This window comes from Dendrobates tinctorius, unplaced genomic scaffold, assembly GCF_039654945.1.
Source record: "Dendrobates tinctorius isolate UK_male_01 unplaced genomic scaffold, ASM3965494v1 ptg000116l, whole genome shotgun sequence".
Classification (NCBI taxonomy): domain Eukaryota; kingdom Metazoa; phylum Chordata; class Amphibia; order Anura; family Dendrobatidae; genus Dendrobates; species Dendrobates tinctorius.
Genome location: NW_027361784.1, coordinates 19,103,807 through 19,175,895, shown reverse-complemented (window position 1 = coordinate 19,175,895; position 72,089 = coordinate 19,103,807). Strand labels below are relative to the sequence as shown.

Sequence of the window (72,089 nt, the reverse complement as noted above, 5' to 3'; positions counted from 1 at the left end):
ATTGTATGAGAGACTTTGTCAAATGCTTTGCTGAAGTCAAGATATACTATATCTACAGCATTTCCTTGATCCACCCAATCAGTGATACCGTCATAGAAGGAAATTAAGTTAGTCTGACATGACTTATTAGTTACAAACCCATGCTGACTCTGTTTAATCACTTCATTCTTATCCAGGTATTGACATACATGTTGTTTAATAATTTGTTCAAAGATCTTTCCTGGTATAGAAGTCAGACTCACCGGCCTATAGTTACCTGGGTCCACCTTCTTCCCCTTTTTGAAGATAGGAACAACATTTGCTCTTCTCCAGTCTTCTGGCACTTCTCCTGTTCTCCAAGAATTTTCAAAGATTATAGAGAGGGGTTCAAAAATTTCTTCTGCTATCTCCTTCAGTACTCTGGGGTGTAATTCATCTGGACCTGGAGACTTGAATTCATTTAGGCTAGCTAAGTGTTTCCTCACTATCTTTCTGTTTATAGATATCCTGGATTCTTCTATTCCCTTAATAGGACAGTGAATAACAGTTGATGTTACATTTCCTTTCTGAGAGAAAACAGATGCAAAATAGGAATTTAAAAGTTCAGCCTTCTCAACATCCTGTCTTACCATTTCATCATTTTCATCCTGTAAAAATCCTATAGCATCTTTGGCTTTTCTTTTACTTTTGACATATCCCCAAAATCCTTTATTATTGCTTTTGACATCTCTTGCAAGCCTCAATTCATTTTCAGCTTTAGCTAATCTGATTTGTGCCCTGCAGGTTCTGCAGACAGCATTATATTCTTCTTTAGATATGCCTCCCTCTTTCCATTTTATAAACATTTTTTTCTTCCTTTTTAGCATGTGCTTAAGTTCTGTGTTCATCCATCCTGGTTTCCTTAACTGCTTCCTATTCTTCCCTCTTTTCCGAATTGTTAACAACTGTGCTTTGAGAATTTCATTTTTCAAGATTTCCCATCCTTCCTGGACATTTTTGTCTGTAAGGATATCCAGCCATTGGATCCCTCCAATTCTCTTTCTGAATCCCTTAAAATCTGCCTTTCTGAAATCTAACCTTGACGTCTGAGTCTTCACAGGTCTTCCGCCTCTAGTTATCCAAAATTCTAAAATAGCATGGTCGCTACCTCCTAGGGTCCCAGCCACTTTTACCTCCTCAACCATTTCCTCCCTGTTTATAAGGATTAGATCCAAGGTAGCAGTTCCCCTTGTTTTCTCCCTTACCTTTTGGAAGATAAAGTTGTCAGCAAGAGAGGATAAGAATTTCCTTGACCTGTTAGTTTTGCCTGAGAGAGATTCCCAACAAATGTCTGGATAGTTGAAATCTCCCATGACAACTATGTCATATTTTTTGGAGAACTTGGCCATTTGATGCATAAAGAGTTCATCCATAGCTTCAGCTTGCACAGGCGGCCTGTAGTAAATGCCTACAATGGTGTCCTTTCCATTGTTCTGTCCTTGTATTCTTACCCAAACAGTTTCCACAGAACTCCCAGTCTCTGAAGCTTCAATCTCTGTGCAGATATACGCGTTTCTAACATACAATGCGACACCCCCTCCTCGTTTATCAAGTCTGTTTCTTGCAAATAAGTTGTATCCTTCTAGTCTTGTATTCCAATCATGTGTATTGTCCCACCAAGTTTCAGTGATTCCAATGACATCATATTTCTTTTCCTGTGTTAGTAGTTCCAATTCTCCTTGTTTGTTGCCCATGCTTTGTGCATTAGTATAGAAACATTTTAGTTTGTGATTGGTTTCTCTTTCTCCAAGAAATCCCCTGTACAAATCCCCTGTACAAATCCCTGTACAAATCCCCTCTGAAATGTAAAGTGCTGCGGAATATGTCGGCGCTATAAAAATAAAATTTATTATTATTATTATTATTGACAATGAATGGAGTGAAGGCAAACGTCCATCTCAGCTTCATTCAAGAGCAGGGTTCTGTAGAGTCCTGTTTTCGGGTTCCAGAGCCCCGTTCTTGGGATGATTGGGGCAGAGCAATGATAACAGACAACCACTGGAAAGCTCTGATGCTGTTTTTTGGTAGAAAATAGCCAAGCTTTTTTAATTCAATGCAACTCCTGCTCTTTACTAACCTTTCAAACTGAAAAAAAACAACTTTTTTTAATATCGAACTTATAATTCACGTACGGCCACTTAAAGAGGACATGCCATGTGTCCTGAAATATCTATTTTAGTAAATACTAAATGATTGGCTTCAGAGATGATGCTCCATCAGAGCCAGAAGAGAGCGCAAGGAAAATATTTCTTCTGGCTCATATAGAATATCATTGTTCCAGCAGTCATTTTACGTCCTGCATCAGAAGACAAGCAAGCCAACAAGACCGGCAGGGAACATGGGCAGCAGATACAGTTGAAACCAGTGATGGCGCAGGGTGCCGTCCTCTCCCTCTTCCATCATTCTCCCTGTGTGTCTGACGTCTCAAAGCAGCTGGTGCGATGACGTCATTATATCACTTCCGATGGGCTAAGCGTTGCAGGGCTTCGGACCAGAACGGAGCAGTAAGAGAATGGGGAGTGGTGAGTATTTTTTGTTTTCATCAATGAGTTTCTTTGTGGGGGCCATTATACTATTTGGAGGGCTATGTCAGGGACTACTATGCTATAGGGAAGGCTATGTTGGGGACTATTATAGTATTTGGTGGGCTACCTGGGAATTTTAGTATTAAGAAGGCTGTGTGGTGAGCCATTATACTGTTTGGAGGGCTATGTGGGCGCCACTATACTATATGGAGGACTGTTTGGGGAGACCATTATATTATTTGGTGGGCTATGTGGGAGCAAATATACTATTTGGAGGGCTAGTGGGGGCCATTATATATGTTGGCCATTGTTTGGAAGGTTGGGTGAGATCCATTATATTATGTGGAGATTCTACTGTTGGGAGGTCATTGTGAAAGGGTAATTATACTGTTTCGAGGGCAACTGGGGCCATAATAATGTATGCAGGCCATTATACTGTGTGGAGGCTTGTGTGGATTTCATCATATATCAGATTGTGGGAATTGCTGTGTTGGGGTCATCATTTTGTGTTTGGGAGACTGTGGGGACAATCATACTGTGTTTGGGTCACTGTGGGGGTATCATACTTTGTATAGGGGGTACTGTAGGGTCATCATGCTGTGCTTGTGGAGGGCACGGTGGAGGAATTCACTATGGGGTATCTCACTGTGTTTGGGAGGCATTTTTGTTGGCATCATTCTTTATGGGGCCATGAAAAGGAAATCTTTGTGCACGGGAAAACTAAGGGCAAAAATTAACCTTTAAGGGCTGCAAAGTTGTGGGCTATGCTCTTTTGTGACCATGCTGAATATTTTTTTTGTGGGGGCCCTATAATGTCCTACGTTATAACTACCGCTATGGGGCCCTATAATGTCCTACGTACACTCCTGCTTGCCCTGCTTCAATTCCAGCTGTGTAAATCAACGTGCTTACCTCTCCGTAATGGTGGCTGCAGGAGCACAGACTTTTTGCTATTGTCAAAATTTTGTTCATGGGTCGCTATGATTTCTATGTATGCCTAATGGGGTGCAGGGCAAACCCAAAGTATTCTATTAGATATTTCAAACATTTGCGCTCCTTATGTTATAACCCCAGAGCTCATTGAGTGCTCTGCAGTGCAGTGAACTGAAAAGCAAATTTCAGCCTCTTTTAGGGAAAAAAATGTATTTTTGAAAGAAAACCATCATAAAACATCAGAGAATAAAAAGCAAACAGCAGCAATATGATTTATAGGCAGAGTTTCCTGCAGTGCAGGAGCCACACATCTATCATGCATTGTCTGCAGGGCAGAACATCGGTGGTCAGTGGTTCTGCCTCTCCCAGGACTTGTCTGTGGGGCTTATGGGGTTATTCAAGAAAGGCAACAGAAAAGTCCCATTAATCATGAAGACATATTAGCAGGCTCAGACTTACAGGAGAAATGTAAAAATATCTCTGCTACTTTAAAGACTGTAAAGCAAATTTTCTGAAGCTATAAATGGCCATTCACAATACTCAGAATGGATGGGGTCATTATCACGTCTTGCATAGATTTGTCTTGTGAGTAGTAACATTCTTTTTTTAAACTTTTAAAATGTATTGTGATGCTTTAGGCACGTGTTTTTGGGGTGATCGAACCTTGTTAAAGGGGTTGTCAAGGCTTAGGGTTCAAGTCTGCAATTTTGATTTGTGACTGCAGACTTGTGAATCTTCACGTCGGGCACAATGCGTGCTGTCAGGATTCTCCGAGAGCGACCGCGTGACCACAATACAAGCGAATTGAGCCAGGCCGGACATGTGTAGTCATAATGTGGCTGAAAGTATGTAAATCACATACTTATCATAGAACCATAGACTATTACAGTTGGAAGGGATATCATGTCCAACCCCCTGCTCAATGCAGGATTCACTTAACCATCTCAGACAGATGTCTGTCCAGCCTCTGTTTGAAGACTTCCATTGAAGGAGAACTCTCCACCTCTCGTGGCAGCCTGTTCCACCCATTGATCTCCCTCACTGTCAAAAAGTTTTTTCTAATATCTAATCTGTATCTTCTCCCTTTCAGTTTCATCCCATGGCTTCTCGTGTTTTCATATGCAAATGAGAATAAGGATGATCCCTCTACAATGTGACAGCGCTTGAGATATTTGTAGACCGCTATTAAGTCTCCTTTTAGCCTTTTTTTTGCAAGCTAAACATTCCCAGATCCTTTAACCGTTCCTCATAGGACATACTTTGCAGTCCGCTCACCATCCTGGTAGCTCCAGTTTTTTTTTATTTGCAGTCACATGACCGCCTGCTCCCGGCATCGGCACTGGAAAATCCTGACATTACGCACACTGTGTGACTGCAGACTGGAGTCCCAAATCTGAACAACCCCTTTAAGACCAGTTGGGTATCGAGTCCTATTAGCAATGTTGTATGGGGAACAAACATGAGAACATAAAAGAACAACACCATCTTGCTAGTGCCATCCCTTGGAGATAGCTATCCTTTACATCAATGAGCATAGCCATTTGAAACCTCAGTATAACAACAGATTCCCTCATTGAAGTAAGGCTAAGGGTTTCTTTCCAGAACCAGAAAGAATCACAAAAAGGTTCAAAAACAACAAAATAATTATTACTTGTAATCACTGCTGAGCCCTGGGATTGACTCCCGTGGTCAGCACGACATTAGCTAAGCAAAGACCACCAGGAGAACAGAGGTTATAATAGGTAAGTAATGCTTCTCTTGACCTCTCCCCCTCTTTGTCACTTTCACGGCATTGTATAGGTCGGAAATTTACGCACATAAGAAAGGATTCTTTACAGTATTCCAACTGTGGAATGCCTGACCCCAAGATTTAGGGCTATGTTCACATGCAGCGTTATTTTGCTGCATTTTTTTTTAATGCATATTAAAAGCTGCTTTTTACAGTTTCAGCATGAGATTCCTGAAATCTTGGTTTTTTTTCCCTGACTAAAGTTGAGGACCGCAACATTTTTGAAATCTGCAGCATGTCAATTATTTCAGTGTTTTTGCAATGGAAAGCAATAACAAAATTAGAAAAAACTCTTCAAAACAAGCACAGCAAACATTTTTGCGGCATTTTTCCTGAGCTTTTGAAGTGTTTTTGGTGAATAAGGTTAACTTTTTAAACACTAGCTGAAGAGTCCGGCGTTGCCCGTACATAGTAACTAACTGCCGTCCTGCTCTCCCTCCGTAGCCCCGCTCTCCACTCGCCGTCCCGCTCTCTCCCTCAGCAGCCTTGCTTTCGCTCCGCAGCCCCACTGTCTCCCTCCGCAGCCCAGCTCTCCATCCACAGTAACACTCTCTCCTTCCGCAGCCCCACTCTCAAATTGCCATTCCGCATTCTCCCTCCACAGACCCGCTCTTTCCCTCAGCAGTACCTGTCTCCACTGGTCGTTCCGCTCTCTCCCTCCGCAGCCCTGTTCTCCAGTGGCCGTCCCGCTCTCTCCCTCCGCAGTCCCGCTGTCCACTCACCGTCCCGCTCTCTCCCTCCACAGCCCGTCTCCACTCGCCATCCCGCTCTCTCCCTCAGCAGCCCTGTTCTCCAGTGGCCGTCCCGCTCTCTCCCTCCGCAGTCCCGCTGTCCACTCACCGACCCGCTCTCTCCCTCCACAGCCCGTCTCCACTCGCCGTCCCGCTCTCTCCCTCAGCAGCCTAGCTTTCCACCCGCATCCCGCTCTCTCCCTTAACAGCCCCGCTCTCCCTCCACAGTCCCGCTCTCCACGTGCTGTCCTGCTTTATTATCCCTCCGCAGCCTCTCTCTCCATCTGTGTCCCGCTCTCTCCCTCACAGCTCCGCTTTCAACCCATTTCCCGCACTTTCCCTCTGCAACCCCGCTCTCCATCCGCCAGTGGGTGGGGCTATGTGGAGTGGGTGTGGCTTGATGCATACACACACATACATACACTCAGCTTTATATATAAAGATGTACTATAGACAAAGCACATGTAATTTGCACCAAAAAATGCTACAAAAAGATTCTGGCTGCAGGGAAAAATTCAGTGAAAACTCTATATGTCGATACAGCCTAATAATGGCAGCAATGACTTATGTATAAACACATGATATATAGCAAACAATGATGTTAAATTGGTCAAGAAAAGTTTATTTTTTACCTATATAACTGAAATGAGTAAGGGCAGGCGTGTAACTAGAGGCCCCAGTGAAACTTTTGAACCCGGGACTTCTCTACCACCAGCTCATTTCTCTTATGAGGCTGGTAGGGTTTAAATACACTACTCAACACCAACGCTCAGGAATACACACCATTTCTCCAAAGTGTCCCAGCAGCCGTTTTTGCACATGATGTCAGGCTGCATGTTGCTGCTACTACTTTGGGCAGCCTTCATGGCTAATACATGCTGCCATAATCTGCAGTATCTCCGGAGTTGTCTCCCATTGAGCAAATCTGGGACCTTATTGGTCTGCAATTGCTAAGGAAGCTGCCAGCAGCGGATTTTGATGATTTACCTTCCTCAGGCGACCTGTTATGAATGAGTCACCGAGGAGGAAAAACAAAAACAAGCTACGCCCCAGAAAACCAGAGAGGTTGGTAACTAAGCGGATTGCAGACCCCTGATCCTATCCACACAACTAGCAGTAGCCGTGGAGCGTACCTACGATGATCCTAGATGCCTTGTCACAGCCGGAGAACTAAATAAGCCTAAAGCAAGAAAAGGGGAAATCTAAACTGCCCCAGAGCAGACCCCAAAGCAATAGACAGTCCCCAAACATGTATTGTCAGTGAGACAAGATGAAAACACAAACACAGATAGAAAAATAGGCTGAGCAAATGATGGGGCCCACACTAACTAGAAAGGACAGGAAAGGAAAGATGCTGTCTGCAATCACGCACAAAACCCTGCTAAAAAATGTCCAACACTTTCTGATAACAAAAACCCTGAAGTCGCTAGACTTCAATTCCCTATATCAGCACTCTGGTCTCTTTTTGCTCTGTCTTCAGAATATACCAATCTGATCAGGGACAAAAAGCAAACTGGCATAAACAGAGACATAAGAATGGAAATTCAGCACAGCCCCAGCAGGGGCTGGCTGACCACAAAAACTGAGTAAACCAGACCAAATCTCATGTGAAAAAATAGCAGAGCACACTTAGCTTGAGAAGGCAGGAACAGAACTGGAAACCAGAACCTCAGGGCAGGAAGAAAATCACCAGCACAAAATTAGGGAGTCGGCTGTCTTAAATCCAGTCAGAGACTCCTGATGTCCAATCACAGTCCTACTCCTCAGGTAGCAGGTCTCTGCCATTTAGATCAGCTTCATTACCTGCTGTCACCACCAGAGGGAGCCTGGATGGAGAACTCACGACTCCTCTGTCAACACAGCCAGCTCCACCACCCTCACCAGAAGCCAGAGGTAAACCAGAAAATGAGATCACAACAGCGACCATTAACAACCTCACTGATAGTAGCCAAGGCTGTGAGTGTGGGGATTTCTGCACATAGCACTCATATTCCATAATGAATAAATCAAGATGTTTTTGAAATTTTTTTTCATCATTTGCAGATCATTAACATGTCCATCCATCCTGTGATTTCCAGAATCCCATCACTTTTTCTTCTTGGTGTTGCAATTTTAGTAGTGTGTATTTCCACTGTCATTGAGCTAAGGCCAGTATCACCACCATATAGTGACCATATAGTGGTTTACATCAGCACTGCAGACCATATTAGTGATTACCCATCCAATGACTCACGTGATGTCATCCTGATTGTAGTAATTCATTTTCCCTATTATTCCCCATCCGGCTTAGAACGCCATGCTGGGCCAGTTTAGAAAAAGTGTGGCTATGTATAAAGTTTAAAAATGGGTCCACAAATGCTAAAATATTGCACCATCGCACAGTAACAAGCTGACTTCATTTTCAAATATTTTTATTAAATTTTTCAATATAACAGTAATATTACAGTATCATATTACATGTGGAGTTAAAACATACAGAATAAATAAGGAAGGAAAAAGGGAAACTAGGAAAGAATAGGTAGAATTAAAAGTAATACTTTACTTTGTGTTACTATAAGCATGCACGAGAATGCTACACACAAACACACACACAGTCATGCTACATACAAATACACTCCATTCTATACACACTATTGGTTACACACTCATTGCATATTACACGCACACAACATAATTCACACATTGTTAGGCACACGAGTTCACACGTGGCGTTTTTTTCGTGTTTCCGCGGTGGTTTTAACCGCGTGATTTTGCTGCGAAAACGTGAAAAATAAGCATCCCATGCATTCCTATGGGATTCCACAATGCTGTGCTAATGCTGCGGTTTTTACCGCGTCGGAATTGCTTCGTGGTAAAAAATGCAGCATGCTCATTAATTTTGCGGAATCGCGGTGATCCCGCACCCATAGGAATGCATTGTTCTGCTTACTTTCCGCATGTGGCTGTGCACACCATTCGAAAAGTAAACAGAACATTTCCGGATGTACCCACGGTCCGGAGGAGAGGAAACTGTCCTCCGGGCTTTGGGAACCATATCCCTGTAAAAAATAGAATTTAAAATAAAAAATATTGTTATTCTCACCTTCCGACGTCCCGCGCAGCCTTCTCTCCACGCTCCCGATCCCAGTAAGCCTTTGCGAGCGATGACGTCCGTTCTCGCGGGATCGCGAAGTCTCGCGGTCATTTGCGCGACATCATTGTGAATGACCGCGAGACATCGCGATCCTGCGAGAACGGACGTCATCGCGGTAATTGTCGCAAAGGATTACTGGGACCGGGAGCGTGGAGAGAGGCGGGAAGGCTGCGCGGGACGTCGGAAGGTGAGAATAACAATATATTTTTTTTTTATTATTATTATTTACATTCTATCTTTTACTATTGATGCCGCATAGGCAGCCTCAATAGTAAAAAGTTGGTCACACTCGTCAAACACTATGTTTGACGAGTGTGACCAACCTGTCAATCAGTTCTCCAAGCGATGCTACAGATCGCTTGGAAAACGCTAGCAATTCTGCAAGCTAATTACGCTTGCAAAATGCTAGCTTTTCTGCGGGAGAATCGCCGGAATTTAAAATGCGATTTTCCCGCGGAATGGAATTCCGGATTCTCGTGGTAATTTCCGCTAGAGTTCCGCTACGTGTGAACCCAGCCTTTCACACACTCCTTGCTACACACACACATACTCATGCTACATACTGTGATAAAACACTCGGGATCGCCTTTGTTGGGGTCAAAGGTCACGTGCGTTCAGCATGAAACTCAGGCGCAGAGCTGGGATTCGTGTATAACTGACCCTGGGTCAGGTTTATTAACGGTGAAAGCAATGCATAAAGAAATAAAACATAAAACAAATCCTTGCCTGTCCGGCACTAACTAAACAATGGACAACCTAACTACCAACTGGCGGGCTTCTCCCGTCCAGCCAAACCACAGTTGCAGTGGGCACTGCTTCCACTCACGTGTGTCTCTCACACAGACAGGCTCTCTGTGTTCCCAGGCTGAGACACTCACACAACCACCTGGCATCCTTTTATATCCATTAGTAAGCAGGTGCGATACTGACCAGACTAGGCCACATAGGAAAGGAATCTGGGCGAGATATACCTGCCCTCATCCACTATTCCCACATGATTCTCACATATCCCCCCCCTCTGCTCAGACCACTCCGGTCGAGCAATGACACCCGCCAAACAGTGCACTCGGGACAGGGCATCTGCGTTTCCCATCTGTACTCCTGGGCGGTGCTCCACCGTAAAAGTGTAGGCCTGCAGGGCAAGGAACCACCTGGTCACCCGGCTATTCCGTTCCTTGTTCAAGTGCATCCACTTGAGAGGGGATGGTCAGTGATCAGCCTGAACTTTCGGCCCACCAGGTAATATTTGAGGGCCTCTAGAGCCCACTTAATGGCGAGGTACTCTTTTTCTATGACTGCATACCTTTGCTCGTGTTTATTCAGCTTCCTGCTGAGATAGACGACTGGGTGTTCCACTCCGTCCCTCACTTGTGAGAGTACGGCCCCGATACCGGTATCAGAGGCATCCGTTTGTACCACAAACTCGCTGCGGAAGTCCGGAGTCACCAGTACGGGCTGAGAGCAAAGTGCCCGTTTTAGGCTATGGAAGGCTTCTTCAGCCGCTAAACTCCATTTAATCATGACGTAGTCTTTCCCTTTTGTAAGATCCGTCAGGGGGGTAGCGATGGCTGCAAAATTGGGTATGAACCGGCGATAATAGCCGGCGATCCCCAGGAAGGCTTGCACCTGCTCCTTGTTGACAGGTTGTGGCCAGTCCTGAACCGCCTGAATCTTATCAACCTGGGGTTTAACAACACCCCTCCCAATTACATACCCCAAATACCGGGCTTCTTCTAGCCCAATGTGACATTTCTTGGGGTTCGCGGTTAGACCTGCCTCCCACAGGTCGTCAATCACAGCTTGTACTTTTTGGAGATGAGTCTCCCAGTCCAAGCTGTAAATGACAATTTTCGTCCAAATAGGCCGAAGCGTACTGCCTATGTGGCCTCAGGACTTGAGCCATCAGTCTCTGGAAGGTCGCCGGTGCTCCGTGCAGTCCAAACGGCATATACACATACTGAAATAAACCTTCCGGCGTAGCAAATGCCGTCTTTTCTCTGGCAGCCTCCGCCAGAGGGATCTGCCAATACCCCTTTGTTAGGTCTAGGGTCGTAATATACCGGGCTTTTCCTAACCGATCTATCAACTCGTCGACCCAGGGCATGGGGTAGGCATCAAATTTTGAGACCGCATTCAGTTTCCTGAAGTCATTGCAGAACCGGATGGTGCCGTCCGGTTTAGGAATTAGCACAATCGGGCTGGACCAAGCACTGTGCGATTCCTCAATGACACCTAACTCTAACATTGCCTTCACTTCTCGGGAAACGGCTTCACGGCGCGCTTCCGGGATTCGGTAGGGCTTTACGTGAACTGTGACACCAGGTTCCGTTACGATGTCATGTTTTATTAGCGTAGTCTGCCCGGGTTTTTCTGAGAAAAACTTTTGGTTGTGAAGTAGAAACTGCCTGACCTCAGTCTTTTGCCGCTCCGAGAGAGTCTCTGCAACCCGTACCTCCGGTACGGTATGCGAGCAGACAGGACGGGCCAGCTCCGCTGACAAGGCAGACCGATCATTCCAGGGCTTTATCAGATTTACATGATAAATCTGTTCAGGTTTCTGTTTACCTGCCTGGTATACTTTGTAGTTTAATTCACCAACTCTTTCCTTGATCTCAAAGGGGCCCTGCCACTTTGCTAGGAACTTACCGTGGGGACCAGGATCAACTCCCTATCTCCGGGTGCAAACGTACGGATCTTGGCGCCCCTATCATAGATTCTTTTTTGGGCTCCTTGAGCCTGTATCATGTGTTCTTTGACGATAGGCATAACAGCCGCAATACGGTCCTGCATTTGTGTGACGTGATCTATCACTGTTTTAAACGGAGTGACCTGACCCTCCCAGGTTTCCTTTGCAACGTCTAACAGTCCGCGAGGACGTCGGGCGTACAATAACTCAAAAGGCGAGAATCCCGTGGAAGACGGGTACTTCCCTGATGGCAAAAAGCAAATACGGAAGTAAATAGTCCCAGTTCTTCCCATCCTTGTCTATCACCTTTCTCAGCATCTGCTTCAGAGTTTTATTGAACCGTTCGACCAACCCGTCTGTTTGAGGGTGATACACGGATGTGCGTAACGGTTCGATTTGTAACAATCGGCAGAGCTCCTTCATTACCCTGGACATAAAGGGGTCCCCTGGTCGGTGAGGATCTGTTTTGGTATACCGACCCGACTAAACACATGCACCAGTTCCTTGGCAATCGTCTTGGTGGCCGTGTTACGCAAAGGGATGGCCTCCGGGTAACGAGTGGCATAATCCAAGATGACCAGGATATGTTGGTGTCCACGGGCAGACCGTGGAAGGGGCCCAACTAAATCCATCCCAATCCTCTCAAACGAGACTTCAATAATAGGTAGGGGTACCAAAGGGCTACAGAACCGGGGCTTAGGTGCAGAGGCTTGGCAGTCAGGACAAGACTCACAATATACACGGATATCGTGATGCATGCCTGGCCAAACAAAACAGTGTAATATCCTTTCGGTGGTTTTCTGGACTCCCAGGTGACCCCCCATCACATGTCCGTGGGCCAGGTCCAGCACCTGGCGCCGGTAGGGTTTTGGCACGACTAATAGTTGCACCGTATCTTCCCCCTTTTTCTCTATCTGATAGAGTAAATCATTCTCCAGAACCATGTAAGGATATGCCAGCCTAGAGCCAGGTTCTACGGGTACCCCATTTATCACTTTTACATTTGTCCTAGCCTGAGAAAGGGTAGGATCCTTTATTTGCTCGCTTTGGAAGTCATCTTTCTGAACTTCTAAATCCGGCAAACGGGAAGGTGGACGGCTGTCCGCCTCCTCCTCTTCCCTGGTCTCCTCCATATCACCCGCCATGACTGAAAACGGGAACTGCAGGTCATTTCCCGCAGACTCTTCCCCCGAGTCTTCCGGGGAGACCTCTTCCCGGGGTTCGGGACCCACACGCGCCCTGGGAGAAGAATCAAGTACACTATTACCCAAAGGCATCAACTGATTCTCCCACAATTGCCAGAAGTGGGGAAAATCCCGGCCCAGGATAACATCATGCAATAACGCCGGGACGAGTCCCACTTTATGTTGTACAGCCCCATAGGAAGTTGTAATGCATATGACCGTGGTGAGGTACGAACAGGTGTCTCCATGCACACACGTTACAGAAAATTTGTCTGATGGTCCAGTCGGGGCTGACACCAGACTGGCCTTCACCAGAGTCACCACACTTCCCGAGTCTAACAATGCCACCACATTTTTGCCATCAACAGTTAAATCACACAAGTGTTTTTCCACATCCTTTTGACCGGCATTCACACTCACAACCATAGACATGCGGTTTTTAGAGTCTGTGACGTCGCACTGCATGGGTTCAGTAGTGAGCCGACAGTTCGCAGCAATATGTCCCATCTCTTGGCAGCGGAAACACCTAACGGGCCCCTTGCTTAGACCATAGTTCGTTACTCTCGGTCTCGCAGTGCGGGCAGTCCCGTTTTCCTCCCCCACTGTCTTAGGGATTTTTCCATCTCCCCTACTCCCTGGAACAGTCTTACCGGTTCCACGTGGAGATGATGAAGAACGAGGTGGGGTAGTGTCGTCTCGGAGTCCTTCCGCCACGGAGTAACGTTCAACCAGATCCACCAGTTGATCTGCCGTCGTAGGATTTCCATGGCTTACCCACTTCCTCAGGGCTGGCGGTAGAGCTCTCAGGTACTTGTCCATGACGACTCTCTGGATTATCTCTGGCGCTGTCAGCACCTCGGGTTGTAGCCACTTCTTCGTCACGTGGATCAGGTCGAACATCTGTGACCGCGGTGGTTTATCCGGCTGATAAGTCCATTGATGCACTCTCTGTGCACGGACAGCGGTCGTCACTCCCAGCCGGGCCAAGATCTCGGCTTTCAGTTTGTCAAAGTCCTGCGCGGCTTCAGGCTCTAAGTCATAATAAGCCTTTTGGGCCTCACCGGAAAGAAACGGGGCAATCAGGCCGGCCCATCGTGCCTTCGGCCATTTTTCTCGCACCGCCGTCCGTTCAAACGTGGTCAGGTATGCCTCGACGTCATCTTCGGTCGTCATTTTCTGCCAGTACCGACTCACGTGAATCACTCTCGACTCGGCTTCCAGGTTAAGCTCAGGTAAGCTTGCCAAGCGCTGCGCCACCTGCTGGAGAAGCGAACGATCGGTAACTGTCATGTCCACCAACTCCTTCAGCTGGGCCATCATCACCCGATTAGCTTCTTGCTGGACGGCGGTGGACTGTACCAGCGCTTTCACCACGTCCTCCATGCTCATGCTTGCACAATGTGATAAAACACTCCGGGATCGCCTATGCTGGGGTCAAAGGTCACTTGCGTTCAGCATGAAACTCAGGCGCAGAGCTGGGATTCGTGTATAACTGACCCTGGGTCAGGTTTATTAACGGTGAAAGCAATGCATAAAGGAAATAAAACATAAAACAAATCCTTGCCTGTCCGGCACTAACTAAACAATGGACAACCTAACTACCAACTGGCGGGCTTCTCCCGTCCAGCCAAACCACAGCTGCAGTGGGCACTGCTTCCACTCACGTGTGTCTCTCACACAGACAGGTTCTCTGTGTTCCCAGGCTGAGACACTCACACAACCACCTGGCATCCTTTTATATCCATTAGTAAGCAGGTGCGATACTGACCAGACTAGGCCACATAGGAAAGGAATCTGGGCGAGATATACCTGCCCTCATCAACTATTCCCACATGATTCTCACAATACAAATACACTCCATTCCACATACACTGTTGGTTACACATACACTAGATATTACATACAATGCATGTTACACATGCTACATGTTACACACTGTGTAGAGGACAGATCAGCCTCCAAACTCTTCTTTTCCCTCACACTCATGCAGGGTAAAGACCGTGACATCATGAAAGGTCCTCGTAAACTTTTCTAATCTTGGAAACTGCACTGATAATGCAGGACTCGTGTTATAAGTGCATTTTGTGGCCGTGAAGGATGGGAAGTACTCAGCATGGCGCCTCTAATGTCAGCCCCGCTGTCATAACTTCTTCATGTTGTCTCCTTAGAATGTAACACCCTGCTGACTGGTTTTCCAGAATCCTTCACCTTCTTCCAGACCTTTATGCAAACTCCAAAGTACCATAGTCAATCATAGTAGGTCAGATAATAATAATTCCTGGGTGCACTACAAAAAACTAGTATGTGCTACCACCCAAATACAGTTGAAAACAGCATTTGGACCCCTTTCTCTTCAGGTCCGTCTTGGTTGTGTTTCTCAGCTGTTCTGGAACAGGTGCCAGTTCTTGGTTCCTTCCTTTAGGGCCAGTTTCCTTTGTGGAAGTCCATGCCATGTTATTGCTGTGACCCAGCAACCACTTTTTCCATTATCACCCAAGGCCTTTTAAAGAAGACTCAAACTGCCATGTGCCGTCTGAGTATTCGGTAGCTTTACATTCATGCACTTTTGGAGATTACCTCACCATCCATTTCTCTAAACTAGCTAATCATAATTTAAGCAAACGCCTGCTTGTTTATCATCTATCAGCATTTACTTCCTGACTCTTACCTGTTCCTAACCATTTGCCTGCTGTAAGCATAACAAACTCTTGTCTGCTAGAGTGCTGCTATACTGGTGCTGTTCACATTACAACACTGTTGCAACACTATGTGATCAACTCTGCAAACAAGTATTCAGTTGCCTTTTCATTTTTGATAACTTGCAGTTATCCATTTGTCTGCTGTAAGCAAAACAAACTTTTTTGTGCTATACTGGTACAGTTTATATTATAACACTGCTGCAACAGTGTGTAATATTTTCTTTAAGCAAGTATACAGTTTACCTGTTCATCACTTCTGCCTGTGGTTAACCATTTGTTTGTTAATTGACTACATATCTGTCATTTACCATTTGTCTGCTGATAGCAGACAACTCCCATTAACCATCTGTTTGCTGCAAGTTCTAGACTGATTATACAGTTACTGTTTATGTGTATATCCACACTCATGACAATGTCTCTTTTGGCATTTTTCTGTTCTACATGTCTGCCTGCCATCTTGCATGTGCTATTCCTCACTGATCCAGGTGCCGTCTGGCAACTCTTGCCCACTGTGGCATCATCTTCAGACAGTTGCTAACTCTAACCTACAGCTGAGAAAACCCACCTTACCAGGTGAGCCTGTAACATGTTCCAGTTCAATGAATAAGGGGATACCTGAATTAACTTTGTGATTTTGTGAATTGTTTTGTTATAGATTATTTATCACCTTATTTACTTTTTTCTGGTGTACAAGGGGACATGTTTTGACTTCAAGTAGCCAAGAAACCTTTAATAGGGTCTGGGCTGTCTCTTAAAATTGTCCGACCCAGTTGATGGTGGAAAAGGAAGCCACCTTCCTGCATACCACATGACCCCATAAATATCCTCCTCCATTAGTGGTTGTCTTGGTACATCTGCCATTCCTATATGACTATGTGGCGCCCCTGAGGCTCAGTCACCACAGGGGTACTGCACCTCCTCCTGAGGTGTGCTATCCCACCATTCAGGTAAGGTAGAGACTCCTGACCACGCTCCAACACCTGCACCCCACACCACAAAGTAGTGTAGCAAAGCACCTTCGGCGGATCCCTGCTTGGAGTATAGCAAAGCACTCATTGGTGGCTCCCTGCTTGGAACACGAAACGTGCTGGGAGGTGGGTGGAGTTAGATTACATTTCAAGGAGCGGGAAGGGTTTAAGTGAGTCAGTCAGTAGTTGGTTGGAGAGAGAAGAAGATCCCTAGAGAGAGGAATAGATGGATGGAAGTGCTGCAGCAGATCCCAGTGACCTGGGTCTGCTGGCACAGGAAAGGGAGAAAGAGAGCAACATAGACTGAAAGCCTGACTCTCCATAGAAACAAAGGTTTAGTACGGAACGTGAGGAGTAAAGAGAACAGAGGACATGGGTGAGAAGAGAACCCTTCCTAGAAGTTCTAAGCGCAAGGTCGGGGCCCGGTCCCCGAGGTTGTATGGATACTAATGGTCCTGCAGCAGACACCGGAGGAATAGAAGTAGTGACCACTTTATTCCCACATAAGACTTGGGGGCACAACAGCAGCTGGATAGTGAGCAGGGACTTAGTAGCAAGGAGTCCCCGAAGCAGGCTACAGCTGTCTGCCGTACAAGTAGAGTTCATAGGAACATCAGACAAGAGGAACTCCAGTGTAACTCAGTAGTAGGAGTACTTCATCTAAAGGCGCTATAAGAAGAGACGTTCAGAAAGGCACAAGTTGGCGGAGTGTTGGAAAGGAGTGCTTCATCTTGCCTTGAGGTTGACTGAGTCCCAGACCCGGAGGACACGGCACGGAAGCAGGCCCCTGTTTGTACAACAGACTGTGAGTAAAGCTTTGGAACTGCATGCTCTGGTGTCCTCCACTTATTCCTGCGTCAACCTGCCCAGCACTACTACATCCCCTGCGCCTGACACTACACCACCTAAGTGTCACCATATCTACTCAGACCTGGGACAACAGCCCTGCCTGTGGAGGGCCATACCATCACTGCTGCACCACACCATCAGTCCCAGAGGATCTGTCTGCAGCGTCATCCTAACATCTACATTGCCGAACACCACAGGTGGCGTCACGACTTATTCATTGACACTGAACATTTACAATGCGCGCCCAGGGCCACAGGCCGGGCCACAGCTACCATGACAACTCCCATTGAGATCCACCGGGCCCGGTACCGAGTACCCCACAGCCCTGGGTGTGAGGGCGTCCCAATTACAATGCCCCAGAAATGAGTAAAGCTTTGTTCAAAGGCTCAGCCAGTAGTGGCGTACATTTATGGTGGTGCTCAGGAAGGCGTTAATGAGATAAGATCTTGGGTCCGTTACTTTGAGTCATCTATTAATTTATGAAGCACATTGGCTCACCTCAGAATATCCTTTTGATATGAGAACCATCGCAATGGTCAAATGATGGCCATGGGTTCAACTGACCCCTATTGTACAGAGAAGATTCTTCTGGGGAATATCCAAATCACCAAGACATTTCATCATGATCTTCACTATAGCTCCTAACAGGATGGAGAAGAAGTCCTTTATGGTGTCCAAAAAGGAAACTTTTTAATTCCTTCAAAACTTTTTGCTTCTTTTTTTTTTTAACTTTACTTTTCCCTTGAAAACACAGTTGGCCATTAAGGAGTTAAAGAGAATTAGAAAATGTAGAAGCGCGGAGTTAAGCATAATTTAATCCATCTTGTAAATGAACAGGCTTCTTTCTAGCAGGGCCCTTGGGTTCAATGCGCGTGTCTATCACATAGAAGTGAATGATAACGACGCACATTATTAGTTCATAGAGCGAAACTATTGAAAGCCTGATTTGTGAACACACTTTTGGAAATAAGTCACAGAATAGGATATGAAATTCAGGACCTCATAAAAGTCTAATTAGATTATCATAACGGGAGCATAGAAAATGCAGTAGTCCTTTAACGCTCTTCGGCGTGGTCTTCCTACATACCATTTCCTCGTATAATTATATTCCGTTAATTGGTGTGTTCAACCAAAACATTCTCGGTTTCACTTTGTAAATAATAAATGAGAGATGCAGCAGAGGGGAAAATTCAATTCATGTCTTTAGCAATGTCTATTAAGAGGCCATTCGGAACCTGCTACATGTGCAACCAATAACTGCTTGTGTCCGGTAGTTTGTTACTTAGCCACTTGACTGAAGTACCTTGGCATATTGTGGAAATGAAGGTGGGTCACCTACGTTAATGAACACGACCCTATCGTAACTCAGTAGAATCTTCGCGTACCGATTCATTATATGGCTCCCATAATACAGTGCCTGAACGAGGCTGGTGTCGGGACAGGCGGTGCAAAAGATCTCGAAGATAAATACATACATTACTTGTCAATTCTCTTAAGATATCCAGGAAAACCCCTGAAAAAGTACGAATTTAAGGCACCACACAAATCTTCCGCAAGGTTGCACCCTACAAACATTTCTTAACTATGATGCCAATACCATGGAGGCTAAATGCATATTCAGGGGGGTAGAAAAAGGAAATGGTTGAGGCTTACCTAAATGACATGCGGGATTTTTTTAAAAAATGGGGTCGTGTTAAAGTTATCATTTTTAACTAATGGAATGTTTTGGAGGCTCATACAATAGGTGGAGACCTCCCACACTTCTAAAAGAGTCAGCAAGTCTCTAAAACTTTTCCAGAAATCTGGTGAAAGCCAGTGATACAAGGAGGTATTTTCTTTCAGGAATGCAGGGAATCGAGCTTTGAAAGGTTGTGAGCAAGCTACTGAAAAGTGGGGATTTGATGTATATGGGTGTTGCTTCATAAAATATTATTCTCTGCCAAATTGCTTAGATATTCCTGAATACTTCAGGATAGTTCCTCATCCTGGTTTCTTGCCTTCAAAACTTTGCCAGTATGGTTTGTACCTCAAAAAATTATCTAATAAAGCAAATTCAAAATTTTTTATGGAGTATGGTGGAGATTACTGCACCACTGATGATTTATATTTATCTCAAGGGTCTGGTCTTGACCCATGAAGGGAGTCGCTGGGTCTGCAACGCTGCTGATATCTTCAATTGATTCCATAGCCTTAAAGTTATCCCAATCTCTGATGATCTTCCAGAGCACCATCAAATCCATTATCATCAAATGGAAAGAACATGGTACCGCAACACACCTGCCAAGAGAGAGCCGTCCACCAAAACTCTCAGCCCAGGCAAGGAGGGTATTAATCAGAGAGGCAGCAGAGAAACCAAAGGTAACCCCGAAGGAGCTGCAGCGTTTCCAAGCAGAGACTGGAGTATCTGTCCAGACGGCCACAATAAGCCATAAGAGGTGGCCTTTATACAAGAGTGTGCAGGAAAAAAGGTTTTACTTACACACAAAAATGGTAAGGCTCATTTTGAGTTTGCTGAAAGACGTAGGTGACTCCCCAAATGTATGGAGGAAGGTGCTGTGGTCATATGAGACAAAAAATTTACTTTTTGACCACCAAGGTAAACGCTACGTCTGGCGCCAAACAGCACAGTTCATCACACTAAGAACACCATCCACACAGTGAAACTTGGTGGCAGCATCATGCTGTGGGGATGGTTTTTGGCAGCAGGAATAGGGAAAATGGTCTGAGTTGAGGGGAAGATGGTTTGAAATACAGGGATATTCTTGAGCAAAACCTGTTTCAGTCTATTAGTGTTTTGAGACTTGGACAGAAGTTCACTTTTCAACAAGACAATGATCCAAGGAATACTGCTAAAGCAACACTTGAGTGGTTTAAGGTGAAATGTGTAAGTGTTTTGGAGTGGCCTAGTCAAAGCACAGACCTTAATCCAATTGAGAATCTTTGGTCAGACTTGAAGATTGCTGCTCACTAGAGGAAACCATCTAAATGGAAGGAGCTGGAACAGTTTTGTCTTGAGCAATGGGCAACAATTTAATTAGCAAGATGTGGAAAGTTCATAGAGACTTATCCAAAGCGACTTGCAGCTGTCATTGCTACAGAAGGAGGCTCTATAAAGTACTGACTTTAGGGGGGTGAATAGTTATGCACACTAAAGTTTTCAATTATTTTGTCTTATTTATTGTTGCTTCACAATAAAGAGAAAACCAAAAGTTCATAGTTGTAGGCATGTTCTCTACATGAACCCATGCAAACTCTGAGGCTATGTGCACACGTCCAGAATTCCCACGGATTTTATGCGTTTTTGCCACGTTTTTATGCTGCGAAAACGTGGGGTAAATGCTGCGAAAACACATATAATAAGCAACACATTTTATTCAACGGCACTCCGCATTGCTATGCTAATGCTGCGTATTTTTCTGCAGCGGAATCGCATCGTAGAAAAATCCGCAGCATGCTCATTCTTTGTGCGGAATCGCGGCGATTCCGCTCACATAGGATTGCATTGAACCGCTTACTTTCCGCATGTGGCTATGCCCACCATGCGCAAAGTAAGCGGATCATATGCGGATGGTACCCAGGGTTTAGAGGAGAGGAGACTGTCCTCCAGGCCCTGGGTACCATATCCCTGTTAAAAAAAAAAGAATTAAAATAAAAAATAGTGATATACTTAACTTCTGGCGTACAAGAGATGTCAGCTTTGATGAATGTTGGGCAGGCGTGGCCATGCACCATCCAGGCTCTGCCCATGCCCTGTCTATTCTCCGCCCATTTAGGTAGAGCTGATTCAACCTAGAAACGCCAAAAGTTGCAAAATTTTGTGACTTTTCAAAGCTTTTATGCTACTTCTGTGGCGTTAAAGCTTTGATAAATTGACCCCTTTGTCTTTGCTGATCATGGCAACCAAATAGAATTGTTTAAATTTCTTATTCTGCTCTGCAAAACTGAAATCTGAGTTTTGACTGGTTGCGATGAGCAACCAAGACAGTTTAACTGTTGGACAGTTTTGTTGAACTATGCCCAATATTTTTCCAAAACTCTTATTTTGGAGGCTTAAAGGGGATTATTCAGTTTCAAACATTATTGCTCCAAAGGCTCAGGGAGGCATAAAAACAAACAAACCCACTGTTTTACTCACTCTACTAGGGTCCAGCGTTGTTTCTCGCAGCTGCTACAGTCTTTGTTGTTCGTCTGCAGCAGCGACGTAATATTCACGGTGCGGCAGTCAATCACTGAGCACAGCAGCCCTGCTGATGTAGACAGCACTACCTGCTGACCTTAGTGATTGGCTGCCGCACTCATAACAACTGGAGCAGAGGCTAAGGGGACGGCGTTGGACCCGAGGAGGTTGACTAAAAGCTCAGATAGTTTTTTAGTCCCCATAAGCCCTTAAATAACATAATATAGACTCAAGATCAGACCTCTCCTTCTCAAAATACAGATCTCAAACCACAAACCACTAGAGATCCTCTCTCCAGCCCTGCTGAACCAAGACTGCCTCTGGAGCCCAGCTGTTTAAGGCTGTGTGCCCATGTTGCGTTTTTTAAGCTTTTCCGCAGCATTTTTGCCGCCGCGGAAATGCTTAAAAAACACTAATAAAACGCATTCCCATGCAATCCTATGGGATTCCGCAATTGGTGTGCTAATGCTGCCGATTTTTCCGCTGCGGAATCACATAGCGGTAAAATCAGCAGCATGTTCATTAATTCTGCGGAATTGTAGCGATTCCGCCGCCAAAGGATTGCATTGAAATGCTCATTTTACGAATGTGGCTATGCCCACCATGCATAAAGTGAGCGCTTCATGTGCGGATGGTACCCAGGGTCTGGAGGAGAGTAGACTCTCCTCCAGGCCCTGGGTACCATATTCCTGTAAAAAATAGAATTAAAATAAAAAATAGGGGGTGAATATATGGATTACCCCATTTTAGAGATGTGAAGAATAGGTGGGCACACTGAAGCTCAGTGAAAGAATGACCATGTGGTTGAAAATCAGTGCTTCCACTGGAGTGGGATGAGTTGATGGACCGATTATCAATATGATAGAATGGCATCTGCCATTGTAGATGGGTAGAGGTGCTTTGTACCTGTAGCATCGTAACATTGAGCTAATTTCAGCCTTTGCTTGGAGTCACAATACCTGAATCAGATGAATGCATGGCCAAGAAGATGTAATCTATAGTAATCTTTGGTATATAAATTAAAGAGAACCTGTCAGCAGGTTTGTGCACAGTAACCTACAGACAGTGTCAGATCAGCACCGTTATACTGATTAAAATGAGACCTTGGGTGATGAAGTCCGTCTTGTGGTTGTTGTTTAATCTTTATTTTCAGTTAATGATATGCTGGTGCTCCGGGGTGGGCCTGTGGGTGCTACAGCGCAGGTGTCAGCAGCGCCATCTTGGAGGAGAATTTTTTCTTCTCTAGCAAGATGGCACCGCCAGCGCCTGTGCAGTACCGGCTTTCAGATCACCAGTAGCTGCTACTGCGCAGGTGAGGCTGGCGCCATTCTCAAACTGATTTTTTTTAATGAATTTATGGATAACATCAAAGAAATTAATAACACATTATAGATGCGATCATGCTGCAGCGCAGGCACCTCTGCCTGCAGAAGGGGATTTTTTTTCTATATATATATATATATATATATATATATATATATACAGTATATATATATGTATGTATATAAATCCAACAATGTAGACCAGCTCACTCCTGTGAACCACCTGGAACCTCAGCTGACCTGGTTAACTCCGTTGTGCCCGGATCTGGATGTAGGAGTCCATCCATACAAATGTGAACAACGACAAAGCAAAGTCCAGCAATAACGTGAGCAATCCAGGATGCTGTTAAAAAAATTTTTCTTTTTATTCATAAATCCATTAAAATGCAATGGTCCAAGCAGTTCAAAACATAGATTCTGGACCGTGAAGAAGGCGGGTTCTACCGCTGAAACGCGTAGTCCTATCTGCACGACTTTCCTGCGTTATTGCTGTTTTGAACTGCTTGGACCATTGCATTTTAATGGATTTATGAATAAAAAGAAAAACATTTTTAACAGCATCCTGGATTGCTCACGTTATTGCTGAACTTTGCTTTGTCGTTGTTCATATATATGTATATATATATTGTGAGGTGCCAAGGGGAGAGGTACTAGAAAACAGGTATATTTCTCCCCGTTTCATTTCATATGTCTCCCTGTACTGATGATAAAGCCAGTTTATTTCACTGTGATCCAGTCCTGGTTTCCTTAGTGATCAGCATGGAAAGGACTGGTAGTTCCCCCTCCACTTATTCAATCCAGGTTTTGGTTTCCTGACTGGTCCAGCTGATATAATCAGGAGGAGCTGGGATCTCTCAGTCTATCTCGTCTGCTGAGCTGGGAGCTGACACAGTAAGATTACATGGACTTCTTTGCTGTTATATAGGTTTATTTTGTAGTTAGCCTGCTATTGTTAGTTAGTGGCCAGACGGCCTTAGATGTTTTATTTCATGTTTGGCATGTGTAACATTGAATAACAAGTGTGCACAATAAATATGCCGTGTCCATATTCATGTGGAACTTGCTAGTCTGCTGAAGTGACTTCATAGCCACACGCTTGTGCCAAAGCAAAGATCCCAGCTGAGCTATCTATTCCCCACAAATGGTGTTTCGAATGCGGGCAACTGTGGCTGCTGGACTGTGACTGCAGAGAAAACGCTGTTTACTGGCTGAAAGCTTCTGCACTTTTGAAGACCCAAGAGTCCAGTAATATGGAGGAACTAGTGAAGCAGTTATTGCAAGCAAATGTGCAACAACAGCAGACTATTACTTGCTTCCAGAAGGCTCTGGAGCAGCAACACCAGATGCAGCAAGAGCAGTTGGAGGCAATAAAACAGGCCTTGGTTCGGCAACCCCGAGATGAGGGAGACCGTGCACAAAGCACTGCTAGTGCGCAGAAAGCCGTACAGAAGACTTTGCTTAAAATGACCGCAGACGATGATGTGGAAGCATACCTCACCGTGTTTGAACGTATTGCAGAACGTGAGCACTTACCGCTGGACAGATGGGCTGAGGTAGTTGCTCCATTTCTGAGCGGAGATCCGCAAAAGGCCTATTACGATCTGAGTGGAGCGGATGCTATGGACTATATCAAACTCAAAGGCGAAATCCTGGCAAGGCTGGGAGTAAACACGTATGTACGCGCACAGAGGGTGCATTTATGGAATTTTGTGGCGCATCAGCCAGCCCGCTCACAAATGCATGATCTCATCCATCTAGTAAAAAAATGGCTGCAACCAGAGGCTTTGACGTCCGCACAGATGGTGGAGCGTGTCGTTCTAGACAAGTACCTGTGGTCCTTACCCGCTAAGATCCAGAGGTGGGTTGGACAGGGTGACCCAACTACCGCTGACCAGTTGGTGAATATGGTCGAATGCTACAATGCATCTGAAAGCCTACTCCAAGGGAAGTTAGCACCCCACTGGCTCCCCAAGAAATCGCTGGAGAGTCCTGCGAAACCTACTTCATCTTCAAAAGAAGAGAACGTCACAATGAAGGGTAGCAGACCTACATAGGACTATGGAGGTGGTACGGGCTCACATCAAGCCAGTAGACCTCGTCTGGGATCTCCATCGAGGAGACAAGGGCCTATACAATGTTGGCGATGTCGCGGGCTTGGCCATGTAGCAGCTAACTGCCCAATGACTACAGAGCCAATGGACTGTAACGCTATGAGGCGTCTTTCGTTATATGTGCAGTCAGTCTGTGTGGTGGAGACCCTCACGGGAAATGAACAATACGTGTGCCACATCGAGGTTGACGGTTATAGTGTGAATGCCGTCTTGGATTCCGGCAGTCAAGTAACTTTGGTACATGCCAGTTTGGTGGACTCTAGTGCCCTAACGAACTTAACCGTGGGCATTAGTTGCATCCATGGGGATACTAAGAACTACCCCACTGCTTGGGTTACTCTTGCCACGCCAGTAGGGACCAAAAGACATCAGGCGGCAGTCATAAAGTCTATGGGACACAGTGTAATCCTGGGGAGAGACTTTCCCTTATTTTGGGACTTGTGGAACTTCAAAAGTGGCATGAACCCTCTAGTTGAAGACGGTACTATGGAGCTAGCCCCTGAACCATTGTAGCAAGACGACGGAGAATCCATCTCAGAGGAAGTACTAGAATCTGCGGACTCTCCTCTGGCTGTGTATGCAGGCGAGGCAGACCAGCTAGAGGATGTTTTAGAAATGCCTGATCTTGAGGTGGCCCGTGGTAAGTTCAGGACCGCTCAGCACCAGGATCCTACTCTAGCAAGGGCGTGGGAAAACATAAAGGTCTCCGAGGGAAGACCATTGTACCCAGGGGCTCAAAATGAGTTCCCACACGTGGCGGTGCAGCAGGATATGTTGTATCACATAGACAAGGTGCGAGGGGTGGTGGTAGAACAACTAGTGGTACCTAAGTCCTTTCACCAGGTAGTTTTGGAGTTGTCACATAAACATCCCTTGGGAGGACACCTGGCAGTAGAAAAGACAAAACACCGTATTCTGCAACGTTTCTTTTGGCCGGGTCTAGTGGGAGACAATACCCAGTACTGTCGGTCATGTCCTACGTGTCAAGTGACCGCACCTATGTCACATTTTTGAAGCCCCTTAGTGCCCTTACCAATAATAGAGGTGCCCTTCGAGAGGATAGCAATGGATATAGTCGGTCCATTAGTTAAATCTGCCAGGGGTCATCAGTACATTTTGGTAATATTGGATTACGCCACGCGTTATCCCGAAGCAGTGCCCTTGCGGAATGCCAATGCGAAATCAATTTCAAAGGAGCTGGTTAATATGTTTTCCCGCACCGGCATTCCGAAAGAGATGCGTACGGATCAAGGGACCCCCTTTATGTCTCGTATACTTAAGGATTTATGTAAACTACTAAAAATCTCCTATTTGCGTACCTCAGTATATCACCCTCAGACTGACGGTTTGGTGGAGCGCTTTAACAAAACCTTAAAGGGAATGTTGAAAAGGGTGGTGGATAAGGACTGGAGAGATTGGGATGCCCTACTACCATACCTCCTGTTCGCTATACGTGAGGTACCCCAATCCTCCACAGGCTTTTCACCTTTTGAGTTGGTTTATGGGCGGTGTCCTAGAGGCCTGTTAGATATTGCCAAGGAGACTTGGGAACAAGAGGTGACTCCTTATCGCAGTGTAATTGAACACATAACACTTACGCAGGACCGAATTGCAGCAGTTATGCCAATAGTTAAAGAGTGTTTAGAGCGCGCACAACATGCCCAAAGCACGGTATACAACCGAGTGCCAAAAACACGAGTCTTTCAACCCGGAGACAGGGTGTTGGTATTGGTGCCTACCGTAGAGAATACATTTCTTGCGAAATGGCAGGGACAATGCGAAGTGCTGGAACGAATAGGTGAAGTAAATTATAAGATACACCAACCAGACAAGAGAAAGCCCGAACAAATATACCACATAAACTTGCTTAAGGCCTGGCGGGACAGGGAGAGTCTGGTGGCAGGAGCTGCCCTTGAGAATGGGCCTCGAGGGGCACCACCTTCTAAGGTAAAGGACCCCCAGGTAACTCCACCAGAAGTGGGTATTGCAGACACGCTCTCCGAAAGCCAAAAACGAGAGACCAGGGAGTTCATACAGAGGAACGCAGATATTTTCTCGGAACTTCCTGGTCGGACTCACCTAATTAAACATGACATTGTTACTGATCCACAGGCGCGGGTACGGCTAAAACCATATTGAATTCCGGAGGCTCGGAGACAAGCCATTGCCCGGGAAGTAAAGAAGATGTTAGAGCTCGGGGTCATTGAGGAGTCCCGGAGTGATTGGGCTAGCCCTATCGTACTGGTGCCCAAACCCGATGGGACTATCCGATTTTGTAACGATTTTTGGAAAGTAAATGAAGTATCGAAATTCGATGCCTACCCGATGCCAAGAGTCGATGAACTGATAGAGAGACTGGGTTTGGCCAGGTACATATCCACTATTGAGTTAACAAAAGGTTATTGTCAGATTCCCCTCACGGAATCAGCCAAAGAGAAAACTGCCTTTGTTACGCCCCAGGGATTATTCCAGTACCGAGATATGCCATTTGGGTTGCATGGTGCCGCAGCCACCTTCCAACGACTAATGGATATTGTCCTAAAACCCCATGGCCAGTATGCATCCGCGTACTTGGACGACATCATTATCTTTAGCGATGACTGGGACACGCATTTGTCAAAAGTACAAGCCGTCTTAGACTCCCTAAAAACAGCTGGGTTGACTGCCAATCCCAAGAAATGTACGTTGGGATTGGAAGAGGCTCGCTATCTGGGATATAGCAAAGGATTGGCGTCGTGAAGCCTCAAGCCAATAAAGTGGACGCTATTAAAAATTGGCCACGACCGGTAACCAAAAAACAGGTTGGAGCTTTTTTAGGGATCGTTGGTTATTATAGGCGGTTCATCAAACATTTTGCGACCATCGCAGCTCCTCTCACAGATCTTACTATGGGGTCGAAATCTGTCACAATAAAGTGGAACGCAGAAGCAGAGGAGGCCTTTCAGCGATTGAAAACAGTCCTCTGTGACCAACCAGTGTTGGTTGCACCAGACTTTAAACGGGAGTTTATTGTCCAAACGGACGCCTCTGGGGTGGGCCTCAGCGCGGTTTTGTCTCAAGAAGTAAATGGCGAGGAACACCCAGTGGCCTATCTAAGCAGAAAGCTTACGAGGGCAGAAAAGAACTACAGTGTAGTTGAGCGGGAAGCCCTGGCTGTGAAATGGGCCCTGTGCACCTTGCGCTATTATTTACTAGGTCGCCAGTTTAGACTAGTGACGGACCATTCGCCCTTAACGTGGATGTCCCGGGCAAAAGAAGGCAATGCGCCGGTGACACGCTGGTTCTTAGCATTACAAGGGTTTAAATTTTCCGTTGAGCACAGGGCGGGCACAGCGCACAGAAATGCAGATGCGTTGTCTAGAACGCACTGCTTGGTGACTCGTCGTGTCCGACCCCACGGGCTCGAACAGAGGAGGGGGGTGTGTGAGGTGCCAAGGGGAGAGGTACTAGAAAACAGGTATATTTCTCCCCGTTTCATTTCATATGTCTCCCTGTACTGATGATGAAGCCAGTTTATTTCACTGTAATCCAGTCCTGGTTTCCTTAGTGATCAGCATGGAAAGGACTGGTAGTTCCCCCTCCACTTATTCAATCCAGGTTTTGGTTTCCTGACTAGTCCAGCTGATATAATCAGGAGGAGCTGGGATCTCTCAGTCTATCTCGTCTGCTGAGCTGGGAGCTGACACAGTAAGATTACATGGACTTCTTTGCTGTTATATAGGTTTATTTTGTAGTTAGCCTGCTATTGTTAGTTAGTGGCCAGACGGCCTTAGATGTTTTATTTCATGTTTGGCATGTGTAACATTGAATAACAAGTGTGCACAATAAATATGCCATGTCCATATTCATGTGGAACTTGCTAGTCTGCTGAAGTGACTTCATAGCCACACGCTTGTGCCAAAGCAAAGATCCCAGCTGAGCTGTCTATTCCCCACAATATATATAAATATATATTAAGTACCAAAAAAATCCCCTGTTAATGGGAAATAAGTAATAGCATAACTCAGAAAACAGTATATATCAACAAAGAGCCATATCTCAACTATTAAGTGAAAATTAAGGACCAAAAGAGTTTTAGCATAAAAAATAAATTTTATTGCATAATAATTAAAAACAACAGCAGAGCAACAATGCTAAAACAGGCAGTGGTAGACATAAATGGTAGATGATATCTAGAAAAGAATCCAAGTGGAAAGGGCATTACTCCCTCAAAGTACTCAATGATAAATCACATCCATGTAGTGTAAATATAATCTAGAGTGCCTTATTCATGAATCTGCCATATTTTATATAGTAGAGGTAATAGAGAGTATATCTTTTGCCAAAGAATTTATTTTAATAAATTCACTAGAATGTTAATTCTCAGCTGAGAAAAAAATGGGACCAATATAGTGTAATGTACATGACGCCGTGAGCAGTAACCACCACACGGAGAATAGATTAAATAGGTTACAAAAAGCTGCACCAAACATATGAGCTCACATAAAGTGGCAAAAGTTACAAATAAATACAAGTAATTGCCACAATGTGAGCCGGCATATTCACGAAGAGCAACATAAATAAACAGTTAGTTGCTCAGCAGAATAAACCACATATTAATGTGAATAAAACTGGGTGCAAATTGAAAAGAAAATGCAAATAATAACCTCAGCAAATATTGGCGCAGATAAGCCCATACAAATGACCAAACTAAGGCCAAAGCAAAGTATTCTCTACTAGGCAGAGAAAAAAAGACCTATTCATGCAAGTTGAACCGGATAACAATTGAAAAATAGAGTAACGTAACACTTACATGAAGTGACTATGTGCTGCCACTGCCTGCCGCCTCTACGCGCGTTGCGCCTTGGCTTCCTCAGGAGGCGTAACTCACACTAGCCCCGGAATTGATATATATAGGGTCAATAGGCAATAAACCACATCGCGCAACAGGTGTCATCCCGATTGAGCACATGCGCAATGCCAGACCACAAGACTCCCCATTCAGAAGTCTGAAAGTAAGTGACGCATGCGCTGATGTATCCCGACTCAGTAAATCAGAGATCCTCCTTCAGCGCTCATAGGGAGCAAATGGATACCGCTGCATAAGCAGCAGAACACCACAAGCGCACCTGGTGAGCGTGTCAGGAGATCTCAAGTAGGGAAAATCCTGGGCATGCGTACCAATCAGACAAAAAAACAAAAGAAAAAGATATGATCAAAATGTGAGCAACATTTGTAAAAATATTACTGAAAAAATGATAAAGTGTATAGAATAAAAACAAAAAATTGGATACTAGTGCCAAATGGATTATGCAGAAAATGAGACAAGTGATTTGGTGAATAAAATACAGAAAATAATATCGATAATATCCCCAATAATCAATCCCCAAAATAATGGGGACAAAAAGATGCTACCTAACAATAATGATAGTGATAAATAAGTACCAAATAAATTGTACAGAATATGTAACTAACAGTATTGGTGAACAATAATAAAATACATAGAATATAATAATATTAATAATATCCCCAATGTTCATTCACTCAATCAATGAGGACAAATATCCCAAAGTCTTCTTCTTTGTGAGTGAGATACGCTTCATTTTCTGTGTAATAAACAAGATCCACAACCAAGAGCAGACTGAATGAGGTAAATCGAATGGAATGGAAACTAAAAATAATAAGAATAAAAAAAATATTAAAAACCGAAGCAAAAAATAAAAACCATGTATACACAATATGAGAAATTTTATTTATATTATAAAAAGGATCCAAAACCATTATTCTCATTTAAACCCACTGGTATCATCGTGTTAAGCCTATAGATCCATCTGCTTTCTACCTGTGAAAGAGTTTGAAATAAATTTCCACCCCTCGTACCCAACGATACCTGATCAATTGCAAAAACACGAAGATCATCAGCACGAGAATGATGAAATGCACGAAAATGCCTCGGTAATGTCTTCAATTGGTCCAGATCCTTAGCCTCCTTAGATTTTTCGATATCTCGAACATGCTCGCGAATTCTAATTCTAAGCTCTCTTGTAGTCATTCCTATGTAAATCTTTTTGCAAGAACAACTTGCATAATATATCACACCCTTAGATGAACAGGTAAGGCATTTTCTGATTGAAAAGGTCTTGGAATGATCTGAATTTTGAAATGTATTCATTTTAAGTGTATTAGAACATGCTTTACAAGTTCGACAAGGGTAAAATCCTTGGAGTTCACCAAAAATACCCTTTTGTACTTTTTCGTTGGAGGTTAGATGACTCCTTACAAGTAGATCAGAAAGATTTTTAGATCTTTTGGCTGTAATACAAGGTCTAGATGGCAATGTCTTTTTCAAAATAGGATCTATTTGTAACACATGCCAGTGTTTATTGATTATACCAGTAAAGTTATCCCATTGATCATTAAACGGGGTAATTAGACGAACTTGATTATTATCCCTAGGTTTGGAATTTCTCTTGTATAGCAATTGATCCCTAGGGATTTCTTGTACTCTATTATAAGCTCTACGAATTTGCCTATGACCATATCCTCTTTCTCTAAATCTGGAATATAAATCTGCAGCTTGATTTTGGTATGTCTTTTCCGAAGAGCAAATCCTCTTTGCTCGCAAAAACTGCCCCACTGGAATTGAGCGTATAGTGGATTTTAGATGAGAGGACTTAGCGTGTAGAATTGAATTAGTGGCCGTAGGTTTTCTATATATATCAGTCGATACAGATCCATCATCATTGACTGAAATATCGATGTCCAAAAAACTAACTCTCTTCCCATAGGAATAAGTGAGTTTTATGTTCAGATCGTTATCATTCAATGCAGACATGAATGTTTTTAATTCATCCAACGGGCCCTCCCATACAAACATCACATCATCTATGTATCTCATCCAATTGTGGGCCTTTTCAATATTGGTAACAGGAGAACACTGAAAGATTTCCCTCTCCCAAAAACCCAAAAATAAATTGGCATAAGCCGGAGCACAAGCCGCCCCCATGGCTGTACCTTGAGTTTGCAAAAATACTTGTTCTTTAAATAAAAAACAGTTGTGCGTCAGAATAAATTCTAACAGAATAATTATAAGGGCTGCCAAAAGGGGGTCCAAATTACTATTTCTCAAAAACCAGGAGGTAGCTCTAAGTCCCTGGTCATGGCGAATGGAGGTGTATAACGCCTCCACATCAGCCGTGACAAGGATCATATCATCTCCCAGATGTAGCTGGTCTAACCTCCGTAGAGCCGCAGTTGTATCAAGAATATGGGAGGGTAGAGTGGTCACCAAGGGCTTCAGATAGTAATCTACTATCTGACATATCAGTTCACTAAGTCCTTCCTTTCCGGACACGATAGGACGGCCGGGCGGATCCTCAATGTTCTTATGTATTTTTGGGATTAAATATAAAGTGGGCAGTTTAGGTTTTAAAGATTCAACAAATTCCAAAAGTGATTTGGGGATAATACCCTTCTCATGTGCCTCTAACAGAATATCATTTAGTTCTTTATGATATGCAGGAAGAGGACTGAAAGTCAATTTTTTATAGCAATTAGTGTCCGATAATAATTTATGAGCCTGTTTTTCATAAAGGTCACGTGGCCAAAGAACAAGATTGCCACCTTTATCGGCTCTTTTAAAGATTACATCTTTCCAACCTTGCATTTCCATAATTGCTTTTTTATCACTCATAAAAGTTGGATTAAAGCGATAGTTTTTCTTAAGTTCCTCTATATCATGAGTGACCAATCTCACAAAAGTCTCAACTGCCGAGCATGTGTTAAGGTTAGGAAATTTTTTTGATTTATTAAACAAGGAAACGGGAAAAGAACTCACCGCTTCCATAGGGTTGCTCTCCTCTGCTAAGGATTCTAAAATTTCCAGAGCAGCTTTCTCTTCCTCAGAATTGAGTGACAATCCCATAGTACTTTTCTCATGGAATCTCTTTAGTATCAGTTTTCTCGCGAACAGGTGAACATCTTTTATGACCGTGAAGGAATCTAATTGTTGAGATGGAGAAAAGGATAAACCTTTTTCTAACAATTCTACCTGTTCATTAGATAAAATATGCGAGGATAGATTAATTACCTTAGGTTTATCATTTCTCCTGGTACCAGAGTTAGATTGATATCTTGCACTTCCTCTGCCCCTACCACCATATCTTGTTTTAATACGTCTGGGAGTATAATATTCCCTTTCGTGAGTTGAAGTGGTATTACTGGATATAGAAGACACCGAAGACACAGATGAACTTCTTATCTCTGATTGTTTCTGATCTTCTACTGAAATTCTATTTTGCCAACGAAAGACTTTTTTCTGATCATAATCCATCACATCACGTTGATATTTTTTCATTTTATTTTTACTGATCTGTTGTTCCCATTTCTCCATATCATGATTGAGATCCTGAAAGAAATTTTCCAGGGCCTCTTTTGACAATTTGGCTACCAACTCTTCTTGTAATTTGTTCAGCTCAATATCCAATTCTTCCAAAATAGAAGCATTTTTGATATTGATGATCTCCATAAAAGACATAGAGCATGCTGAGGAAACACTTTCCCATTTAGATATTAACTCAGTATCATCCAGACTAAAGGTTGGATAGAGTTGTATCCGCAGGCCACGTGGAATGATTTTTTGTTTAATATAATTATCTAGGGATGTTTTAGTCCACCAAATCCTAGTTTTTTTATTAACCAAGTTTTTATATTTCATCATTAATCCTTTATCATCATATTGGGTATGATTAAAATTAGCAATTGAGCTCTGTTTGAATAAATCCAATGCTTTATCCTGCCAGACCTTTTCCCTGGCTTTGAAATCCATCATAGGGAATTAAACTGTGGTAAAACAGAAAATATACATTAAGTACCAAAAAAATCCCCTGTTAATGGGAAATAAGTAATAGCATAACTCAGAAAACAGTATATATCAACAAAGAGCCATATCTCAACTATTAAGTGAAAATTAAGGACCAAAAGAGTTTTAGCATAAAAAATAAATTTTATTGCATAATAATTAAAAACAACAGCAGAGCAACAATGCTAAAACAGGCAGTGGTAGACATAAATGGTAGATGATATCTAGAAAAGAATCCAAGTGGAAAGGGCATTACTCCCTCAAAGTACTCAATGATAAATCACATCCATGTAGTGTAAATATAATCTAGAGTGCCTTATTCATGAATCTGCCATATTTTATATAGTAGAGGTAATAGAGAGTATATCTTTTGCCAAAGAATTTATTTTAATAAATTCACTAGAATGTTAATTCTCAGCTGAGAAAAAAATGGGACCAATATAGTGTAATGTACATGACGCCGTGAGCAGTAACCACCACACGGAGAATAGATTAAATAGGTTACAAAAAGCTGCACCAAACATATGAGCTCACATAAAGTGGCAAAAGTTACAAATAAATACAAGTAATTGCCACAATGTGAGCCGGCATATTCACGAAGAGCAACATAAATAAACAGTTAGTTGCTCAGCAGAATAAACCACATATTAATGTGAATAAAACTGGGTGCAAATTGAAAAGAAAATGCAAATAATAACCTCAGCAAATATTGGCGCAGATAAGCCCATACAAATGACCAAACTAAGGCCAAAGCAAAGTATTCTCTACTAGGCAGAGAAAAAAAGACCTATTCATGCAAGTTGAACCGGATAACAATTGAAAAATAGAGTAACGTAACACTTACATGAAGTGACTATGTGCTGCCACTGCCTGCCGCCTCTACGCGCGTTGCGCCTTGGCTTCCTCAGGAGGCGTAACTCACACTAGCCCCGGAATTGATATATATAGGGTCAATAGGCAATAAACCACATCGCGCAACAGGTGTCATCCCGATTGAGCACATGCGCAATGCCAGACCACAAGACTCCCAAGCCAGGGAAAAGGTCTGGCAGGATAAAGCATTGGATTTATTCAAACAGAGCTCAATTGCTAATTTTAATCATACCCAATATGATGATAAAGGATTAATGATGAAATATAAAAACTTGGTTAATAAAAAAACTAGGATTTGGTGGACTAAAACATCCCTAGATAATTATATTAAACAAAAAATCATTCCACGTGGCCTGCGGATACAACTCTATCCAACCTTTAGTCTGGATGATACTGAGTTAATATCTAAATGGGAAAGTGTTTCCTCAGCATGCTCTATGTCTTTTATGGAGATCATCAATATCAAAAATGCTTCTATTTTGGAAGAATTGGATATTGAGCTGAACAAATTACAAGAAGAGTTGGTAGCCAAATTGTCAAAAGAGGCCCTGGAAAATTTCTTTCAGGATCTCAATCATGATATGGAGAAATGGGAACAACAGATCAGTAAAAATAAAATGAAAAAATATCAACGTGATGTGATGGATTATGATCAGAAAAAAGTCTTTCGTTGGCAAAATAGAATTTCAGTAGAAGATCAGAAACAATCAGAGATAAGAAGTTCATCTGTGTCTTCGGTGTCTTCTATATCCAGTAATACCACTTCAACTCACGAAAGGGAATATTATACTCCCAGACGTATTAAAACAAGATATGGTGGTAGGGGCAGAGGAAGTGCAAGATATCAATCTAACTCTGGTACCAGGAGAAATGATAAACCTAAGGTAATTAATCTATCCTCGCATATTTTATCTAATGAACAGGTAGAATTGTTAGAAAAAGGTTTATCCTTTTCTCCATCTCAACAATTAGATTCCTTCACGGTCATAAAAGATGTTCACCTGTTCGCGAGAAAACTGATACTAAAGAGATTCCATGAGAAAAGTACTATGGGATTGTCACTCAATTCTGAGGAAGAGAAAGCTGCTCTGGAAATTTTAGAATCCTTAGCAGAGGAGAGCAACCCTATGGAAGCGGTGAGTTCTTTTCCCGTTTCCTTGTTTAATAAATCAAAAAAATTTCCTAACCTTAACACATGCTCGGCAGTTGAGACTTTTGTGAGATTGGTCACTCATGATATAGAGGAACTTAAGAAAAACTATCGCTTTAATCCAACTTTTATGAGTGATAAAAAAGCAATTATGGAAATGCAAGGTTGGAAAGATGTAATCTTTAAAAGAGCCGATAAAGGTGGCAATCTTGTTCTTTGGCCACGTGACCTTTATGAAAAACAGGCTCATAAATTATTATCGGACACTAATTGCTATAAAAAATTGACTTTCAGTCCTCTTCCTGCATATCATAAAGAACTAAATGATATTCTGTTAGAGGCACATGAGAAGGGTATTATCCCCAAATCACTTTTGGAATTTGTTGAATCTTTAAAACCTAAACTGCCCACTTTATATTTAATCCCAAAAATACATAAGAACATTGAGGATCCGCCCGGCCGTCCTATCGTGTCCGGAAAGGAAGGACTTAGTGAACTGATATGTCAGATAGTAGATTACTATCTGAAGCCCTTGGTGACCACTCTACCCTCCCATATTCTTGATACAACTGCGGCTCTACGGAGGTTAGACCAGCTACATCTGGGAGATGATATGATCCTTGTCACGGCTGATGTGGAGGCGTTATACACCTCCATTCGCCATGACCAGGGACTTAGAGCTACCTCCTGGTTTTTGAGAAATAGTAATTTGGACCCCCTTTTGGCAGCCCTTATAATTATTCTGTTAGAATTTATTCTGACGCACAACTGTTTTTTATTTAAAGAACAAGTATTTTTGCAAACTCAAGGTACAGCCATGGGGGCGGCTTGTGCTCCGGCTTATGCCAATTTATTTTTGGGTTTTTGGGAGAGGGAAATCTTTCAGTGTTCTCCTGTTACCAATATTGAAAAGGCCCACAATTGGATGAGATACATAGATGATGTGATGTTTGTATGGGAGGGCCCGTTGGATGAATTAAAAACATTCATGTCTGCATTGAATGATAACGATCTGAACATAAAACTCACTTATTCCTATGGGAAGAGAGTTAGTTTTTTGGACATCGATATTTCAGTCAATGATGATGGATCTGTATCGACTGATATATATAGAAAACCTACGGCCACTAATTCAATTCTACACGCTAAGTCCTCTCATCTAAAATCCACTATACGCTCAATTCCAGTGGGGCAGTTTTTGCGAGCAAAGAGGATTTGCTCTTCGGAAAAGACATACCAAAATCAAGCTGCAGATTTATATTCCAGATTTAGAGAAAGAGGATATGGTCATAGGCAAATTCGTAGAGCTTATAATAGAGTACAAGAAATCCCTAGGGATCAATTGCTATACAAGAGAAATTCCAAACCTAGGGATAATAATCAAGTTCGTCTAATTACCCCGTTTAATGATCAATGGGATAACTTTACTGGTATAATCAATAAACACTGGCATGTGTTACAAATAGATCCTATTTTGAAAAAGACATTGCCATCTAGACCTTGTATTACAGCCAAAAGATCTAAAAATCTTTCTGATCTACTTGTAAGGAGTCATCTAACCTCCAACGAAAAAGTACAAAAGGGTATTTTTGGTGAACTCCAAGGATTTTACCCTTGTCGAACTTGTAAAGCATGTTCTAATACACTTAAAATGAATACATTTCAAAATTCAGATCATTCCAAGACCTTTTCAATCAGAAAATGCCTTACCTGTTCATCTAAGGGTGTGATATATTATGCAAGTTGTTCTTGCAAAAAGATTTACATAGGAATGACTACAAGAGAGCTTAGAATTAGAATTCGCGAGCATGTTCGAGATATCGAAAAATCTAAGGAGGCTAAGGATCTGGACCAATTGAAGACATTACCGAGGCATTTTCGTGCATTTCATCATTCTCGTGCTGATGATCTTCGTGTTTTTGCAATTGATCAGGTATCGTTGGGTACGAGGGGTGGAAATTTATTTCAAACTCTTTCACAGGTAGAAAGCAGATGGATCTATAGGCTTAACACGATGATACCAGTGGGTTTAAATGAGAATAATGGTTTTGGATCCTTTTTATAATATAAATAAAATTTCTCATATTGTGTATACATGGTTTTTATTTTTTGCTTCGGTTTTTAATATTTTTTTTATTCTTATTATTTTTAGTTTCCATTCCATTCGATTTACCTCATTCAGTCTGCTCTTGGTTGTGGATCTTGTTTATTACACAGAAAATGAAGCGTATCTCACTCACAAAGAAGAAGACTTTGGGATATTTGTCCTCATTGATTGAGTGAATGAACATTGGGGATATTATTAATATTATTATATTCTATGTATTTTATTATTGTTCACCAATACTGTTAGTTACATATTCTGTACAATTTATTTGGTACTTATTTATCACTATCATTATTGTTAGGTAGCATCTTTTTGTCCCCATTATTTTGGGGATTGATTATTGGGGATATTATCGATATTATTTTCTGTATTTTATTCACCAAATCACTTGTCTCATTTTCTGCATAATCCATTTGGCACTAGTATCCAATTTTTTGTTTTTATTCTATACACTTTATCATTTTTTCAGTAATATTTTTACAAATGTTGCTCACATTTTGATCATATCTTTTTCTTTTGTTTTTTTGTCTGATTGGTACGCATGCCCAGGATTTTCCCTACTTGAGATCTCCTGACACGCTCACCAGGTGCGCTTGTGGTGTTCTGCTGCTTATGCAGCGGTATCCATTTGCTCCCTATGAGCGCTGAAGGAGGATCTCTGATTTACTGAGTCGGGATACATCAGCGCATGCGTCACTTACTTTCAGACTTCTGAATGGGGAGTCTTGTGGTCTGGCATTGCGCATGTGCTCAATCGGGATGACACCTGTTGCGCGATGTGGTTTATTGCCTATTGACCCTATATATATCAATTCCGGGGCTAGTGTGAGTTACGCCTCCTGAGGAAGCCAAGGCGCAACGCGCGTAGAGGCGGCAGGCAGTGGCAGCACATAGTCACTTCATGTAAGTGTTACGTTACTCTATTTTTCAATTGTTATCCGGTTCAACTTGCATGAATAGGTCTTTTTTTCTCTGCCTAGTAGAGAATACTTTGCTTTGGCCTTAGTTTGGTCATTTGTATGGGCTTATCTGCGCCAATATTTGCTGAGGTTATTATTTGCATTTTCTTTTCAATTTGCACCCAGTTTTATTCACATTAATATGTGGTTTATTCTGCTGAGCAACTAACTGTTTATTTATGTTGCTCTTCGTGAATATGCCGGCTCACATTGTGGCAATTACTTGTATTTATTTGTAACTTTTGCCACTTTATGTGAGCTCATATGTTTGGTGCAGCTTTTTGTAACCTATTTAATCTATTCTCCGTGTGGTGGTTACTGCTCACGGCGTCATGTACATTACACTATATTGGTCCCATTTTTTTCTCAGCTGAGAATTAACATTCTAGTGAATTTATTAAAATAAATTCTTTGGCAAAAGATATACTCTCTATTACCTCTACTATATAAAATATGGCAGATTCATGAATAAGGCACTCTAGATTATATTTACACTACATGGATGTGATTTATCATTGAGTACTTTGAGGGAGTAATGCCCTTTCCACTTGGATTCTTTTCTAGATATCATCTACCATTTATGTCTACCACTGCCTGTTTTAGCATTGTTGCTCTGCTGTTGTTTTTAATTATTATGCAATAAAATTTATTTTTTATGCTAAAACTCTTTTGGTCCTTAATTTTCACTTAATAGTTGAGATATGGCTCTTTGTTGATATATAAATATATATATATAATATTCGTAATGTAAAATAGGGGACAGGTCACTGAGGGATCACTGACCTGACAGAAGCCATACTGATGAATACCTAATCAGAGCACCACATGAAACCCCCTCCCACAGGCAGCCCAAGAGTACGGGCATATCATTAATTGAAAACTGAAAATAAAGATTAAACAACAAAAACAAGACAGATTTTATCACTCAAGGTATCATTTTAGTCAGTATAATGGCACCAGCCTGACAGTGTTTGTAGGTTACTGTGCTCAATCCTGCTGATAGGTTCCCTTTCATTTACAGGATATTCTAAAAGATTAATATTCACCTTGACCAAAAATAATAATAATAATAATAATAATAATTGCCATATCTTGAGGTGCTCAGCTTAAGACATGTATTAAATCATGGGTGTCATAAAAAATATTAAAATCTCTGAAGCCAGTAGTGAAGGGGCATTCACCCCCACCCTCCCTCCTCTCCTCTCTCTTTTGCAGTAGGACAACAAAGATGTCTTTTGGGCATAGACAAAGAGTTATGGTTTGGACAGATAATTGAGACAGGAGAACTCTTTTCAGAGGGCTCGACAACAATAGGGTGTCTGTGTTTACACATAAATAGCAAAGTGGAAGGGTCTTTGTCTCCAGGAAATGCATTTTGAATTCAAATGACAGTGTGGTTTACTGCAAAGGAAATGCTATAATAGCCAGCCCAGATCTATGTCTCCAAAAGAATATTATGAATATTGGAGTTTGTATAAATCCGATGGAGATGGGACATACATTTTCAGCTTCTGGGCTAATCAGGGAAGAGGATGCATGTTTTTTCATAACTGTAACACCTGCCTATTAGCCCCAAATCCATAGTGGCCAGATAACTGTCAACAGCCATGTCTCGTTTGGTATGTGGGAAACGATACCAAATATGGCGGCGATCTTGAACTTCTGTGATCATCCGGAGAGAAGTTATCTCATCAATTGAGAATTTCATACAATCATGAGGGGCTGAGAATAACCCACAACCTGACCTAAGTGAGGTCATCAAGTGGGATGTCTGGGTGTTACTCAGGTATTGATGAAAGGTCAAGCTGAATTATGATCTTGGTTCCTGTTGAGAGCTATACATCATGTATGCATGAATCCCATTTGCTGAACATCCCCAATTGAAGTGCTCTCCTTTGGCTAAGTTGACTCATCTCTGTGAGCGGCGTAATAAGTTTCTTCTGTTATGCCTTTTTATTTTATGTATTGTATGTGTTGTACTGTTTTGTCTCCTTTGTAAAATCCTTTGTATATTTTTTATAAACACTGCCTTGTTTTATATTAAATATAAAATGTAATAGTTATGTTCCTTTTGTTTTGTAAGCCGCGCCCCGAAGCCATATACTACCAGAAATCAACCATCCAGTCAGGCTGTAAAAATGACTGGTGGTGGCAGCGAGTAGTCTGGGGTTATCGTGGAGTTTGCAGTGACTGTATCAGGGGTATATACATATATTCCATGCGTTGGAATCAGAGGGGTATATACCATACACTCACTGTTAGTTTCCCGATAATCGCCCTATTAGTGGAAACAGAGCCTGCGGCCTCCTCCGTTGATCGTCAATCAATTGTGCAATTGTCCGGACAATAGGGGGCAGCAGAGAGCTGTTTGCGCCAAAGATAACATTGGATGAATTTGAGATACAACTTTCCTTGGCTGCGGTCTTTGACAAATTGGTGGCAGCGGTGGGGTTCTGAGTGTCCCCTCCGGAGCCCCCTCCTTGACAATGGGTTTCATAAAAAAGCAGGAGAAGTGGCACTTTCCACTGGCAATTTCAATATAAGGCACTTTATTTTGGTCGCAAAGTTACAGACATAGACCCCAATGAGCATCAGCTGTTTTATGTACCTACTTCTTCCTGCTCACACTGCGACTGATATAAAGTGCTTTTTATTGAAATTACTGGTGGTGAGTGCCGCTTCGGCTTTCCTCTGTGTAAGGCATAAACATTGATATTTTACTTTTTTTGCTAGAAGCTTTAACCCCTTCACCACCAAGGGTGGTTTGCACGTTAACTCGGGCCAATTTTTACAATTCTGACCACTGTCCCTTTATGAGGTAATAACTCAGAAACGCTTCCATGGATCCTGGTTATTGTGGCACTGTTTTCTCGTGACATATTGTACTTCATGTTAGTGGTAAAATTTCATTCAAATAACTTGCGTTTTTTTGTGGAAAAAAAATGGAAATTTGGCAAAAATTTTTAAAATTTCGCAATTTTCCAACTTTGAATTTTTATGCCCTTAAATCACAGAGATACGGCACACAAAAAACTTAATAAATAACATTTCCCACATGTTTACTTTACATCAGCACAATTTTGGAACCAAAATTTTTTTTTGTTAGGAAGTTATAAGGGTTAAAAGTTGACCAGTGATTTCTCATTTTTGCAACACCATTTTATTTTTACGGACCACATCACATTTGAAGCCACTTTGAGGGGTCTATATGATAGAAAATACCCAAAAGTGACACCATTCTAAAAACTGCACCCCTTAAGGTGCTCAAAACCACATTCAAGAAGTTTATTAATCCTTCAGGTGCATCACAGGAATTTTTTTTGAATATTTAAAAAAAAATGAACATTTACCTTTTTATCACAAAAAAAATACTTCAGGTTCAATTTTTTTTATTTTACCAAGGGTAACAGGAGAAATTGGACTGGAAAAGTTATTGTGCAATTTGTCCTGAGTACGCTGATACCTGATATGTGGGGGGGAACCACTGTTTCAGCGCATGGCAGAGCTCAGAATGGAAGGAGCGCCGTTTGACTTTTTCAATGCAAAATTGGCTGGAATTCAGATCGGACTCCATGTCACGTTTAGAGAGCCCCTGATGTACCTAAACAGTGGAAACCCCCCACAAGTGACCCCATTTTGGAAACTAGACCCCCCAAGGAACTTATCTAGATATGTGGTGAGAACTTTGAACCCACAAGGGCTTCACAGAAGATTATGATGATGAGAAAATGGAAACGGTCTTAGGAGCGCAGGAAAGAGACTCAGACAAGAGATGGGGTTAATCCACAACGCGTTTCGACGGAGGATCCGTCTTCATCAGGTGGAAGTTTGCTCCTATCCTCCATTGGAGGTTTTCGGCTGGAGCTGCGGTGGAGACCTGACATTTTTGTCTGCCCCTGGGTTGATTCCTAAGCGCTCCTCTATGACCGCTTATCACTGACTCTTATTCACAGAAGATTATAACATACAGCGGTGCAATTAAAAAATCATATTTTTTCCACAAAAATGATCTTTTCACCCCCAATTTTTATTTTCCCAAGGGTAACAGGACCCTAAAAGTTATTGTGCAATTTGTCCTGAGTACGCTGATACCCCATATGTGGGTGTAAACAAATATTTGGGCGCATGGCAGAGCTCAGAGGGGAAGCATCGCCATTTGACTTTTTTGGCTGGAATTGAGATCAGACACCATGTCGCGATTGGAAAACCCCTGATGTACCAAAACAGTGGAAACCCCCCACAAATGACACCATTTTGGAGACTAGACCCCCAAGGTACTTATCTAGATGTGTGGTGAGAACTTTGAACCCCCAAGGGCTTCACAGAAGTTTATAACGTACAGCCGTACAAGTAAAAAATCATATTTTTTCCACAAAAATGATCTTTTCACCCTAAATTTTTATTTTCCCAAGGTTAACAGGACCCTAAAAGTTATTGTGCAATTTGTCCTGAGTACGCTGATACCCCACATGTTGGGGTAAACCACTATTTGGGCGCATGGCAGAGCTCGGAAGGGAAGCAGCACCATTTGACGTTTTGGGCTGGAATTGAGATCAGACACCATGTCGCGTTTGGAAAGCCCCTGATGTACCAAAACAGTGAAAACCCCGCACAAATGACACCATTTTGGAAACTAGACCCCCCAAGGAACTTATCTAGATGTGTGGTGAGCACTTTGAACCCCCCAGTGCTCCACAGAAGTTTATAACGCCCGGGCGTGAAAATAAAAAAATTGTATTTTTTCCACAAGCATGATCTTTTAGTCACCAATTTTTTTAATTTCCCAAGGGTACCAGGAGAAATTGGACCCCAAAAGTTGTTGTCCAATTTGTCCTGAGTACGCTGATACCTCATATGTGGGAGAAAACTACTGTATGGGCACACGTCGGGGCTCGGAAGGGAAGTAGTGACGTTTTGGAATGCAGACTTTGATGGAATGGTCTGCGGGTGTGCGTTTGGAGAGCCCCTAATGTACCTAAACTATTGAAACTCCCCACAAGTGACCCCAGTTTGGAAACTAGACCCCCCACGGATCTTATCTAGATGTGTGGTGAGCACTTTGAACCCCCAAGTGCTTCACAGAAGTTTATAACGCCCGGGCGTGAAAATAAAAAAATCATTTTTTTCCACAAAAATGATATTTTTGCCCCCAATTTTTTATTTTCCTAAGGGTAACAGGAGAAATTGGACCCCAAAAGTTGTTTTGCAATTTGTCCTGAGTACGCTGATACCCCATATGTGGGGGTAAAACACTGCTTGGGCCCATGGCAGAGCTTGGAAGGGAAGGAGCATCATTTGACTTTTTCAATGCAGAGTTGGCTGGAATTGAGATCAGACGCCATGTTGCATTTGGAGAGCACCTGATGTGCCCAAACAGTGGAAACCCCCCAATTATAACTCCAACCCTAACCCCAACACACCCCTAACCCTAATCTCAGCCCTAACCCTAAACCTAAACCTAGCTCTAACCCTAGCCTTAACCCTAACCCTAGCCCTAACCCTAATGGGAAAATGGAAATAAATACATTTTCTTTTAATTTTATTATTTTTCCCTAACTAAGGCCTGTTTCACACTTGCTTTTTTTTGCAGCGCGTTTTTCCCGCAAAAAAACGCATTGAAAAACGCATACAAAAGCATACAACTGCTGCGTTTTTTTCAAGCATTTTTATGAGCATGCATGAAAAAAACGCAGCGTTTTTATGCGTTTGCGTTTTTAGTGCGTTTTTACCGCGTTTGCGTTTTTTTCCAACATTAGGTGGCCCCTCACACTAACCCAAACCATGACTTTACTAACCCTAACCCTAACCCTGACCCTAACCCTTAACCAAACCATACTTAACCCTAACCCTGACCCTAACCCTGACCCTAACCCTAACCCTGACCCTAACCCTTAACCAAACCATACTTAACCCTAACCCTAACCCTGACCCTAACCCTTAACCAAACCATACTTAACCCTAACCCTGACCCTAACCCTAACCCTAACCCTGACCCTAACCCTAACCCTAAACCCCCTTAACTAACCCTAACTTTACCCAAACCCCTAAATTCCATTGTCTAAACTAATGGTAAAAAAAAAAACGCATGTGCAAAAAAACGCATACATAAGCATGCCAATGCGCACATATGCTCACCATAGACTTATAATGGGTGTCTTGCTGTAAAAAAACGCATTGCGCGCGCATGCGTTTTTTTGAGGCAAATCGGACGCACAAAAAATGCAACGAGTTGCATTTTGTGCGCCCGAGCGCATACCGCAAAAAAACGCATGCACGGTAAAACGCGTACAAACGCATGTGTATGCGCACATAAGCGCATCCCATGCAAAGTATAGGAAAAAAAACGCATGCGCTATTTAGCGCTAAATTACCGCGAAAAAAACGCAAATGTGAAACCAGCCTAAGGGGGTGATAACGGGGGGTTTGATTTACTATTTATGGCGGTTTTTATTTTTGGCGGCTGTCACACGCTAAAAGACGCTTTTTATTGTAAAAATAGTTTTTGCATCACCACATATTGAGAGCTATAATTTTTACATATTTTGACTCACTGAGTCATATGAGGTCTTATTTTTTGCGGGATGAGTTGACGCTTTTATTGGTATCATGTTCGGGCATGTGACATCTTTTGATCGCTTTTTATTCCGATTTTTGAGACGCAGAATGAACAAAAACTAGCGTTTCATGAATTTCTTTTGGGGGGTGCGTTTACACTGCTCCGCATGCGGTAAAATTGATAAAGCGGTTTTATTCTTCGGGTCAGGATGGTTACAGCGATACCTCATTTAGGTCTTTTTTATGTTTTGGCGCTTTTATGCAATGAAAACAATTTTATATAAAAAATAATTATTTTTGCATTGCTTTATTCTGCGAGCTATAACTTTTTTATTTTTTTGCTCATGATGCTGAATGGTGGCTCGTTTTTTGCGGGACAAGATGACGTTTTCAGCGGTACCATGGATATTTATATACGTCTTTTTGATCGCGCGTTGTTTCACTTTTTGTTCGGCGGTATGATAATAAATCATTTTTTGCTTCCTTTTTTATTTTTATTTTTTAAGGGGTTCGCTAAAGGGGTTAACTAATGGGACAGTTTTATAGGGCGGGTCGTTACGGACGCGGCGATACCAAATATGTGTACTTTTATTGTTTTTGTTTTTTTTATTTCCAAAAAATGAATTTATTAGGGAATTTTTTTTTTTTTTTCATTTATTTAGCGATTTTTAAAAAAATTATTTTTACACTTTTTTTTTAACTTTATTACATTGTCCCAGGTGGGACATCACTGTCCTGTGACAGATCGATCACTGTGACAGATCAGCGATCTGTCACAGACAGTGCACAAGGCTTCCTCATGCCTGCGCTTTGCAGGCACTGAGGAAGCCAGCTTCCTCAGGCCCCCATCACCATCTTGGATTCGGGGGCCTGCAGGGAAAGAGCCCCCCGCAGCAGCGCTGCACATTGCGCTGCTGTGGGGGGCTCAGGGAAGCACGGAGGGAGCCCCCTCCCTGCCGATGCTTCCCTTTAACCCCGGTACACCGCGATCATGTTTGATCACGGTGTGCAAGGGGTTAACGTGTCGGGGGCGGTCCGTGACTGCCCCTGACACATTGTGCCGGGTGTCAGCTGTGATAATCAGCTGACACCCGGCCGCGATCAGCGGCGCTCACCACATGGGCGCCGCTGATCGCTATGACGTAATATTCCGTCCATGGGACTTAGGGTCCAGGTCACATGGACGGAATATTACGTCCAATGTAGGAAAGGTGTTAAGGTTGGTTTCTTTCCATCAGCAGGGAGGAAATAAAGTTCTTTAGTATTTTAAGATTTTTTTAAATTCTAATCAGTATTGCAAGGATTTGAATTTTAGGGGGGTTGTTTCATAAAGGCAGCTGTATTTAGACTCCCTATTAGAACGTATGTATCAGGACCCTCCTCAAAGAGCTTGTCCAGACCACCATAAATTCATCTGAGAGAATTGGGCTAATGATGCAGATGACACTATGTTCAAACTCTGAAAGGGTGTCAGCATAGTGTGATCCAATTCTCACCGATGAGAGGTTCGGTGCACACTGTGAGGAGGGAGAACAACATTTCTTCAACTCCATTGTGTCAGTGCACAGAAATCGGATTGCACTCAGAAGTCATTCGAGTGCAGTCCGATGTTTTCCACACATTCATTGACTTGCATGGCCGAGTGCGGTCTGAACTGTTCTGTCCTCACTGAATGAAGCAGACTTATACAGACAGCTAAACCGTTATGCCGGGGTCCAATAAGGAGACTGTAGGTTGAGTCTGTGCTTTTATTGAACTTGATATATTGGAGCTGTGAAACTACAAGCAAACATAATATATGCAGTCAGTACAGGGTACATCAGGAATTCATATTATACATAATAATTATAAATCAACATCTGCACAAATACCTAACCAGGGGAAGGACTGATTAACTAGGCTAATATGGGACCGGAATTAGCTACAGGAAGCATAACTACGTACCAGCGATGCTATCACAAGGGGAGAAGAGAAATGAGATTCTTCCTGAATGCAGGCTGAAGGAAAATGGAGAACTGGAAAGTACCATAATCCTTTGCAAAGGGCTACCAGAATGCACTGCAAAACTTACCAGAATGCACTGTAAACGGAGGGAAATAGAAAGTGAAAGTAAGAGCACACAATAACACTGCAGTTATGACTCTGGTCACTAGATGGAACCAGAAAACACTGTAAACATTAACAAGCCGATAAACAGGGATTATGAATTAAATGTCGGAGACAGAACATGAACATTGGATTAAACTCGGATATGCAGGAATAAAATCAGGCATGTGCACAGCCCCATAGACTAACGTTGGTCTGGGTGCAATCCGATGTTATACAGTCGTCTGCACGAACCATAACATTTAGACTGTAGAGCAGCTCCTACTCTGTAAGGGCGGTTTCACATGTCCAGATAATTCCGGTACCGGAGCTATCCATGTCCGTGTGTCCATGTGGATATGTAGGCCATCCGTGTGTGATCCATGTGCTATCCGTATGTCCGTGTGTACCATCCGCGTGTGATCCGTATGCTGTCCGTGTATTGAAAAAATTGGTTTCAATGTTAACCCTATGACTCCTAAAAACGCACACGGATGGCACATGGACGCCATCCGTGTGCGGTACGTGTTTACACGGACCCATTGACTTGTATGGGTCCGTGTGATCTGTGCTGTTGCACAAACACGGACATGTCAGAGTATTTTGCACACGGACACACGGTCTGTGAAAACACGCTGACATCTGCATAGACACATTCATTAGAATGTGTCTATGTGTGTCAGTGTCTCCGGTACGTGAGAAAACTGTCACTACACGTACCGGAGCCACAGACATGTGAAACTGGCCTAGAGAGATCGTCGTGGGTTTCTTACAGCTACTCCGCTTTCCTCCCACATTCCAAAGCCGATAGGAAATTTACATAGTGAGTCCCGATGGGCACAGTGCTGTACAGTGCAATATATGATGGTGCTATATAAGCAATCATACATTTTTTTTTTCCTATATTTCTTGGATTATCTGGGTTACAAAAACCAGGCCCATGGCAATGGACTGATCATTAGTTCAGCTTCATGACACAACCCCTTTAATTGATCACGAATCATCATGATGCCCCCGCTCTTGCTCTTCGCTGAGGTCTCGCCACTTTGCTGACGCTGTAAATGTTAGTGTTATCGCAGCTACATAAGAAATCGGCCGCTCCGGTTAATTGTGCTACTGTATAGAGCTCATTTTCACCCCCATGTTTTCTTCCGTAAATGTAAATGATTTAATGTTCCGGGTGCAATACTTGTCAAATGATGTATAGCACCTCCTGCCGTTACAGCGGAGCCGTCTTCTGACTGCTGACAAAAAGTCATTAGGAACAATTTTAAAATGGAAACTTGTTTTCTATTTTGGCTCAGTGATTCGTGGATTTCGGTGACATGATTTATATCGTACATTGCGTTGCAGAAAAAAAAAGACGCAGTCCCCGCTGTGTCGTTCAGAATAACAATGTTCTTACGGAATAAAACCTTTTGATGGAAGCCATGCAAATCGGCCCTGCAAATACCGAGCCCGGGCAGAAGTAATCACAGGCGCATCTAGCCGACGGGCGCAGGAGACATAAGACAACAGGTAATTGGGAAGATATATAATCTGCTGCGAAGTAGACTTATGACGAGGACGAGCAGGACACCGTGATGAATCTTGCTCATCATCTCCTCTTACACGCAGCCATTGTTCTCTGCCATATTGAACAAAAGTCAAAATAAATGATTACGCCACGGTTGTAGGTCCCGGGAAGAGACTGTAGAAGATGAGGTTAAGTATTGATGTGACAGTGGAAGAGTGGCAAGTCAAGGACACCGACAATGCTGTCTGACGGATAGAGAGGGGGGCTGTCTCACGTCAATGGTAAAAGGTAGAGCGTAACCTCCGAGGTCAGTCTAACATGAGACGGGCTAATATATTGCTGTGCTGAGAATTAGCGGGACAACCATGGAAAGAAGATTTCATACGGACCAACAAGGGCGAGGTTAAAGGGTCATTTCCCTAAGGTTTCTTCACATACAGAGTTTTTGCTGCAACAGTAAAAAACAGTACCAGGAAGTCTCTGCTTACTTTTTGTTTACGGATTTGAACCATTAAAACTCAAATGATCAAAGTGCGCACATACCCGTAGCTTATAAGAACACTATTAACCTGATGATATGGGGTTATTCTGCATGTTAATAGCATTCTGACGCCATGCTGTGCCCACACTGAGAACCCCGCTGTCGGGAAAAATTGAGCAGTGTTTCCCGGTCAGTCAGGGTGTGGCGCCAGCGCAGGATCAGTCACCACTCTGAGTACAGAGAGCGGTGGCTGTAACCGCACCACTGCCACTTACTGACAGCCAGGTCTAATGCTGAACCACTGCAGGGTAACAGCATTTGTTCATGTGACACATTCCCTTTAAGTATTTGCAGACAAAATTTCTGCATCATTTTTGCATCTCTTGGCAGGAAAAACGATGCATAAAATACACGTGTTTTTGTTGCAGATTTTTCCCCACTCATGAGTATGAGTAACTCTGCAGCAAAAATGCTAAATCTGCTGCAAATCCGTAAATAATAAAAAATAAGCAATATGTGCATGAGACTTCAGGATTCTCATTCCTTTGATGGGCCTAGGATATTCAGTTGTTGTGACAAATCTGTGCAGAAAAATATAATGTGTGCACACAGCCTAAGGCCTCCTTCACATGCCGTGGTGATTTCTGTACTGGAAAAAACAGTACTGGTGAGATGCGTGGTCTGAGTTTACATATGTGACCTCTGTGTGCTGTCAGTGTGCTGACAGTGTGATACGTGTTCAATGAAATGCAGCATAAAATTTAAGATTTTTGGTTATTAAAGATGTTCAAAGATAGAGATAGATAGCGATGAGGTACGTGATGACAGATAAATAAAATGCCATGGGGTCACCCTGTAATTTTAATAACCAGCTGAGGGAAAGTCAGCAGTTAGGGGCTGATGTTAATATCCTGGGAAGGGGCCAATAATCATAAATTTTCCCAAGCTATTAATTTCAGCTCACAGCTGTTTGCTTAGCCTTTACTGGTTATTTTAGGTGAGACCCCCCAAAAAATGACGTGGGGCCCCCCTATGTTTACTAACCAGCAAAGGCTATGCTCACAGTTGCGAGCTGATATTAATAAACTAAGAAAGGGCCATATATATTGGCCCCCTCTTAGACTAAGAACATCAGCCCTCAGCCGCACCAGAAATGGTGCATACATAAGATGCACCAATTCTGTCACTTAGTCTCGCTCTTCCCACTTTCCCTGGTGCCTTGGCAAGTGGGGTAATAGTTGTAGGGTTGATGTCAGCTATTTTGTGGCCACTGACATCAAGCCCATGGGTTTGTAATTGAGAGGTGTCTATGCGACCCCCCCATTACTAACCCCATAGTCAAATGTAATAAAGAGGCACACAGAGAAAAGTCATTTATTTGAAATAAACACTCCTCGACCCTCTTTTACCCATTTATTCCACAAACATAAAAATAGGAAACAAAATTACGCTCACCTTTCTGTCGATAATCCATTAATGGCCGTGTACCACAATTAGATTGGTGTGGGGAATAGTCAGGCATGCAACCATTCTCTATGACAGCTGGAACACACTAAGCTGAGAGTGAGAATCCGGCTGCGTGTGACTGACAGTATCGTCATTAAGGTTACTGCCGGTGACTGCAGCTGTGTTCTCAGGCTCAGCTCAATGTGTTCCGACTGGCGTGGAGAACAGTTGCATCACTCAGTTATCACTCGAGTATCACGGTGCACGGATGTGCTCATTACTCGGCAAGTAATGGGTGGTGCTCGATTTAAAACTCGAATCTCCTCCCTGCATGGCTCACTGTCAAATCTTCACAGCTCTATGACACTTTGCATTGGAGGGAGAGAGTACCTGTCAAGGCCTGTGTGTGCACAGTATAACAAATCAGAGGCCTGTAGTGTTGATATTGGGGCTGAAGCTGTGCCATCATACTAACAGCCCTTCTAAGGGCTACAGCAGCACATACAATCTGTCCCTTTTTGGATCTGTGTCAGTTTGGGCTGTTCTGATATAAACTTTTTTCCTTCCAGGCCATTGGGGGTTAATATCAGTTTTTGCCCCCCGGTAGCCGCTGATGTTACTATATGTTTAGTTAGTCTGGTGGAGACCACTCCCACCTTCCTATATAAGGTCATCTGGTACACCAGCTGACTGTTGCAAATACTGGTCCTTTGCAAACCAACCTTTCTGAAGATAAGAGCTATCTGGAGCAGTGCTGTTTGCAGCGTATCTGGAGCAGTGGTGTTTCTGCTGAAAGCAGTATTCAGGTGCCTTACTCTGCTGTCCGGTGCATGGCAGCAGAGGAAGCTAAGTGCTGTTTGTTTTTCCCTGTCTGTTATTTCCCCTTGTGTTTTATTAGTGCAGCTGTGGGACCAGTGTCTGAACTTACCAATTCCCTACTGAGTGTTAGGTGCAGGTGTCATGGTTAGGACATGGTTAATGTCCTGATCTCACAGGGTTAACTTTTGCCGGCCTCTCTTTGGATCTGGGAGGGGTATTTATACTCACTCCAGACTACCACTTTCTGTCAGCTATACTGTTATTCTGGCTGTGTGTCTGACCGACCCCCCTGGTGTGCGTGTACTGCATTGCTTGTTTGATTCCCGTGTATGACCCGGCCTGTCCCCTTGCTCTGAATTCCGCCTCACGTTTTAGGTACTATTGTCTTCTCTGGTTCTGACCTCCTGGCTTGGCTATTGTTACTCAGCTACCATTTGCCCCTATTGTACCATCTATTGCCCGTTCTGGTTTTCTGATCTATTGCTACGTCCTGACTATCCGCTCTGTCTAACCCTTTGGTGCTGTCCTGCTATCTCGTGCATTGACCCCGGCTTGATCTGGTTTCCGCCCCTGTCATGCCCCTTGGTATCCTGTCCCATAGTTACCTTTCTAGGAGTTTCCCTGCAGCTCCTAGCTCTGTGGAGCTTAGGCCACCCCCCTAGCAGTCATGTGCTTCAGGTCCTGATAGTTTGAAGCACGCATTGTCACCGCTGCTGCCCTGCTCTACAGGTATCTTTGAGCACTGTTTTTGTACTCAGGACATGCGCACTGGCTCCGTGAGCGAGTGTAGTGCGGTGTTCCTGACACAGGGTGAGTGAGGGCTAAGGTATCCTGGTCGGCGACGGTTTGAAAGAAGCCGTATAGGGATGTCAGGTTAGTTCAGGGACACAGCCTCAGGCGAGTGCAGGAGGTGTCCCTTTCCCCATTCCCTATTGCAGGGCCCACTGTTGTAATTGTGTCCTCTTGTCTGTCTTGGTCGTTTTAGTGACCGACCGATCGTCGGGTCACGTCACACAGGGCCGTCACATCGTGACATTACTACCAACCCCCCATTTTTTTTTCTGGTGAGCCATGGCCCAAATGAAGACCTTTGTCCGATTGCTTCAGACCCTCACTGAGGAGTGTTGGGTGCTGCGTGGTGTGGTGGAGCAGCAGCTGCAGCAGTTGGTGGGGTTCAGGGCCTCAGCTCGGGTGCAGGCTCAACCAGAACCCAAGTTGTCTCTCCCAGACAGGTTTTCTGGAGGGAGAGATAATTTTTTGGTTTTTCAAGAGGCCTGCAAGCTACACTTCAGGCTCCACCCTCGTTCATTAGGGAGTGAGGATCAGCGGGTGGGAGTCATCATATCCCTCCTTAAAGGTGATCCCCAATCCTGGGCCTTCTCCCTGCCGGCCGATTCACCATCTCTATGGTCGGTGGGCGACTTTTTTGAGGCTTTGGCGAATATACCCCCTGTAGTCCCTGCTAGGGAGGAGGACTCACTGGTGTAGTCAGATGAGCCCAGGCAGGTAGGAGGAGTTGGTTCCCCAATGGTGTTGCCTGCGGTTCATAGTGGTTTGGGGGCATGTTTTAGCTGTGGACAGACTGGTCATTTTATCAGGGTCTGCCCGGCGCATGCCAAAACTTCCGTACCACCTAAGAAGCCGCGTCCCCCTGGTTGTGTGGAGGGAGGAGACCAGGGAGTGTATATTTCCTCCATTTTGCCCACTCAGTGTACTTTGTCAGTAGAAGTGGTGGTTGGCGGGGTACCTGAGGGCATACCGGTGTTTGTGGACAGTGGAGCAGGAGTCAATCTGGTGGATGCTCATTTTGTCCAGACCCATGGCCTGAGGTGTAGGATGCTGGCCAAACCCCTAAGCGTCCAGGCCATTGACTCTGTCCCACTGAGCCAGGGGAGGTTGACCCAAGTCGTGGAAAATATACATCTGCGTATAGGGACTTATCATGTAGAGTCCCTGTCATGCTACGTCTTGGAGAGAATGCCATCACCTATCGTTTTAGGCCTCCCTTGGTTGGAAAAACACAACCCGGTCATAGATTGGCGGTCTATGGATGTAGTCAGCTGGGATCAGTCATGTGAGGGCTGCTGCCTGGGGGCTACTGTCTCTGCCGTCTTTCTACAACAGTCCCCTTCTCCATTGGGGGCAACAGAGGTGCTGACAGGGAGTAGGGGAAAGTCTCAACCCTCGCCATTAGCCAACCCTGAGAGGCGGAGTCCTCGTAGGAGAAGGGGTCGGAGAAGGGTGGTGGTTCCCTCTGTGAATTGCAGGGGTGTGAGTGTGGTGACACAGGGGGACGCCTCTGTTGTTAGTTCCTGGAAGAGTTCACCGTCTTGTGGCATATGAGTGTGTGGCAATAAACATTCAGGTCTGGACCTGTGTGTGAACGAGTATGTAAGGGTGTCCACCAAAAACATCCGGTGGAAATGTGCTGCTGGGGTCTGGAGTTCTCAGGTGATCAGGCCATATCGGGTGTCGGCCATTCTCGGCCCGGGGACTTACCAGCTGGAGTTACCCCCAGTAATGCCCATTCACAGCTCGTTCCCAGGTCGGCGCTCTGGAGATTTGTGGTGCCTCCAAAGCATACATTGCCACTTCCATCTGCCCACGTTTGCCATAAACCTGAGAGTCAGGTAGTTGCTGAGGTGAACTCTGGTTGAACTGGGTGTCCTCACTGTACGTGGTTTTCCAGTGAGGTGTGGTGTTGAGGGTCCAGAGGTCCCTCATTGTAAGGGGTGTACTGTCACGATCCAGTTTTGGATCTGTGTCAGTTTGGGCTTCCCTGATATAAATTTTTTTCCTTTCAGGCCATCGGGGTTTACTATCAGTTTTTGCCCCCCCGGTGGCCACTGGTGTTACTACATGTTTAGTTAGTCTGCTGGTGGAGACCACTCCCACCTTCCTATATAAGGAATTGGTGGTGGACTTTCGCAAGGGAAAAAATCCACCAGTAGTGGTGAACATTCAGGGAAATGACATTGAGATAGTCGACACCTATAAGTACCTTGGTGTGATCCTCAATAATAAGCTTGACTGGGCCCATCACTTGGATGCAGTGTACAGGAAGGGCCACAGTAGGCTTTATCTGCTCAGAAGGCTGAGAGCCTTCGGAGTTAGGGGGGCACTCCTTGCATCCTTCTTCAACTCTGTTGTGGCATCAGTCATCTTCTTTGGTGTGGCGTGCTGGGGTAGTGACATATCAACCAGGGACAGGAATAGGCTGGACAAACTGATTAGAAGGGCCAGCTCTGTCCTGGGATGCCCCCTTGATCCAGTTCAGGAAGTAGGCGACAGGAGGATACTGGCCAAGGTGAGCTACATGGTGCAGAATGATTCCCATCCCATGCATGAGACCATGACAAAGATGTGCAGTATTGTCAGTGACCGGCTACTTCATCCTAAATGTGAGAGGGAGCGCTATCGAAAGTCCTTCCTTCCTGCTGCAGTTAGGCTGTATAACCAGCACTGTCCAAAACGGAGAACGACCCAAACAGTGAACTGATAGATCCAAAGTTGTGATAGTCCGGTTATATCTTTTTTTTTTCTTTCGTATATGTACCTACCTACTGTCAATGTAATGCCTTTATGCATCTGTATCTGTACTTGTTCCTGCCTTGCTGCTGTAATGCTCTGAATTTCCCCATGGTGGGCTGATTAAAGGATTATCTTATATGGATTATCTTATATAAGGTCACCTGGTACACCAGCTGACTGTTGGCATAGGAGCTATCTGGAGCAGTGCTGTTTGCAGCTTATCTGGAGCAGTGGTGTTTCTGCTGAAAGCAGTGTTCGGCTGCCTTATTCTGCTGTCCGGTGCATGGCAGCAGAGGAAGCTAAGTGCTATTTGTTTTTCCCTGTCCGTTATTTTCCCTTTTGTTTTATTAGTGCAGAGGTGGGACCAGTGTCTGCACTTACTAATTCCCTACTGAGGGTTAGGTGCAAGCTGAGTGAGGGCTAAGGTATCCTGGTCGGCGACGGTTTGAAAGAAGCCGTATAGGGACGTCAGGTTAGTTCAGGGACACAGCCTCAGGAGAGTGCAGGAGGTGTCCCTTTCCCCATTCCCTATTTATTGCAGGGCCCACCATTGTAATTGTGTCCCCGGTGCCCCCTTGTCTGTCTCTTGGTTGTTTTAGTGACCGACCGATCGTCGGGTCGCGTCACACAGGGCCAAGTCACACCGTGACACAATCTGCATTTAGCCCAGGGTGGGAGAGTCACAGGAGCAGGGAGAGTGAAAGAATCCAGGCTATAGACAGGGATTAGGTCTGTGCAGTCCATTGGCAAATATACAGCTGCTGGGTTTTTTTTGTGGGGGCAGAAAAAATTTAATATATTTTGATCCGTCAAGTATTACGTGCTATGAGGTCCTTTTTTCTATTATGTAACACACTCAAAAATTAAAACATTTTCCTGGGCTACATTTCTCAGCCATACACTATTCCGTATTGTGAAGTAAATTTCTGTGATATCTAAAACTGCTTAAAAATTTTTTTAAATCTTGTAGGCTTCCATTTCTCAGACATACAGTGTTACATGGTCTGTGAACATTTATGTGATCTGTAAAACTACCAAAAAGCTTTTAAAAATATTGTAGGCTTTGTGAGGCAGTGAGGGGAATCGTATATGAGGGCTTGTATGTGTCCCCCAGGATGTTTGTAGAGACATATTAAACCCGCTGGAGCGCATTGTGATTACAAGGCAGAGTAAAAGTGAGTGTGGATTTGGTGAATGTAGTTGACCAAATCAGATTTTACAAAAACCCGACATGGGCTTTTATTTTTGAAGGGATTTGTCTTGGGTGGGTCAGTTTTTGAAGGTGGGGAAAGACAAATTTGGGATAAGGAGGAAGATGATGATGAGACACAGTTGCTGCTAAGTCTTGTTGTTAAATCATGAAGCCAGGAGGACCAGGGTGCAGTGGTGGAAGACGAGGTGGAGGATGACGAAGTCACCAACCCAACCAGGGAAGTTGGCATTCCTAACCCTACCTCCAACCCTAACCCCATTACAGTGATCAAAATGAACCAATTGGAAAAATCTCCCATTGTTTCCAGGTACCAACCAGCAGATCTCAGCCGGAGCACTGCACATGCGCCTGCCATTTTCTTACAGGAAGATGACGCGGAGGGCCGAGGGACAGAGCAGGAGGGTCATCCAAGTGCAGTCCGATGTTTTTCATGCATCTACAGACTTGTATGGGTGCGCGCCATCCTATATACACTGCCAGTCGCATCATGCAACAATTTTTTTTCCCATGCCAGCTCGGCATGAGAAATACAATGCTAGATGACATTGCTCCATAGTATAACATCGGAGCGAGTGCTACCCAATGAAACATCGTATAACATTCGTCTGAGCTATACGCTGGCTACTCATCAGTGTGAATGAACCTTAAATCTGAAGAAATTAAAGGAGTTATCTCTCTGCATTTTAGCCTGCATTATATAATCCATAGTCGAGTGAGCAGAGGGTAAAAACTTGCTCTGACTATCGGAACCTCACCCCTGAGTCATGCTGCCCAAACCACGGCAGGATAGATCAGTTCCTAGCTGCACAATTGTATATACTCTTCTATTAAAACCAGAGCATTTGAAGAAAATATAGTGTAAAGATCCAGCTGGTGACCATAGTCAGTAAACAAGATTAGTGCCTGATTGATCTCGTCTCTGGCTATGATCACCAGCCAGATCTTCTCACTATATTCTCCCTGAATGTTTTAGAGAGAAATATACCTGGCAGCAATTCTTGTTGCCGGTGGTTTGGGCAGCACAAATCTGCTAACGGGTTCACTTTAAAGAAAGTTCCATTGGGCTCTGCCACATTGCTACATGTGAATCTTCTGATGTTCCCAGTTTTGCTCTCCTGCTACAAGTAATTGCCCTGATATTTCCAGTTCTGCTGTCTTGCTTGGCTCTACTACATTGCTACAAGTGAGTCTCCTTTTTTTCTCAGCTCTGTCTTCTGTTGTTCAGCTGTGCTCTGCTACATTGCTACAAGTGAGTCTCCTTTTGTTCTCAGCTCTGTCTTCTGTTGTTCAGCTGTGCTCTGCTACATTGCTACAAGTGAGTCTCCTTTTGTTCTCAGCTCTGTCTTCTGTTGTTCAGCTGTGCTCTGCTACATTGCTACAAGTGAGTCTCCTTTTGTTCTCAGCTGTGTCGTTCTGCTCTGCTACATTGCTACAAGTGAGTCACCTGATGTTCCCAGTTTTGCTGCCCTGCTTGCCTGTGCTATATTGCTACAAGTTAGTGCCCTGATGTTCCCAGTTCTGCTGGGCTTTGCTACATTGCTCAAAGTGAATCTGTTTTTGTTCACAGCTCTTTTATTCTACTGTTCTCTGCTACATTGCTACAAGTGAGTTTCCTGATGTTCTCAGTTCTGCTGTCCTGCTGGACTCTGCAACATTGCTACAAGCGAGTCTCCTGATGTTCCCAGTTTTGTTACCCTGCTTGCTTGTGCTGTTTTGCTACAAGTGAGTGTCCTGATATTCCCAGCTCTGCTGGGTTCTGCTACATCACTACAACTCAATCTCCTGATGTTCTCAGCTTTGCTCTTCTGCTGGGCTCTGCTACATTGCTACAATGTTTCCTTTTCTGATGATCAGAGGAAGTCACAGTTGTCAGGTCGACCAGCAAGTTGACACCTATCTTGTGAAGGAAGGCTAACTTGTCACTTTGGTATAATCCCTTTAATCTATTTTTCAGCATGAATTTCTATTCCTAGATCTGAAATGATTTCCCGTTATCACAGTATTCCCCTGAAAATGAACTTTTTTCATAGGTTCTGACTGATGTTGGATCGATAGGATTCATGTGCCATTACAGGCTTTTAATTAAAGGAATCTTACTGTATAATTGTACAAACATTGCAGAAAGGTGAAGAACACAGACCTTGACACAAAAGCACATGTAATCCCAGATATACAAAATATATACTCACCTCCATAGTGACCCTGATTGCTATTCATAACAACAACACAACAAAAAAAATCAATGCGTTGTCTTATTACATGCCGCTACCAAAATCAATTCCAGTGTTGGATCAAGCAATTTATAAATTAGTCATGATGACCAGGGAGATCAATAAGTTGCAGCAATTCATAAATTAATTACAATCAATAAAACCAATAAACTACAGCAATTCATTAATTAATCAGGAACAGTATTCGATATGGAAGGATGTCCGAATGGGGACTTTTAATGGAGTACATCATTACTGTTAGAACAGAGTCTTCCTATGGAATTGACAATCAGGTAAAATAAACATGGAGATTGCCGGTATAGATCTTCTTAATGCGAACAGGAGGACAGCGCTTCCTGCTCTTTCGTCGCAGGAGGAAATTGAATTCTCTTTGTCACCGCTTTCTTACGTATAATTGGATTTGATTTCCCCTACCATGTTTCGGTATTGTAGGTCCCACTTGACATGCTAAATTTACTGCTTACATAGCCGCTTCATTAGATATGTGAATTTATATCATTTTCATAAACCAGAGAACGTGACTTTCTTTACCAACGTACAAAAAAAGTGCAGTATGCCACACTAAAGCTGTACAAGGACACAGTCTATCACATGCCCATTCCCAAAGGAGAAGGGCCACCAAAAAGACCCCTCATAGCCTGTCTTGCTCTCACCTTTTTTCAGGGTTGCCACCGCAGTGTTATCTGACAGACAAAATCTAAATTGGTCTTTTCTCTGAAGTGGAGAGGAAAGGGACTGCCGTGGGTCCCACACATGCCCATTGGACTAAAAAGGCACCGCACTCTGAACGTCCTTGTGAAAGTTAAAAAACAGTGATTAAAAATAAATGAAATATTTATAAATGTGTCCTGGAAATCTGACCAGATCTATTAAAATACCTCATAAAACAGCCAGAAGGCCAAAATTAAGAAAGTGACTGAGCTCAACTGAGTCAAAGAAAAAGTGCCGACCAAATGCAGAGAGTTAAGCACCCCATGGTCACCGATCTGCAGACTTCAGTTTAAGGGTATTTTTTAAAATTGACACAGAAAACGTATGGATTTCAATTTCTATATCCCTACATGGGTTTATTACCAGTCAGCTGTAGAAGTTTCTGTTGAGATCAACAGGCTTCCTGTCCAACAAATGGTGGTGACAAAGCCCAGTCTCGGACAGCGGGAGAAGTGATAGGGCTTCAGAAATTGCAGGTGCTCTGAAGGGTCCTCATATGTGTTGCAATACCACCCCTGTTCACAGGTTTTGGGTGCTATTACATATTGATCCTTATTTCCACAAATGGAGCTGAGCTGCAACATCACTTCCAATTCTCACCATTCACCGTATAAATATGTAAACGTTACCTTCACCCATTATGCTAGGCTCCACAACTCTCCTCTTTTTTCTACATTTGTCTAAACTATACTGGTGGAAAACAGGACCTATTGAATGTTCTCCGTCCTTTGATCTTTTTTTGTACATTCCAATTTCTGGCCTACTTTGCCCTTTGACCAACCCGTGTTCCCAGAAACCTAGTGCATTTCTCTTTAACGGCATTTATTTATGACACCTCAGACCTCCAAATGCTACCGATGGCATCTTGTAGGTGTCATGACTCTGGACAGGATGGTTCCGCTTCCATCCTGGTCAGGTCAGGGTTAATTTCAGTTCGCCTCTCTTTGGTTCTGGGGCGGCTATTTAATGCTGGCAGTTCCTGGATTTGGTGTTGGTGATACTTCCGTATACTCGGTTTGTGGTTGTTGACCCAGGTTACTCATCCGTATACGTTGCGCCTCTGTGCTTGTGTTCTTTGCTGTGTATGACCCGGTTTGTCCCCTGACTTTTGCCTCTGCATCCTGCCTTGACTTTTTCTTGGGTCAGTTCCTGATCCAACAGAACCAGATACTATAAGAATCGCCATATATGTCCACTGCACAAGTCATATGGAGGAGCGGGCTAATTACATGACCTTTCTTGCAACATTCTAGCGGTTTTCTCACTAATGACATTTTATTAGCACTGATCAGCCGTAAATCCAGCGATGACACCCTGCCTTTCTCCCACACGCCGGCCGCGGCTTCGTCACTGTCACACCGCCGGGCTAAGCCGCTGTATACTTGGCCGGCAGTTGTTGGACGGAGCATTAGCAGTTGTCATGGTGACTTGAGCTTATCACATTTTTTCCGGCGATATCATCTAATTTAGTTTCTGAAAATTCCAAGTAGTGAATTTGTTCGGATTCGACTCTTAGTGCGCCGAGACTTATCTGCATGTGATGACTCATAGACTCAGCATATCGGGATACAAATCTGCCACACTTGCTGTTTAGAATCTCAACTTCACACAGAAGCAATTAAAATGATGGTTATTAACAAAAAGCTGACATGGGGAATGGTGAATGGGGCGCGGAAGTGTAGAGAATGGCGAAAAGGAGACATCTGGCCCCATCTAGTGGGAAATGGTAATAACTGCAGGTAAAACTGCAGATGTACTGTATGTGGCTGACCGTGCTTTGTAAAGGATTCATGTACCGTACATTCTGTGGCCCTGATCCATCACTTGCAGGTCTTTTTTAAGTCACTCTGCTTTTATTTTTGTCTTATGATATTTGCTGATGTCTTTTGTACCAAAAATCTTCAAAATGGTATACATGGTTCATTGATAAAAAACTCATTAATGAAAAAAACTCTTATTTTTTTATTTACTTTAACAAGTTTCTCTGACTTTGTAGCACAAAAAAATCTCTAAAACTTTAAAAATCCGTGTATCTTCACAAAAAGGCACCAGTTGAAAACTTATTCAAAAACCTTACTCTAGGCAAGGACTGGAGTAAGCAACATTTGGTAAAAGTCACATTTCATGAATCTGTGTAAGGGGTAACGACTCTCTTTGTAGAAGGTGCCAAGCCAGCGTAAGGAGACTTATAGGCCATGCAATGCTCCTTTGGGGAATTAAATATGCAAATTTGTCTCTTCAGAGAGGAAGAGGACTAGAACTCTAGCGCCACCTATTGGAGTAGCAATCCTAAAGGTTATTATTGATGCTTTAACAAGCCTTGCCAGTGGCCATTTGATTTAGGATACAAGCCAAACCAGATGCTTTTTTTGCAGACACATTTTTGTTTGCCCCTCATCAGTGCAAAGCTGCATCAGGGGTCTCTCATGCAAGCTAATCAGACCTCTTGAGCCCTAACGGTAGGGCCAAAGGAGGAGCGAAACCCATAAACTCTCACTTAAGGCTGAGCCTTGCCCTCCCTATGATCCCTATACAGGCCCTCCCCTCTATGCCTGAGCCCTGGATTGCCCTGAGCTAACTCTGACTAAAGAGTAAGGCAGCAAGACACTAATCTTCCTACTACAGGGAGGGAGACAAACAGGGAGAAATCAAACAATAAATGGAATGCCACAGCTTTAACTAGCACAAGTTCTCCAGGGAGATCAGCATAGAAAACCTATAACCGGCATAGAAGAGAGCTAGGAGTGAGTTAAAATAATGGAAGGGAGTGGCAGCAATATGCAGCAGTTGAGATTAGATCCATATGGAATCCCAGCAGGATCAAAAAGGAACTCTTAACCCTTTCCACACTAAGTGAAAATCAATCCGCTCCACTAAAGTTAATCGCTGAGCGGACTCCAAAGAGGAAATGCGATCTGCCAATCTTATCACAGATACCCCAAAGGTCTCAGCATGACACGGTACATTCATGACATCGATATTCACTAGGTGGCATTAGAGTTCAATTCTTTTTCCTCTTTGAAGAAACTATTTGGATATGAATTTATCTGAAACATCTGGATAAGGAAATTGTCAAGGAAAAATAAAAACAGTGGTGCAAAATGTATTGAGAATGGTGCAAATACTAAAGCCACTAAAAAAGAGCAATTTACTCCAGAAAACTGGAGAAATAACAATGATGAATCAAGAACTGTATGTTCCCCCTCAACTAGGCAGTGTACGAGGCCACTCCAGAACCATATTGCTTCCATGTGCATCTATACTGACTTAATACGGTGTCTTGGGATTGTTGATTCTTTCGTAGATACAATAGTTGCCAGATTCGATAGGGTGCATCAGTCTCCATAGTTTTTATTTATGTAACATCTGGTTACTGCAAAATTGACTGATATTTGGAACTTTTAAAAATTCCCTTCACCTTAAATAAAGTTCCAGTCCCAGCAGCCAAGAAACAGCTCAAAAATAAAATCCTGCCTCCATCATCCTTCACTGTGGGTATGGTGTTCTTTTGCTGATGCACAGTATTGTTATTGCACCAAACAAACCTTTTGGAATTATGGATAAAAAGTTCAACTTTGCTCTCATCAGACTATAACACATTTCACCACATGCTTGTGGCAGACTTGATGTAGGTTTTGGAATATCATAGTCAGGCTTGGATGCTTTTCTTTGTAAGAAAAAGCTTCCATCTTGCCACTCTACCCCATAGACCACCAGACATAAGAAGAATACAGGAGATTGTCATCACATGTAGTACACAACTCCGACTTGTCAGAAATTCCTGCAGCTCCTTCAATGCTGCTGTAGGCCTCTTGGTAACCTCTTGGACTAATTTTCTTCTTGTCTTTTCATCAATATTTGTAGGGTGCCCTGTTGTAGGTATTGCCACTGTTATGCTAAGTTTAAGCCACATCTAGATGTTGTCTTCACAAGATCCATGGTCTATATACAGTGGGGAAAAAATATTTAGTCAGCCACCAATTGTGCAAGTTCTCCCACTTAAAAAGATGAGAGAGGCCTGTAATTAACATCATAGATAGACCACAACTATGAGAGTCAAAATGAGAAAACAAATCCAGAAAATCGCCTTATCTGATTTGGCAAGATTTTTTTTTGCAAATTATGGTGGAAAATAAGTATTTGGTCATTAACAAATGTTCATCTCAATATTTTGTTATATATCCTTTGTTGGCAATGACAGAGGTCAAATGTTTTCTGTAAGGCTATGTGCCCACGTTTGCAGAAATTTCCTGAGAAAAACCGGACTCCTTCACATGAAATCCACAATTTTTTATTTGCGTTTTTTTCAGAAGCATCCTAATACAATGAAATCCGCAGATTTTCTGCAAAATTAATGAACATGCTGCGTTTTTTCCGCAATGCGTTTTTTTGCGGAAAAAACGCATCATGGTCACAAAAATTGTGGATTTCATTCTAATAATAGAATGCTTAATGTATGCATTTTTAAAATGTATCTCCTGCAGAAAAACACATCAAAAACGCGAAAAAAACATGAAAAATCCTGAACATGTGCACACAGCCTAAGTCTTCTCAAGGTTGGCACACACTGTTGGTTGTATGTTTGCCCATTCCTTCATGCAGATCTCCTCTAGAGCAGTGATGTTTTGGGCCTGTCACTTGGCAACACGGACTTTCAACTCCCTCCAAATGTTTTCTATGGATTTGACATTTGGAGACTGGCTAGGCCACTCCAGGACCTTCATATGCTTCTTATGAAGCCACTTCTTCATTGCCCTGGCGGTGTGCTTGGGATAATTATCATGCTGAAAGACCCATCCACGTTTCATCTTCAATGCCCTTGCTAATGGAAGGAGGTTTGCACTAAAAACCTCACAATACATTGCCCCATTCATTCTTTCATGTACACGGATCAGTCCTCCTGGTCCCTTTGCAGAGAAACAGCCCCAAAGCATGATGTTGCCACCCCCATGCTTTACAGTAGGTATGGTGTTCTTTGGATGACACTCAGCATTCTGTCTCTTCCAAACACAATGAGCTTTGTTTCTACCCAACAGTTCTACTTTGGTTTCATCAGACCATATGACATTCTCTCAATACTCTTCTGAATAATACAAATTCTCCCTAGCAAACTTCAGACGGGCCCGGACAAGTACTGACTTAAGCAGGGGGACATGACTGCAGGATCTGAGTCCTTGGCAGCGTAGTGTGTTACTGATGGTAGCCTTTGTTACGGTGGTCCCAGCTCTATGCAGATCATTCACTAGGTCCCCCGATGTGGTTCTGGGATTTTTGCTCACCGTTCTTGTGATAATTTTGACCCCACGGGATGAGATTTTGCTTGGAGCCCCAGATCGAGGGAGATTATCAGTATGTCTTCCATTTTTTTATTATTGCTCCCACCGTTGATTTCATCACACCAAGCTGCTTGCCTATTGCAGATTCAGTCTTCCCAGCCTGGTGCACGGCTACAATTTTGTTTCTGGTGTCCTCCGACAGCTCTTTGGTCTTCACCATAGTGGAGTTTGGAGTGTGACTGTTTGAGGTTGTGGACAGGTGTCTTTTATACTGATAGCAAGTTCAAACAGGTTCCATTAGTACAGGTAATGAATGGAGGACAGAGGAGCCTCTGAAAGAAGAAGTTACAGGTCTCTGAGAGACAGAAATCTTGCATGTTTCTAGGTGGCCAAATACTCATTTTCTACCATAATTTGCAAAATAAATCTTGCCAAATCAGACAAGGTGATTTTCTGGATTTGTTTTCTCATTTAGACTCAAAGTGGTGGTCTACTTATGATGTCAAGTACAGGCCTCTCTCATCTTTTTAAGTGGGATAACTTGCACAATTGATGTCTGACTAAATACTTTTTTCCCCACTGTATTGCCTTGGACATTTTTTGTACCATTTTACTGAAGGATAACATTCAACAACGAGATACCTTTGCTGTGTTGTAAGCTTTTATGGACCATGGCTTCTGCTGTACAATGCAACTAAGAAAATGTCAGGAAAATCTTAAGACTTAGAGCAATTAAAATGTATATGGGCTTAATCTGAATAAATGTAAGGGTGAGTGCATACAGTGCGGAATCATCTGCGGATTTTTCCGCTCGGATTTGCAGGTAAAACCGCAGGTAAAGTGACCTGCGGTTTACCTGTGGATTTGCCTACGGTTTTCCCCTGCGGTTTGACACCTGGATAATGGAACACGTGTCAAACTGCTGTGGAATCCGCAGAAAGAATTGACATGCTGCGGATTTAAAACCGCGGAAAAATACGCAGCATGTGCACAGCGGTTTTTAAATCCCATTGATTTGCATTGTACTGTACAATGCCTGCAGATCTGCAGCAGAATCAGCAAGTTTTGCACATACCCTCAATGATGGCAGCTGTATAATGTATTGACTATTATGTGACATGAGCCACATTATTTCATTATTTATTTATTTTTCTCTTCAAAATAATTTCAGTTTAATTTTTTAATTGAATTGTACAGATTATGGCCGATATTAAAAGGGTAAAAAGTTGTGAAATTATTCTTTTTGGTATGATTTTTTTACATGACAAACACCTAGCATTTTTTCCATTTAGCATATATTAGCAAGGTATTGGCACATAATAAGTTATCTTAGTTCAATTGTGTTATTAGATAGTTTTTCACTGGGGATGCAAACATCTTCTGTCTGTATGAGTTGCCAAATCATAAGCAGGAAGCAACATCCTAGATAGAGAGCATGCCCCCACTATATCTCAGTGTGTGAGATGTAAGGGATGTGAGGATACAGAGCTGATCTTCTGGTCACAACTTTCAGTTAAGGTCAATGTAAGGGGAGGGACAGCACAACTGAGTTTAGCAGTGTCACATTGCAAACCCTTCTATCAGCTCTCCTCATAACATTTTCAGCTCTGCTATATTGCACTGTTGTACTGACCCCTTCACTGCCTCTTCAGAAGTGAGAGCCCAACTCAAGATGAAGAATGCTATATATCCTATCTAATGAAATATTAAAGAAGCCCTCCTCCCATCAAAGTTTTTGTTCTCTTAATATATTGCAATCATCATATTATATAGCACTGTGTAGCACTGGCATCCCTGTATGTTTCCCCCCTCCTTGTTTGCCCTCCAGCTGCTGCCTGGGGTCTACACAAGGCTTGCAGATCTGTGCTTAGGGCATGCTCCCTCCTTAAATGGACAGCTCTCACCATCCTAAAGTGTCCCCAGCACCTGCCTGCCTGTATATCAGCTGTGCCCACCTTCTTCTGCCTGCATGTCTATCAGGCATGCCCACCTGCACCTGCCTGCCTATCAGCTGTGCCCACCAGCACCTACTTGCCTGAATATCAGCCGTGTCTGCCAGCCCCTGCCGTGTCAGTCTGTATACCAGCCATATCGGCCTGCACCTGTCTTACCAGTCTGTATACCAGCCGTTCCTACCTGCACCTGCTGTGCTAGTCTGTATAGCAGCTGTACCTGTCTGCACCTGCCGTGTCTCCCTGTATTCCTGCTGTGCCTGCCTGTACTTGTCAAGTCCATCTACTCTTGGCCGTTCCATCTACCTGTTTCTTTGGGGGTGAGCCGCCATGAGTCCGAGGTCTGTCCTGGAGTAGAACCTGGCATCCATCTGGTGCCAAATCTAACCCCACCATGAGGGGCACTAGTGAAAAGTCAGGTGTTCGCCTAGTCAAGCCCATCCAGACTCTCATCATATCATGGCACAGTGGTTACACCACTCCTTTTATATACTGTGTACTTACAATTGTACTTCGAATGACTGCAGACTCATCACAAACTTGGACAACCCCTTTAATGCTCTTAACATAAATATAAACATGAGAATTAAACAGTATCACAAAAAAATTTACATCCAGGTACCGTATAGATGATGTTATCTCTGGAGTCATTCTCTTTCTTTTCATCTTTTTCCAGATGCAATGATGACTTTTCTCATCCACCGCTCGTCTCTGTGTACTTCCATCTCTTCTTGTCTTCTGCAGCACATCCTGATCCAGTGCCCTTAAAAATTGCAGTGTCACTATGATGCTCCAGGATAAAAATATCTGCCCTATGCTGAGCCCCTGAATAATTTCCCCTCACTATATTCCCTACACAAAATATGACCCACACACTGTCCCTCTTATCATACATGCCCTTTCCTTTCCATACTGGGCCCCCTGTTCACACTGTCCTCTCACACTGTGTCTTCCTTATAGGGTTCAGTCTCTATACTGTGTCCCCTCATCATACACCCCTCCTTGATATACTCTTCCCTCCTGGCAGTACCCTTACACTGTCCCACCATGCTACCCCCTCAAACTACTCAGTCTCTATTCTTTGCCAACTCACATTTTTATCCCCCATACTGTTTCCTCACATTATTCCACTCAATAGTTTCCTCCTCACTCCTCATACTGTCTCCTTTCACATCCCCCTGCTAATCTTACTGTCTCCTGATATATTACCCCCTCACTAATCCCCCAACTCCCCATACTGTATTTTCACCCATCCTTTCATCCTCGCTCCCCATACTGTGTCTGCATACATTTTTTCCCACGATACTAATATTGTGTCTGCAGCCATCCCACCAATTACCATACTGTGTCTGCTCCCATCCCGCCACTCATTCCCCATACAGTGTTCGCATACATTCCCCCCTTTGCTCCCCATACTGCGTTCGCACCCATCTTCCCCAATCCATCTCCACATCAATCCCCCCACTCACCATACTGTGTCTGCACCCATCCCCCACTTACCATAATGTGTCAGCATCCATCCCCTCACTTGCTATACTGTGTCTGCACCCATTCCCCATACAGTCCCCCCACTCATCATACTGTGCCTGCAGTTATCCCCCATACTGTTTCTCATACATGCCTCCCATCTCGTCCATACTGTTCCTTCAATTTTCTCTCGCTCCCCATATTACATCTGCAACTGTCCCTTGCTCCCCAAACTTGTGTACTCAAATCTTTCAAAACCCCTTTCCCAAACTAAATCTCCCCACACTAAATCTTCTCCCAACCCCACAATATATCTCCCCGCCACACACTAAATTTCCCCTGCTGCACTCAATCTTCAGCGTCTTCAGCACTTACCACCAATGCGCATCTTTGCAGTACCGGCGAGTGACGTCAGCGGCGTGATCACATGACCTGATTACGTTAGTGAAGTCACCCTGATCCGACGGTCAGAGCTTCAATTGTACACGCGTCTGAAAGTCACTTCGTGGCAGAAGACCTCTTCAAAACTTTACTATGGGCCCTTGGCTCTTCTAGCTATGCTCCTGATACCTTTAAACTTTGTCCAACATGTCTAATCATTTTCAGCTAATAATATGCAAGCTTTAAATATTTGCATACATAAGTACAAGAGAATGACACCCCCCACAATGCTTAAAAATAAGAATGCAAAAATACAACTGTTTATTTGTGTAATCCTTCTGCGCAGTTACAGCTCTCATGAATCAAGTACACCCTGGAAATAATGCGCCAACGCCTCCACCCGCCCTCATCTACAGAAGCGAGCTAATAAGGTTGTGAAGGTCAGTGATAATTAGCATATCATTTGCATCTCATTTGTTTTATTATCCAGGATTTGTAATGCTAATCCCTTAATACAATGCCAGCTTGTGTTATTGTAGCATTATTTTGCTCATTGAACATGACATTGCCATCATTGGAGAACTAATTGTGTTCTTTGTCCAGGAGAATTACATGTTGTCATTATGTATGAGAAGTGTAAATAGTCTGGGAAATGCTACAGAAGAAATAAAAATGATGAATCCACATGTCACATTCAATCAAAAGACAGATATATACAGTAGATATGAAAGATAGATATATAGATGGATAGATATGAAAGATAGATATGAAAGAAAGACAATAGATAATTCGATACGATACAATACACTTTATTGATCCCGAGGGAAATAGATATAAAAGATAGATAATAGATAATAGATTAATAGAAAATAGATAGATATGAGATAGATATTAGGCCGGTTTCACATTAGCGCTTTTTAAGCGCACGCACGGCCGGGGGTAGCTCCGCCCCCGAGCCGGCTCTCTGCCCGGCGTGCCCGCCCCTTGCTTGTAGCGCCGCCTACTAGCGGACAGCGGCGCCTGCGATCGGCGCACCCTATCTTTAGCATAGGGTGCGCAGATCGTGCGCAGGCCGTGCGCTAGTTGCGCTTTGACCTGCGCTGCGCACTTTTGACGGTGCGCCGTGCGCGCCAAAATCAAACTTTTCGGATTTTGGCGCGCACGGCGCACCGGCAAAAGTGCGCAGCGCAGGTCAAAGCGCAACTAGCGCACGGAGTGCGCACGATCTGCGCACCCTATGCTAAAGATAGGGTGCGCCGATCGCAGGCGCCGCTGTCCGCTAGTAGGCGGCACTACAAGCAAGGGGCGGGCACGCCGGGCAGAGAGCCGGCTCGGGGGCGGAGCTACCCCCGGCCGTGCGTGCGCTTAAAAAGCGCTAATGTGAAACCGGCCTTAGATAGATAAATAGATATGAAATAGATATTAGATATAAAGTAAAAGGGAAGGTAGCACTCCGTAGACTTTTAGGCTATGTGCACATGTTGCGGATTTGTTGCGTTTCTGCAGCTTTTTTTCCCGTGCAGAAATGCTCCAAAAACACAAGTGATTACTTAAGCAATGTTAATCAATGGCATTCCTAAATTTTTGTGCACATGCTGTGGAGATTTCTGTCCTTATTTGCAGCGGGATTGAAGCTTGAAGAGGACAATTTGCATATTCCAGGTGCCTTCTGGGAAAAGCGAAGAGTCTCCCTCAGCCAGAAGATCGTTGGGTACAGCCGGGACCAGCTGCTCGGAAAGCATCGCCAAACCAGGGATTGAAGCTTGAGGAGGACAATTTGCATATTCCAGCTGCCTTCTGGGAAAAGCGAGGAGTCTCCCTCAGCCAGAAGATCGTTGGGTACAGCCGGGACCAGCTGCTCGGAAAGCATCGCCAAACCAGGGATTGAAGCTTGAGGAGGACAATTTGCATATTCCAGGTGCCTTCTGGGAAAAGCGAAGACTCTCCCTCTAGGACATTATTGCAAGAAAGATTGGTTGATTGAGTAGATTACACAAGAAGGAAAACACACAGCAAGTCAGCAGGATCTAGGAGCAACATGGCAGATGTGACAACCTACATGGTGAGCTGCAACATGTGCTACATGTTCACTGATCGACCAGAAGAAGAATCCAACTTCACCTCTCAGAAGTGTAGACTACTGGCCCATTTAGAAGAAAAGGTGCGGGGTCTGGAAGAAAGAATTGCAACTTTGAAACTCATCAAAGAAAATGAAGACTTCCTAGGCAGAACAGAAGCATCCTACTGGTCACAGAAGGTACATTACATTTGACATTTGAAAAAAACTGGCGCCAAGAAATGTCAAATGTATTTAACCAGCGAGCAACACTATTGTACTTTTATATCATCCCCTGAGAAAGAAGTGTTTAAACTTCGAAACGCGTTGGGATTATGAATAAATCATCAATCTTTTTTATGAATAACTGATCCTCAGTCATGTTTAGCAGCGCAATAAATCCACAAAAATCTCTATTAATCTGAATATCTCTGCGGTCACAGGTCTGACCTGTGGATGTGCGGCAGCTGACTGACAATTCTATGCGCTTTACTTCTCATACATCAGGTGAGTGGAATTGTAGTACTATCTGTACCTTGTCTATTGGATAAGACCCTATCTGCGCTTTTTTAATCCTACCGTGTGAATCAGTGCTCAGGAAAGATAGAACTAGAGGGAGTACAAAGGAGGGCAACAAAATTAATAAAGGGGATGGGCGAACTTTAATACCCAGAGAGATTAGCAAAATTAGGATTATTTAGTCTAGAAAAAGACGACTGAGGGGCGATCTAATAGCCATGTATAAGTATATAAGGGGACAATACAAATATCTCTCCGAGGATCTGTTTATACCAAGGAAGGTGACGGTCACAAGGGGGCATTCTCTGCGTCTGGAGGAGAAAAGGTTTTTCCACCAACATAGAAGAGGATTCTTTACTGTTAGGGCAGTGAGAATCTGGAATTCCCTGCCTGAGGAGGTGGTGATGGCGAACTCAGTCGAGGAGTTCAAGAGAGGCCTGGATGTCTTCCTGGAGCGTAACAATATTGTATCTTACAGTTATTAGGTTCTTTAGAAGGACGTAGATCTGGGGATTTATTCTGACAGAATATAGGCTGAACTGGATGGACTAATGTCTTCAGCCTTGCTAACTATGTTACTATGTTTTAGTTTCCTCAGTATGTCAATTCTTTTTGCAGATCTGCAGCGTTTCTGCACCCATTGACTTCCATTGAGTCAGTCAGATCCGCAGCAAAACCGCAGGTGTAAAGCTGCAGAAAAGGCAATGATGTCAGAAGGAGGAAGAGTGTGTGAGCGAAGAATATGTGCATGGGTGTCTGTGTGTGTGTGCAGGTGTCTGCGGCTGTGTGCGGTAACG

General features: G+C 43.5%; 2 long non-coding RNA genes across 2 annotated transcripts; one reads left to right on the top strand and one right to left on the bottom strand.

Moving 5' to 3' along the window:
• Positions 1–29,085: 29,085 nt before the first annotated feature.
• LOC141101256 (uncharacterized) lies at positions 29,086–34,986 on the bottom strand. The gene is made up of 3 exons (XR_012234920.1): positions 33,194–34,986; positions 32,942–33,105; positions 29,086–30,775 (listed from the first exon to the last, which is right to left on the bottom strand). It is a non-coding gene; the product is annotated as an uncharacterized lncRNA (long non-coding RNA).
• A 22-nt stretch (positions 34,987–35,008) lies between these two features.
• LOC141101255 (uncharacterized) lies at positions 35,009–39,763 on the top strand. Its single transcript, XR_012234919.1, has 3 exons — positions 35,009–35,721; positions 35,810–35,973; positions 38,140–39,763. It is a non-coding gene; the product is annotated as an uncharacterized lncRNA (long non-coding RNA).
• The last annotated feature ends 32,326 nt before the right edge of the window (positions 39,764–72,089 follow it).